Source organism: Salvelinus fontinalis, chromosome 10 (assembly GCF_029448725.1).
Source record: "Salvelinus fontinalis isolate EN_2023a chromosome 10, ASM2944872v1, whole genome shotgun sequence".
Classification (NCBI taxonomy): domain Eukaryota; kingdom Metazoa; phylum Chordata; class Actinopteri; order Salmoniformes; family Salmonidae; genus Salvelinus; species Salvelinus fontinalis.
The window spans coordinates 8691314-8763402 of NC_074674.1; the positions used below are offsets into that span (position 1 = coordinate 8691314).

The 72089-nt window shown below is 41.5% G+C and overlaps 1 protein-coding gene across 2 annotated transcripts; it reads left to right on the forward strand.

Annotated features, from left to right (window-relative positions):
* The first annotated feature begins 7178 nt into the window (after nt 1-7178).
* LOC129863577 (globoside alpha-1,3-N-acetylgalactosaminyltransferase 1-like) lies at nt 7179-54186 on the forward strand. Of its 2 annotated transcripts, none has more exons than XM_055935647.1 (11): nt 7179-7234; nt 21628-21682; nt 21779-21814; nt 36816-36887; nt 37220-37255; nt 42176-42310; nt 45238-45289; nt 48421-48576; nt 49193-49317; nt 52910-53072; nt 53332-54186. In XM_055935647.1, exons 2-11 carry the CDS (start codon nt 21657-21659, stop codon nt 53530-53532), a joined length of 1002 nt encoding a protein of 333 aa, XP_055791622.1. In that variant the 5' UTR covers nt 7179-7234; nt 21628-21656; the 3' UTR covers nt 53533-54186. The 2 variants fall into 2 exon arrangements, with proteins under 2 accessions (XP_055791622.1, XP_055791620.1); XM_055935645.1 differs by lacking the exon at nt 7179-7234 and adding an exon at nt 9982-10081.
* The last annotated feature ends 17903 nt before the right edge of the window (nt 54187-72089 follow it).

Genomic DNA, 72089 nt, shown 5'->3' on the forward strand with positions numbered 1-72089 from the left:
TACTAGCCTAGTTAGTCATCATAACAAAGCTGCCTGAAGATGTGTGACCCGTCTTTCTATCAGCCTAACCAACGTTTCTGACCAAGTTAACATGTCGCTAATGACTACTTGGGCTTTGTTGTAATCATCCTTTATATATGAGACGAGGCTGGTTGTGTTAAAATCATACCTGGATTCAAATACTATTTGGAATAATTTCAAGTACTTTTATCTGGGCTCTAAATTTGACTGAGAATATCACAGCGAGATGAAACGATGATGGCTGAACTCGCTAGACTGTCCTCTTTTACACATGCTTTATCCCAGGTTGGGTTCAGTCACTCAGAGGGACAGAAAATTGATTATTTGTTGGGATGGACCTGAAAATGTGATGTGTCACTCCTAAAGTGCCTTGTACACCAAAATATCAGTAGGGACCATTCCAGAACCACTCAAAGACCCTAAATAGAGGATTTAACATCTAAGAGGTTTTAAAAATATATTTCAAAGTCAATCACTCGTCATTGTTCTTTACTTAGAGGTCTGCCATGCAATGCAGCTGAAGTAATTTAGTTCAGGGATTCTTGAAAGTAAATACTGTACAATCCTTCTTTTTTTTTTTTTTTTTTTTTAACTAGGCAAGTCAGTTAAGAACAAATTCTTATTTACATTGACTGCCTACCAGAAGGCAAATGCCGCCTGCGGGGACGGGGGCTGGGAATTAAAATAAAAATATCGGACAAAACACGTGATACGACAAGAGACACCATAACACTACATAAAAAAGAGACCTAAGACAACAACAGCATGGTAGCAACACAACATGGTACAAACATTATTGGGCAAGAAGGTCGAGACAACACTTATTTTTTTTATAGTTGGAAAAAAAATATTGTTGTATTTGAGCTTAAACATTATATTTAGGGGAATTTTATAATGATAAATATTTGTTTTGGGAATTTTCCAAATGTTAAATATTAATGCCCGTAAATGCCCTTGTCTGGAACAAAATATACACATTTCAAACTCAAGTGTTTAAAAACTGCCAATAGTGAATATTAACTGAATTTAATACTTTATCAACATCACACCCAAGCCAACTGGCTTAAATTGTCTAGCTTGCAAGCGAACACTACTTCCAGACACAAACAAGTAACACCTCTTTTCTTCACTCTCCATTCTACTCACGTAGCAGAGGTGGTTAGGCTTTTTACATGTTTATTCAAAACAATGGTGACTAACTGTGTTGCTGGTAATAATTCAAATTACGTTATTTCCCTAACGTTTACCAACACCGGCCATATTCAACCAGCAAAAGCCAGAGCGAATTTACCAAGTACCCCATTTAACAACGTCCATACTCAAATGACTTCACAAACGGTTCGGTCAAGTGGGATTACTCTGATAGAACTCTAACATCAATACGCTGGTGTATTGAGCTAATGATTCTTATTTTATATCATTGTGCCAAGTCAAAACTGCTTCCCTGAATTCTCTAAGATTGGCATTTTTCTTTCAGCAGAACCGAATTTTATCCATGATTAGATTTTATTCCCATATTTGAGCCGAATCGGTAGATTGTACGTGCGCTTCTCTTAGTGTCTTTATGGGTTTGCTATTAGTACCTCTTCTATTAATTTATTTCCGCTCCTCTCTCCTCGCGGCTTTAATATATGCCAATCTTTTTCTGAGGCTATCTCCCAGATCCTGTAGACAGTCATAATTCTTTAACCTTATCCCTAACAAATGATCCATAAAGACACCACTTAACCTATGTACGTCTATGTATGGGTTGTTTAAATCGCATCTCAATTCTATTCCCAGTATTACTATCAAATCTCTAGTAATCGATTATATGGTTATTTCTCATTCATGTTTTTTCATATCTTCACATAATTAATATATAACATAGAAATGATTAGGTACTCGCATGAATTAACCACTCCATCTGCGTTTCCAACAACTCTTCACCAGAACCCAAAAACGTTACTTTCCCGGACGCTGCCCTATAGGAATAATACTCCACACGCATCCTCAACAATTCCTTAGACTTACAGAAATGAAAGACTTGCTGCCATTTTCTAAAATAACATCTAGCACTTAATAATACCACCCAGTGATATTATATCATGGATATTCTATCCAAACTTCAAATTAACCTGTATTTCCACACTCAAACAACTCTCATTCGCACAGTACTGTTCCCAAAACATACTTAATCAATTAGTTGTTTTCTACAATATTTTCAAAACCTGCAGGAATATTTTCTCATTTCAATCTCAGGATTAGGTCCTGAGATGTCAATGTATGAGTAGTGCTATCTTACAATACGAACCCCTCGGGGCAGGATCTCATAACCTTAAAATGTCAGTAACAACTTATTTCCAAAATAGGGTTTGGTTTAACTATTACAGATGCACCTTACTATCTTATGCTATTCATTGTAATGCATTCTCTAATATTTCTATAGCGCTTTTGAGTCCACACAGGTCTCTAAGCCACACCAGGTTTTTGATTTTAAAGTCTTAAACTAGTTCAGATTCTGGATGTTAACGTCAGATGGCAGTTCCCTCAGAAACCCATTTTAAAAATAAATATTTTTTCCCAAGAAATGTCAGTCTCACCCCATTTCTCTGTCTCTGTTCGGAACACCATAACCACCCGCCTGACACCCTCCTTCAGATCTTAGGTAGGTCCCTCCTTCAGTGGAGAGCGGGTTTCCCTCAAACCACTTGGTGGCCCCGTGCACAGTTAAACCCAAGTCCTCAGGAGCAGTCAGCAGATGGAGACTGGTGTTCCATCTGGGTCGACAAATATTGTGGTGGAATATTCTAATCAAGTGAGAGACTTTGTCATTTTTTTCAAATAATCATCTTTATTTCATATTGATTAATTATTGCAATAATGAAACCATCAGCCCAACAGTCTTGACTGTTAGGCTGAGAGCTTAAATCATACAAAGAATACTGGGTCTTTATATACCAAACCTAAAAATGCTTCAACCATGGCTGGCGATGCACTCCAGGGCTCAGTCCTCTACTACTGATGTTGTTCTACCATTCTATAGGGCTGGTTTCCCAGACACAGATTAAACCTAGTCCAGGTCTAAAAGTAATTCTCCATGGAGATTCTTCACTGAAAGAGCTTTTTAGTCCAGGACTAGGCTTAATCTGTGTCTGGGACACTGAACCATTCAAATCAAATTAAATCAAATTTGAATTGAATCAAATGCATTGAGAACAACAGCCCGGTAGATTTTAATATGGGGTCCCATGTGACTGAGTTGGTAGAGCATGGCACTTGCAACGCTAAAGTTGTGGGTTCGATTCCCACGGGGAACAAATACAAAAAAATATGAACATGTACAGTATTTACTCGCTACTGTAAGTCGCTCTGGATAAGAGCGTCTACTAAAATGTAAGTGTAATGTCAGACACGAGCACAGATGTCAGAGATAAATGTAATTTAATGTATAAAATGAGAACTGACTTAATTAATGCCTTAGCCCTCCCCGTCCCCAAAAATATATTGAATGCCTCTGCAACAGTGATGTGCCAGGGATATGTGTATACTGTAGCTAAGAAACTAACACTAAGTGTATGTTGTGTAAGTAAGCTGTTAGTAGCCTGTGTGTCTCCCCCTCAGAACTTAGCCTACTGTTTTGACTTGGTGGTGCACATGTAGACTATAGACTGTTTTAGAGAACTGTCATCGAATATTGTTCATTGAGAGCGTTCATTTTCTGCTTATGAGCCGCTGTTATTTATCCTACTGTTCTGACTTGGTGTACAGGGATAATACTGTAAGAACGGCCCATGTTCTGAATTCTGTCGCTGTCCATTTCAAAAGTGCTGAACGTGATGCCTGGATGAAGATGAACCCCGGAAAGACCATGACCATACATGCCATTCCAGGCCTTGCCAAAATAGCACTACCAGGTGCCACAACACCCACCAATGTACAGGCTGGGTTCAGGTGCACCAGCATTTGGCTTCACAATCCTGATGTATTTCAGGAACGTGACTGCACCCTCACTTGTCACTGATCGCCCTGCTCCAGCTGACAGACTGGCCTTGCCAGCTGCCTCCCAGGTCCCCTCTTCAGCCACCACGCCCACTGCTATCCAGCCCCGCCTCTCCGGCAGCCTTTCAGGCCCGCCTCTCCACTGCTATCCAGCCCCGCCTCTCCGGCTGCCTTTCAGGGCCCGCCTCTCCACTGCTATCCAGCCCCGCCTCTCCACTGCTATCCAGCCCCGCTTCTCCACTGCTATCCAGCCCCGCCTCTCCACTGCTATCCAGCCCCGCCTCTCCGGCTGCCTTTCAGGGCCCGCCTCTCCGGCTGCCTTTCAGGGCCCGCCTCTCCGGCTGCCTTTCAGGGCCCGCCTCTCCGGCTGCCTTTCAGGGCCCGCCTCTCCGGCTGCCTTTCAGGGCCCGCCTCTCCGGCTGCCTTTCAGGGCCCGCCTCTCCGGCTGCCTTTCAGGGCCCGCCTCTCCGGCTGCCTTTCAGGGCCCGCCTCGCCAGCCGCTTCACAGGGCACCTCCCACACATGTATCAGGCTATAGCTGGGAAACACCTGATTACTCTTCTGACTTCAATCTAGTTGATGTAAGCCCCGTAACAAAACCAGGGTCCAGGAAAATACAACAAGTGGTAGGAAGAGGAGAAAGACTGCAATTTTTACCAAAACAAGCAGCACTGGAAAAAGAGCATAAAAATTCAAGAGCTCAGAAGGCAAAGATATAAATAATATTATTTTTATTTTACCCTTTTTCTCAACCAAACAAAAACTAGGCGTGTGTGTGTGCTCTGTTTTTTCCAGCTGTTTTAGGCAGGGCAGTTTTTTTCTGCCAGGAAAAATGTTAAAATGTAATGCTGCCCTTATGGTCTCCAAGGCTTTCAATAATTAGTGTTCATGTCATGGGGTTTATTGCTCTTTTTCATTCTGTTACAATTCACCCCATGGTCTGGCTTAGTTGTAACATTTCACTCCTTGTATTTAATACAACAACATTAATCTGTAGTTTGATTTACATATATAACCACACCAATTTGTAAAGGGAAGATGTAGGTTGTATCATTTTGAATACACAAATGGTAAACAATCTCTGAGAAACTGACAAAGGTGAAAAGTATTACAACCATCTCCCCTATACAATTACAAAGATACATACACATTACAGAGATGGACAAGAAAACATCCTCAACCTCCAGATGAGTATAAAGGCAGTTTTAAATACAATGCTTACAGGCTTGTTTGGCTGGTTATCAGGAGAAGACCCAGATGCAGACAGTGTTGAAATAAAAGTATTACTAGAACGTGGCAGGCAAAACGACAGGGCAGGCAGAGGTCAGTAATCCAGATCGGAGTCTATAAGGTACGGAACGGCATGCAGTCTTGGGGTCAGGGCAGGCAGGGGTTAATAATCCAGGGGGGTGTGACAAGGCACAGAACGGCAGGCAGGCTCACGGTCAAGGCAGGCAGAATGGTCAAAATTGGGAAACTAGAAAAAGACAGGAGCAAGGGGAAAACAGATGGTGGGCTGACAGAGAACACAGGTATAAATACACTGGGGATAATGGGCGACACCTGGAAGGGGGTGGAGACAAAGACAGGTGAAACAGATCAGGGTGTGACACTGGTAGCTTATTCTTCAGAGCCAGGCCAACCCACTGGGGAGCCTGGCCCAGCCAATAAGAATGAGTTTATCCCCACAAAAGAGATTTTATTACAGAGAGAACAACTCCTCAGCACCCCCTCTGACGATCCCGCAAGTGAAGAAGCATGTGGAGGTCCTGGGCTGGTGTGGTTACACGTGGTCTGGGATTTGTGACATACTGGACATACTGCCAAATTCTCTAAAATGACATTGTAAAAATAAAAATGTACATACAATTATCTGGCAACAGCTCTGGTGGACATTCCTGCAGTCAGCATGCCAATTGCACCTCGCTCAGCTTGAGACATCTGTGGCATTGTGTGACAAAACTGCACATTTTAGAGTGGCCTTTTATTGTCCCCCAGCACAAGGTTCACCTGTGTAATGATCATGCTGTTTAATGAGCTTTTTGATATGCCAAAACCTGTCAGGTGGATGGATTATCTTGACAAAGGATAAAATGCTCAATAACAGGGATGTAAACAAATTTGTGCACAGAATTTGAGCGAAATAAGCTTTTTTTGTAAGGAACATTTCTGTGATCTTTTATTTCAGCTCGTGAAACATGGGACCAGCACTTCATATGTTGCGTTTATATTTTTGTTCAGTGTACATATCTACCTCAATTGCCTCGTACACTGTTATCGTTACTCATTGTGTATTTATTCTTGGTGTCATCTTTCTATTATTTATATTTTCTCTCTGCATTGTTGGGAAGGGCAGTAAGTAAGCATTTTACTGTCAGTCTACACCTGTTTACGTTTCACCATTTAAAATTTGATTCATACCGTTAATCTCTTTCCATAATGTGTTGTTTAAAGATTAAAGATGTTGCTTAACTGCTGTATTTGAAGCACCACTCCCTTCTTCCCAGTTTCCCTGATGTTGCCACGGCAATCAAGTTGTTTTTGACCATCCCTGTGGCTTCTGAGGAGAGATTGGGGCTCTATTCCAACCGCTTTGCGGAAGGTCGGTTTTACAGCGTGATTGAAATTTAAAGGCGATGTTCCTGCTTTAGCGGAGACTGCCTTCACGGTAAACTGCATATGTTGGCTCAAATGGAAATTACCTTTACATTTCTATTTCGGAATCTGTAACGCATCAGCGTTCCATATTGAATAGAGCCCTACAACTCAAAGAACTACCTAAGAAGCATTAGGCTCTCGGTCTGATATGCGGTTTTGAACACCCGAATAAGCTCCACGTAACCTCGACCACAGTGTGTGTTTACCGATATCCCCTTACTTTCAATCAGTTCGATGATTTGCTTTTCACGGCCTGAGGCACTTTGATCAGTCACATTCTTGAAGCCCAAGAAACAAATGCTTAGCTTCCTATTACATATGGAAATTAAAACGTTTTATGAATGACTTTTTGGAGGGTTACTGTCAAAGTGATAAAAAGACATTGATGAAAGGCGCATGTGTAACAGGGTTGGTTACGTTTCCACTTGCCTCTAAAGAAATCTATTTAATGTTCAAGCATTCTTATTGGTTGGTTTAATTCCCATGACAATAAGGCGTGTTGTTATTGGCCCCGCTTGCAGAAAGGGGGAGATCGAAAGTCAGGTCTCCCCAGTATGAAAATGTGATGCAAGAGGTAAGTCACCTTCTGAATACTGTTTTCTATTTTACAATGTGTACAAGTTTGCTGTACATTCCTGTTTATACATGTGTGGGTATATGGTACATGTTAGGGATTGAGGGTATATGATTGCTGTTTATAAGTGTGTTAGCTAGCCTGCACCGACGTAGTGGTCACATAAGCTCACTGCTAACACAGTTGTTTTCATGCTATTGATTTGACCATCGACAGCCATCAACATCATTAATCCCTGCACAACTAACGTACTGTTTCCTATTTAACTACAGATAATAAATAATGCTCAACTGGGATCACTGGCTGGGGTGATTTCTTTGAACAAAACACAGGAGAGTACGATTAACATCTGTTACACACGGTTACCCAGAGCTCTGTTTCCGGTACACCAGTTCCCTGCTGTGTTCTTTACTGTGAAGGGGTACCACTACCATATACAATTCAGTCTTAATATAAGACATAGGTTGCGGTATAAACACTTAAAAGACACACCCTATCCCCTCAGCCCTCAAATTAAGTGGACACTTCTGATGACGAGTATACACTTCCAGGGCGAGGGGAGAGGGAGTCCTAATATCAAAGGCTGAAGGTCTCTCTAGACTAACATATGGCGCTCTATCTTTATATCTTGACGGTAAAATAAGCAAGGAGATAGACCAGATGCTTTTCAACTTTCCGTGGAGAAACCGTACCCATTACATTAGGGAAACTGTTGTAATGAACACTTATGAGAATGGTGGACTGAGTTTTCTGGACTTTACTACCTCATAATACTATACTTCTAAGATCAATTGGATAAAACAATGCCTTCTCTACTTTTGGTGGCCTTAACTTCATGTTGGTTTGCAAATATAATATTGAAAAAGTTCCAGTGAAACTTCTCTGCTTTTCATCGGCAGGTTTTCTTGTCATGGTCCTTCATTTTATAAGCAGAATTTTTCTCCACACATTATATATGGAATAATCGGGATATTGTATAAAAATACTTCTTTGTTAGTAGAATATTGGTTCTGAAATAATATCCTATTGGTGAGCCAACTTGTAAATGCAGAGTTTTTTAAAAACCTAGTTATAAGGAATTCTTATCCCTTTACAAGGTCCCTGTAACACCTAAAGATTTTGCAATTGTTTTAGATGCCATTTCCTCAAGTGTTGCTTTATTATTCAGGTACATGTCAAGACCCTCAGAGCCGACCTTCCATTAACCCTGTTGACTCATCAGTAGGAAAGATTTGTGTCTCTTTTGGTTCATTCAACAACAGAGCGATACGAACCTTGTTTCAGCAGGATGTTGTATCTATACCTTATGTCATGCCTTATTGGAATGGATTTATTGATAATATCTGTTGGAAAAAAGTTTGGATGTTGCCACACACATACCTACTTGTTAACAAAATTAAAGAAGTGTCCTTTAAAATTGTTCATAAATATTATCCTGCCAACCACTATATGAAGAAGTTTAAGGAAAACATCAACTCAAATTGTACCTTTTGTAATGACCACCCAGAAACGGTGTCGCATCTTTTTTGGCATTGTATTCACGTAAGAAAACTGTGTCAAAACTCCGTAGATTTATAATTGAACACATTTATGAAGATTTTACACTATTGTGGAAAGATGTACTGCTTGGATTCTTTACCTATGATAGAAATCAGCTGAAACAATTTTATGTAATTCATTTCATTATTCTTTTGGCAAAATTTCATATTAACAAAATGTAAATTTACAAACAAAACACCACATTTTCTTACCTTACAAAAATAAATTGAACTATATTTTAAGACAAATAGTCTACTAACAAAAAAGCTGTTAGAATTCTAAGTGTATGCATGTCCCTTAAAATCCTTGTGTAATGTGATATTGTACCCCCTAGCCTAATTGTCCTTTCTATATTATTTATATATACACACTTGTGTTCCCACATCTACTTCCTGTATTGATTTGTTTTTAATATTATTTTTTTAAGTAAAAAAAAAAAGGACGAGGAATGAATGATTTTTAAATGGTCGGAAATTCGTCACTCATTCATCCCACGATGATTGTTTTCAGCCATCGGTAGCTTGTAGGTGCTTTATATGTGCTACAGTCAATTGTGAGTGCATGTCTACTTATATTAAATATATAATTATTAATATACACCTACTGTATGATAGCTAGCAAATTAATTAGCTAACTAAAGTTAGCCTGCCTAGCTGGAACTTCTGAAGGAAAAAGTTTTATTTCTACAATTTCCAAAGGATAACCAAACAAAAACAATAACTTTTTACGTAGTAGCAACATTTAACTTATTTGCATTCGTTTTTACTTACACTTGTATGTTGACTTCTCCATTGATGTCGTTAAGTTTTCGCGGACTTTCCTTTTGGGGAGTTTCTGGACCCGGAGTGAACATAATTGTACACTCGCAAAGCCGACTAAAAACTAGGGCTGAGGGGCTTATGTTGCAAACTTCCCTTGCTTGGCTAATCATTTGGACCGCCCTCCAAGATGGCGACGGGGATTCCCCAAGGGCATAAGGCGAGGGTAAGTGGACGAGGGTGTGTCTTTTAAGTGTTTGGACGGTGCCCACAGAACCGCTCCATAACGATATTCTACCCTTTTGCACACTCCCCCCATGAATTTTAAATTAACTGAATGGTGGAACCTTCCTCCAGCCATGCTTTCACTAATCCAATGCTTCTAAATGCATAACGGGGCGTGAACAAGTGCACACTTCTGGAGACGGTGCGAGCTCAATGGAAATATAGATTTTGTATAAAGTGAGGTATAGATAGCTATATGCACCTTATACTATACAGACAACTGGGATCAGGTGATTCTCAGGAGCATCAGTAAAAATGATACAAAGTGAGTACAAATCAATTGAAAAATGTAGATATTACATGTAGATATGATACGTTTGAGTAGATAAGTTAGTGAAGAAAAGTTTAATGAGTGAGTGTTTATCTATTTAATTGAATGTATTTTATTAAATCTATATTATATTCATGTATTGAGGTCAGTGAACAGGCTATTTCAGAAATCCATGTCTGTTAACCCTATTGTCTGCTAATTGGGTATCAATAACACGTATAATATTATTAAATGTATATAATATTATATGTACATAATACAACTTAGATATTATACAAGAAAATACATTTCAGGTTTGGTGCAAATAGGAACCATCTGGGTGTAAACCCTTCAATGAGCTACACCTGGGCGTATAGCCTATTCTACGCTTAGTAGGGATCAGGCGTAGGGTAATACGCACAGAAAACAATAGCAATCTATATTTTCAAAAGTATATAAGTCTTGTGTTAATATTTCACAACCTCCGGGGCTTTTCGAGTTGCCTATACGCAAATCAATAGTCAAATAATACACTTGATTTATGCTACATATAGCATGCTAAATGTGTCTGATCAGTGATGCATTAGCAAACGAATAGATTAGCTACCTCGCACCTCCACTTATTTGCCCAGCCAGAGATCAAATAACGAAATATACAGACGGAGACTGATTCAGTGAAACAAAATCACATTGATTGATGATCAGACAGGTGAAGGGCTTTTGGTCGGGATAGGGCAAAATAATCCCCACTTGTAACAGCCTAGTAAAGGTCGCTGGTAAGCAACCATGATTACGAAGCATCAAATCTCATGAACGTGCATTGTTTACACCAGATTTAGCCGCGACCAAAGTCATACAGTGAGTGCCAAAAGTATTGGGACTGGAGGTAGGTTTCCATCCAATTGGCAACATATTTTCATACGAATATTCTAAAATTCCGCATACGTTTGTTGTTCTTGCCACCAAATGGATTTGTTGCGGATATAAATCAGTGCTTGATGACGTGGCACACACATGTAGCCTACCGAATAAAAATCCTAAATTCAATGTGTTTCCGTCGCATTTTAATTTCTACTGCATTATGTAGCAAATGTGCCCACACTGGTCTTGGCTAGAGTGCAACAGTTGGCAGATACAGTGTGGGTAGGCTAGTCTACATGATGAGATCATTATGGATAAGTGTCAAAAGGTAGTCAAGCACCGACCATCATGTCACAAGAATAAGACCTTCGATTTTAATTGGAAAGGAACATCAAGGTCACCGTGTACTTTCACCACCTTGTAAAGTTCGTCATAAATATTTAATATTTAATCTGTAGCCTAATAAACTGCATGGTTTCCCGAGTCATAGTGGGAGGAGCAAACATCGTATCATTGCGTGACTCCAAGTTTACTTCGATATTTAATTTTTTATTTTATTTAACTAGGCAAGAACAAATTCTTAATTACAATGATGGTCTAGGAACAGGGGGTTAACTGCCTTGTTCAGGGGCAGAACGACAGATTTTTACCTTGTCAGTTCTTACCTTTCGGTTACTGGTCTAACACCCTAACCACTAGGCTACCTGCCGCCCCTATGATGATATGATGGTTATTATATCAATATTCGATGCGTGAATAAACAATGTGCCTATTCGAAAATAATGTGTAATCACCAGCGGTTGGATTGATCCGTCCATATATCATAAAGAACAGTTTTGGATCTATCTAAAAATGCATCAGGGACCTGATTATAATACCCAAAAGGATCAAAGGAAAATAACCAAAATTCAATATTTTGTTAAATTGAAGGAAAAAGACTGGGTCCTCTTCATTCGGAGCATAAATATTTTCAAATATTATATTTTGTCCCGAAACCTTTACAAGTAAAGTCAAGATGTGTCCCTATTTGTCCTAACTCTTTTCCCACTTGAACATGTATACTTTTGGAAAATAGAATACACACCTCTTTTTTGTTGTTATGTTTTATAGTAAGCACTGCACACCCATCTGTCTCCCACCCAAGAAGCATCTTTTTCCAGCAGGTGGATATCTTGGAGTATAATTACGTTTGAGTGTTTTTAAGATAATTCAATACCTTCCATCTTTTAGAACATAAACCTAATCCGTTCACATTCTACTCCGTCATTTTAATTACATTGGTCATTATGTCTGAAAGGTTGTAACTATACTATGACCAAAACGTGACGACTGTTAGAATATTTTTAAATCAATGCGTTTCGTACAGTCTTTGCTTATCGAATCAAAGAACGTGAACGGCTGGTAGAGCACCACAAATAGAACACTAAACTTCCCATAGAACAAATATGTCATAAACATATCCCAACCCCACGTGATACAAAAACAAATGACAATAAAAAAAATCTCCCTCCTCCCTAAACCAGGCCTTCCTCCGTGTGAAGTGTCCCGAGGTCCTTCCCGAGCACTGACGCTCCAACCAGAATGAGAACGTTTTACCAACGCCAAGTATAGGCATGACCATATACATTTTGATACGACAGCGATGACATGTCATAAATTACATAGATCAACCCAAAACATCAAACATAAAGACAGGCTGATCATTATACTCGTAAAGAGAAGATATTACCTTTCTCACGAACTGTCTAATTCCATAAAGCAGGAATATAAGCAGAGAACAAACACCCAAATGGAGACTGGTATAAATCATAATGATGACAAACTAAGTAACACTTTGGGTTGTGCCCATCACGCATGGCACCAACACACCTGTTGAGGCCTATATTGACCAACTATTGCGGTTATAAAAGTGAAAACAGAATACGCTTGGACTATAATCCTGCTCAATCTAGGACGATAATGACATTAACTGTAAACCAGAAAGATACATTGTAGGCGGCATTTGTAGCATAAACACTCAGTGAGACTGTTACTCACAACATAGGAGTTCTATCAGCGTAGAGAAATGGTAGTATATCCGTGATGAACCACTGCCATCATGTGGATCCTCCATAGCCTACCACACTACTCAGATTGTTTGTCCTCATTGATGTCCGCGACAGACTTCTTTGGGTCTCTGAATCGATGTAGTGATCCTCTCACAGTAATCCAGAACGCGGCAGGGTATTGCAAGGAGTATTTCAGTCCCCGTTTTGATGCACATATGTCTCACCTCCGTGAATGCATTTCTCTTGTCCTGAACCTCATTGGAAAAGTCAGGGAAAAACTCCACCTTTGTCCCTTACCAGTAAAAAGTCCTAAATTATTTTGCTCTGAGTCGGACCTTCTCCCTGTCAGTGTATGTATGGTAAGAATTTCACCAGGATAGGCCGGGGGTTGCGTGGGGCTGGTACTGGGCGCAGTGTCTTCGGTGTCCGATGTGTTCTCTCAATGGTCATGTTGTTAACATCCTCTAGTGTGTCCTGAAATAAATTGCGTAAAATGTCTTTCACACAATCCACTGTATTTATGTGGATTTCGATTTTTTTCAAGTGTTGTTTAGGCGGGTGTTCTTGTCCTCCAATGTTGATATCCTTTCTTCGGCGTTTGTAACTTGGTGGTCGAGTGTCCACTTTTGTTTTCAGTGTGCCCACTGTGTTTTATTTCATCCACATCTTCGCCCACTTTCGCAATTTTCTCTTCTAGATTTTTGTTCATTTTGAGAATCTCTTTTAGAACTGGGTCATCATCAGGCTGTTATTCTCCGCCATTTTCCTTGCTAGCAGAAGCTGCAGGTAGAAACAATGTTTTCGTCAAAAGTGTCTGCTTTTGTGCGTTTCTATGTCATATTCCCATGTAACCGATATCTTGGACAATTAGTTAATTAACAAAATGTGTAACTAGGCGTTGAATAATTTGTTAAAATCTTTTTGGAGCTACACAGCCTCGTTAGTTAGCTGCTGCGCCTCTCCACATCGTCACCGGAACTCCTGTATGACTTTACTTTTATAAAGACAGTTACAGACGCACAAATATCATACCCCCAGACATGCTAACCTCTCAGCATTATAACAGTGGAGGGTAGCATTTTAAGGGGGGAGGGGGTATGATATTTGTGTATCTATAACTTTCTCACTCATTAGTATTAACGATTCATTCAGGACTATCCATAATCATGGTAGCATCGACATTAATACAGAAGTGTTTAGAAACATATTATATTCTTATTTACAGTAAAAGTGACTCCAAAATGACACTACACTATTGACGAAAATAATCCGAAACACAAGCAAAGCAGACAGCAAATGGATCTAACAAGTTTGTAGTCACAACCTTGATGTAGTCATTGCATGCTAGGAATATGGGACCAAATACTAAACTTTTGACTACTTTAATACACAGAGTACCCGTCACAAGTTTGGATACACCTACAGTACTCATTCCAGGATTTTTTATTTTTTTAACTATTTTATACATTGTAGAATAATAGTGAAGACATCAAAGCTATGAAAAACATATATGGAATCATCTAGTTACCAAAAAAGTGTTAAACAAATCTAAATGTATTTGAGATTATTCAAAGTAGAAATCCTTTGTCCTGATGAAAGCTTTATCTCCTGGCATTCTCTCAACCAGCTTGATGAGGTAGTCACTTGGAATGCATTTCAATTAACATGTGTGCCTTGTTAAAAGTTAATTTGTGGAATTTCTTTCCTTAATGCATTTGAGCCAATCAGTTGTGTTGTGACAAGGAAGCGTTGGTATACAGAAGATAGCCCTATTTGGTAAAAGACCAAGTCCATATTATGACAAGAACAGCTCAAATAAGCAAAGAGAAATGACAGTCCATCATTACTTTAGACATGAAGGTCAGTCAATGTGGAAAATGTCAAGAACTTGGAAAGTTTCTTCAAGTACTTCAAGTACAGAAAACTATCAAGCGCTATGATGAAACTGGTTCTCATGAGGACCGCCACAGGAAATTAAGACCCAGAGTTACCTCTGCTGCAGAGGATAAGTTCATTAGAGTTACCAGCCTCAGAAATTGCAGCCCAAATAAATGCATCACAGAGTTCAAGTAACAGACACGTCTCAACATCAACTGTTCAGATAAGACTGGTTTTTGCTTAATAATGGTGCAGAAGGATATGGCCGCCGTTTTACGATCCCGTAACTAATTGTGCTAATGTGTACGTTTTTTCGCATTATTTGTAACTCATTTTGTACATAATGTTTCTGCCACCGTGTCTTATGACCGAAAAGTTCTTCTTGATATCAGGGCAGCGATTACTCACCCCGTACTGGAGGAATTCTTGCTCAACGAATCGGACGGGAAGGATTTACTCGAGACACCTGACAAGGCCCTCATCCCTGACATTCGCAGGCGGAAAAGACGGCGGCATGGTGGACGACGGTCCGGGTGCCTTGTTAGGATCCGTCGCCGAGAGGGTAATCTACCTTTACCATCGGTCCTATTAGCCAACTTACAATTAATCGATAATTAAATAGGCGAACTACAAGCACATATATCCTACCAACGGGACATTAATAACTGTAATATCTTATGTTTCACCGAGTTGTGGCTGAACGACGACATGATTAACATACAGCTGGCGGGTTTAAGCTTTTTCGGCAGGATAGAACAGCAGCATCTGGTAAGACAAGGGGCGGTGGCCTATGCATGTTTGTAAACAACAGCTTGTGCATGAAATCAAAGGAAGTCTCGAGGTTTTGCTCACCTGAGGTAGAGTATCTCATGATAACCTGTAAACCACACTATTTACCAAGAGAGTTTACATCTATATTTTTCGTAGCTGTCTATATACCACAGCAGACCGATGCTGGCACTAAGACCGCACTCAATGAGCTGTATACGGCCATAAGAAAACAGGAAACGTTAATCCAGAGGCGGCGCTCCTACTGGCCGGGGACTTTAATGCAGGAAAACTCAAATCAGTTTTACCTAATTTCTATCAGCATGTTAAATGTGCAACCAGAGGGGAAAAAAACTCTAGACCACCTTTACTCCACACATAGAGACGTGTTCAAAGCTCTCCCTCGCCCTCCATTTGGCAAATCTGACCATAATTATATTCTCCTGATTCCTGCTTAAAAGCAAAAACAAAAGCAGGAAGCACCAGTGACTCGGTCAATAAGAAAGTTGTCAGATGAAGCAGATGCTAAGCTACAGGACTGTTTTGCTAGCACAGACTGGAAAATGTTCCGAGCTCAACACTGCCCTTTCCCACCTGGACAAAAGGAACACCTATGTGAGAATGCTATTCATTGAGTACAGCTCAGCGTTCAACACCACCTCTGCAACTGGATCCAGGACTTCGTGATGGGCCGTTCCCAGGTGGTACAGGTAGGTAACAACACATCCGCCCCGCTGATCCTCAACACGGGGGCCCCTCAGGGGTGCGTGCTCAGTCCCCTCCTCTACTCCTGTTCACTCATGACTGCATGGCCAGGCACGACTCCAACACCATCATCAAGTTTGCCGATGACACAACAGTGGTAGGCCTAATCACCGACAACAATGACACAGCCTACAGGGAGGAGGTCAGAGACCTGGTCGTGTGGTGCCAGGACAACAACCTCTCCCCCAACGTGATCAAGACAAAGGAGATGATTGTTGACTACAGGACGAGGACCGAGCACGCCCTCATTCTCATCAGGTTGTAGTGGAAAAGTTTGAGAGCTTCAAGTTCCTTGGTGTCTACATCACCAACAAACTATCATGGTCCAAACACACCAAGACAACACCAAGACAGTCGTGAAGAGGGCACAATAAAGGCTATTATCCCTCAGGAGACTGAAAAGATTTGGCATGGGTCCTCAGATCCTCAAAAGGTTCTACAGCTGCACCATCGAGAGCATCCTGGCTGGTTGCATCACTGCCTGGTATGGTAACTGCTCAGCCTCCGACCGCAAGGCATTACAGAGGGTAGTGCGTATGGCCCAGTACATCACTGGGGCCAAGCTTCCTGCCATGCAGGACCTCTATCAGGCTGTATCAGAGGAAGGCCCTAAAAATTGTCAACGACTCCAGCCACCCTAGTCATAGACTGTTCTCTCTGCTACCGCACGGCAAGCGGTACCGGAGCACCAAGTCGAGGGCCAAAAGGCTTTTTAACAGCTTCTACCCCCAAGCCATCAGACTCCTGAACAGCTAATCAAAGGGCTACCCAGACCCCTCTATTACGCTGTTGCTACTCTGTTTATTATCTATGCATAGTCACTTTAACTCTACCTACATGTACATATTAACTCAACTAACCGATGCCCCCGCACATGGACTCTGTACCGGTATCCCGTGTATATATGTATATGTATATGTGTATATGGCCTCGCTTTTATTTTACTGCTGCTGTTTAATTATTTGTCTTTAATTATTATTCTTATCTATTTTTTACTTAATAAAAAATCTTAACTTCCAAAAGCATTTTTGGTTAAGGGCTTGTAAGCATTTCACTGTAAGGTCTACACTTGTGACCAATACAATTTGATTTGACTGTGTGAATCAGACCTTCATTTAAAAAATATGCATATATTATTTCATTTTATTTCACCTTTATTTAAGGTAGGTAGGCCAGTTGAGAACAAGTTCTCATTTACAACTGCGACCTGGCCAAGATAAAGCAAAGCAGTGCAACCAAAAACAAGAACACAGAGTTACACATAAAGGATCGGTAGGATGGTCAGATTTATGAGGGTATGTTTGGCAGCATGAGTGAAGGAGGCTTTGTTGCGAAATAGGAAGCCGATTCTAGATTTAATTTTGTATTGGAGATGCTTAACGTGAGTCTGGAAGGAGAGTTTACAGTCTAACCAGACACCTAGGTATTTTTAGTTGTCCACATATTCTAAGTCAGAACCGTCCAGAGTAGTGATGCTAGTCCGGCGGGAGGGTGTGGGCCTTCCTAAGCCAGGACTCAGACACGGCTAGGACATCCGGGTTGGCGTAGTGTGCTAAAGCAGTGAATAAAGCAAACTTAGGGAGGAGGCTTCTAATGTTAACATGCATGAAACCAAGGCTTTTACTATTACAGAAGTCAACAAATGAGAGCGTCTGGGGAATGGGAGTAATACTGGGGGCTTCAGGGCCTGGGTTAACCTCTACATCACCAGAGGAACAGAGGTGGAGTAGGATAAGGGTACGGCTAAAGCCTATAAGAACTGGTCGTCTAGTGCGTTCGGAACAGAGAGTCAAAGGAGCAGATTTCTGGGGCGGAAGAATAGATGGTTGAATTGCTGCAAAGAAACCACTACACTAAAGGACACCAATAATAAGAAGAGACTTGCTTGGGCCAAAAAACACAAGCAATGGACATTCTGTCCTTTGGTCTGATGAGTCCAAATGTGATATTTTGGGTTCCAACCACCGTGTCTTTGTGAGACGTAAAGTAGGTGAACGGATTAACTCCGTATATGTGGTTCCCACTGTAAAGCTTGGAGGTGATGGTGCTTTGCTGGTGACACTGTCAGTGATTTATATAGAATAAGGCACACTTAACTAGCATGGCTACCACAGCATTCTGCAGCGATACACCATCCCATCTGGTTTGTGCTTAGTGGGATGCTCATTTGTTTTTCAACAGGACAATGACCCAACACACCTCAAGGCTTTGTAAGGGCTATTTGACCAAGAAGGAGGGTGATGGAGTGCTGCATCAGATGACCTGGCCTCTCCAATCCCCCGACCTCAACCCAATTGAGATGGTTTGGGATGAGTTGGACTGCAGAGTGAAAGAAAAGCAGACAACAAGTGCTTAGCATATGTGGGAACTCCTTCAAGACTGTTGGAAAAGCATTCCAGGTGAAGCTGGTTGAGAGAATGCCAAGAGTGTGCAAAGCTGTCATCATGGCAACGGGTGGCTACTTTGAAGAATCTCAAATCTAAAATATATTGTGATTTCTTTAACCCTTTTTTGTGTTACTACATGATTCAATATGTGTTATTTCATAGTTTTGATGTCTTCACTATTATTGCACAATGTATAAAATAGAAAAAAATTAAGAAAAACTATTGAATGAGTAGATGTGTCCACACTCTTGACTGGTACTCTAACTATTCAGACCCTTTGCTATAAGACACAAAATTGAGTTCAGTTGCATCCTGTTTACATTGATCATCTTTGATGTTTCTGCAACTTGATTGGTTACCACCTGTGGTAAATTCAATTGATTGGACATGATACACACCTGTCTATAAAAGGTTCCACTGTTGACAGTGCATGTCAGAGAAAAAAAAACAAGTCATGTTGCGAAGGAATTGTCCGTAGAGCTCCGTGACAGGATCTGGGGAAGGGTACCAAAATATGTCTGCTGCATTGAAGGTCCCCAAGAACACAGTGGCCTTCATAATTCTTAAATGGAAGAAGTTTGGAACCACCAAGACTCCTCCTAGAGCTGGCTGCCCGGCCAAACCGATAAATTAGGGGAGAAAGTCCTTGGTCAGGGAGGTGACCAAGAACCCGATGGTCACTCTGACAGAGCTCCAGAGTGCCTCTGTGGAGATGGGAGAAACTTCCATCAGGACAACCATATCTGCAGCGCGCCAACAATCAGGCCTTTATGGTAGAGTGGCAAGACTGAAGCCACTTCTCAGTAAAAGGCACATGACAGCCCACAAAGAGTTTGCCAAAAGGCACCTAAAACATTCTCTGGTCGGTTGAAACCAAGATTGAACTCTTTGGCCTAAATGCCAAGTGTCACGTCTGGAGGAAACCAGGCACCGCTCATTACCTGGCCAATACCATCCCTACTGTGAAGTATGTTTGTGGCAGTATCATGCTGTGGGGGTGTTTTTCAGCGGCAGGGACTGGGAGACTATTCAGGATCGAGGGAAAGATGAACGGAGAAAAATACAGAGAGATCTGTGATAACCTGCTCCAGAGCGCTCATGACCTCAGTCTGGGGCAAAGGTTCACCTTCCAACAGGACTTTCTAAGCACACAGCCAGGACAACGCAGGTGTGGCTTCGGGACAAGTTTCCTAATGTCCTTGAGTGGCCCAGCGGGGCCCGAACTTGAACCTGATCAAACATCTCTGGAGAGATCTGAATATAGCTGTGCAGCGATGCTCCCCATCTAACCTGGCAGAGCTTGAGAGGATCTACAGAGAAGAATGGGAGAAACTCCCCAAATACAGGTGTGCCAAGCTTGTAGTGTCATGCTCCCTAGTGGCGCAGCGGTCTAAGGCACTGCATCTCATTGTTAGAGGCGTCACTACAGACACCCTGGTTCGAATCCAGGCCGCATCACATCCGGTCGTTAGTGTGAGTCACATAGGGCAGCGCACAATTGGCTCAGCGTCGTCCGGGATTGGCCGGTGTAGGCTGTCTATGTAATTAAGAATTTGTACTTAACTGACTTGCCTAATTAATTAAAGGATAAATAAATAAAAAATGAAATAACCAAGAAGAATTGAGGCTGTAATCGCTGCCAAAGGTGCTTCAACAAAGTACTGAGTAAAGGGTCTGAATTCGTATGTAAACGTGATATTTACATTTACATTTAAGTCATTTAGCAGACGCTCTTATCCAGAGCGACTTACAAGTACATACATTCATACTTTTTTTTTGTACTGGCCCCCCGTGGGAATCGAACCCACAACCCTGGCGTTGCAAGCACCGTGCTCTACCAACTGAGCCACACGGGGCCCCATATTTCAGTTTTATAAAAAAAAAAATTTGCAAACATTTAGAAAAACCTGCTTTTGCTTTGTCATTATGGGGTATTGTGTGTAGATGGATGAAGGGAAAAAACAAATAAGGCTGTAACTAAATTTGAGAAATGTCAATGGGTCTGAATACTTTCCGAATGCACTGTATTTGTTGCGTTCTATCACCGAGTTGTAAAAGCAAGCAGAGCAGAAACTGGCTACTATTTAGATGACAGGTGTAACTGGCAAGATAAATGCTGTTTAACTTAACAGAAAACAACTAAACTAGGGTTTATTCAAACATTAATGTTTCATCCACTCTCAACTGTGGTGAATGATGTGGAGATCATCCGTTCACCTACTCTGCGTCTCAGAAAGACAGGGTGGTTGCAAGCAAAAATCTCAAATTTGGACTCATCAGACCAAAGGACAGAGTTTCACTGGTCTTAAAGTAATGATGGACTGGCGTTTCTCTTTGCTTATTTGAGCTGTTCTTGCCATAATATGGACTTGGTCTTTTACCAAATAGAGCTATCTTCTGTATACCACCCCTACCTTGTCACAATCCAACTGATTGGCTCAAACGCATTAAGAAGGAAAGAAATTCTACAAATGAACATTTAACAAGGCACACCTGTTAATTGAAATGGATTCCAGGTGACTACCTCATGAAGCTGGTTGAGAGAATGCCAAGAGTGTGCAAAGCTGTCATCAAGGCAAAGGGTGGCTACTTTGAAAAATTTCAAATTTATTTAGATTTTTTTTACACTTTTTTTGGTCACTACATGATTCCATATGTGTTATTTTATAGTTTATGTCTTCACTATTATTCTACAATGTAGGAACTATTAAAAATAAGAAAAACTCTGTAATGAGTAGGTGTGTCCAAACTTTGACTGGTACTGTAGTTACAGTACTTCTTATTTAGCAGAAATTAATTTTCCTTTATCTCATATTGTTGGTTGTTAATGACAGTTTTTTTCCTTCTTCTCCAGAGCGTGAACACTGGCTACTTACTTTAGTAATGGCTGGGGGAATGGTTCTCTGCTGGTAATGACATTTGAGAAGCTGTAGCCTACATTTGAACTTTTTTTTAGTTTTTATTGTCATCACTATTGTTTGATTTTTTTATTCTCCTCATCAAAGGCTTGTCTTCTCACGCTGCGCATCTGTCTCTCTCAAGTAAGAAAACATGTATTACAATGCTGGGTGAATGCTGTGCTGTAAGGTGTGGTTAAAGCTGTGCTGTAAGGTGTTGCTTAAGCTGGGTGAATGCTGTGCTGTAAGGTGTGGCTAAAGCTGGGTGAAAGCTGTGCTGTAAGGTGTGGTTAAAGCTGGGTGAAAGCTGTATTGTAAGGTGTGGTTAAAGCTGGGTGAAAGCTGTGCTGTAAGGTGTGGTTAAAGCTGGGTGAAAGCTGTGCTGTAAGGTGTGGCTAAATTTCTACCCATTTGTTGGATGCATTAGCTGTTTTGTTTTAATTGTCTTTCAGATTATTTTGTGCCCAATAGAAATGAATGGTAAATAATGTGCTGTGTCATTTTGGAGTCACTTTTATGATAAATATGAGTATAATTACTCATCACATTAATGTGGATGCTACCAGCAAATGTATCCATAAAATTTGTAGTCACAAGCTTGATGTAATCATTGCATGCTATGAATATGGGACCAAATACATAACGTTATACTGCTTAAATACACATAAGTGAATTTGTCCCGATATTTTTTTCTCCCCTAAAATGCGGGGGGGGGGACTATGTACAAAAAGTCTTTAAAGGGGAATGGAAACACTATGATATAGAACGCCAGCTAACTGTAAATGTACATCGCCATATTGGCATTGTTGCGTCACTGGCAGGAGAGAGCATTTTGGAACACCACAAAATGGCTGAGTTTACAGAGTAGCTCCAAGTCTGAGAATGAGTTTATTACAGAGAATGAAATAATTGTTAGTTAGGGAGCCAATAAACCTACTGAAGCCGTTCATGTTTGAGCCGATCGTTGCCCCAGATCAAAGAGTTCGTTCTCGTAGCAGTCACAACACTGATATGCCGCCTGAAACACCTCAGCTAGAGGGTTGGCGTAGGCAAACACAAACTGGTGTGAGTGGGGATACTGCCAAGTAATGGCTAGAGTATGAGTGTGTGTTGTAGAGAGATGGTGGCGATACAGTACAAAATCCCAGTGGATGATGGCTGTATTACATCTAGTCAGAGGCTCCTGTCAATCTGTGGCGATTTATTTATTGTGTTACTAATCCTTATGAAGGACTTCCTGGCAGAAGAGGTTACACGACCAGTCAGCAGACGATATGCCAGTTAAATAATTGGTGAAAATGTTCTTGTTAAGGTAGGCAGGTAGCCTAGTGGTTAGAGCGTTGGGCCAGTAACCGAAAGGTTGCTAGATCAAATCCTCAAGCTGACAAGGTAGAAATCTGTCGTTCTGCCCCTGAACAAGGCAGTTCCAAGGCCGTCATTGTAAATAAGAATTTGTTCTTAACTGACTTGCCTAGTTAAAGAAAGGTTAAATAATACATTTTTAAAATGTAATAATATCAGTAGTGGGTAGGTGTTCAATATATATATATATATATCCTATAAAGATGTTTATCGTCAGCGCTGTTTGGCACTTTGGTAACAAATTTACCTTTAGATGACCAGAGTTCGATTCGCAGACAGCATCATGATTAATGAAATCTCATTCTAACCAATAATAGGGGGTGCTCGTTATAAATACATTGTGATTTAGTTTCGGTATCAGACACATTTTTCTTATGATTTTGTTTGCAAAGCATACAGGCTGGCAGCTTATCGCTAGTTCACCCTATTGGCACAAGGGAGAATTGGACGAGGTGTACGGCGTCTCATCCCTGCGTGTGCCGTTTCTTCCACAAAGCGCGCATAGCCAGAAGCAAAGGCACTGAATAAAAGTAATTTAGTAAATCTAGCCTAAGACATAGACCTAATGCCTGGGTTGTATGTAAAAATAGTGTTAGTTAGCTTGTCCACTATTACAACAGGTTCAAGTGTAACCAGATAAACTTGCTTTGAAGTTAACAGCTTTCAGTGAACACTAATCCCTTGTCCCTGTCGCTAGAGTAGTGACTTCACCTAGCTTTGGCTGCCATCTATTGGAAAGGAATGGTACACACACGGGCAACTAGTTGGCAGAGTCAAAGTAGACTTTAATAATGTGCCCTTTAGCAGACAACTTTATCCAAGGCGAACTGGGTACATGGTAGTGGAAACAGATCACAATTTTGCAAACAGGATTACAATTTTGATATCATGGATGGTCAGTCCTTGCATCTATATCCCTGTCTATGAATTTGAGAGTAGTTACATTTCTCCAGTCCCACCCCTCAGCTATTTACCGAGAGGAGCAGGGAGACACTTTATTGTTTCTACTGTTGATTGCCACATTAAGAAGTTAAGATGCAGATAAATACACACCAAAATATGTTACAGATACGATAAACATTTCCATCATTCAGAATGTTAGTGAATACACAGCATCCAGCACAGCAAACAATCAAAAGCCCTTTTTACATCAAAATAATAACCACAGTGGCTATAGAGGGTGCAACAGTTCAACACCTCAGAAGCAAATGTCAGTTGGCTTTTCATAGCTGAGCATTAATAGGTTGAAAGAGAGTCGGAAAAGCAGAACCGGGACAAAGTAGCACATCCATTGAAACATTATTATTATTATTTTAAATCAATGGAAAAACAACTTCACTCCGATTCCCTTTATGGGTGGGTGTATCTTTGAATTGGTTGTTGAATGACCTGCTCCTTCTCCATTTTCGGGACACCATCCCGCTCCCCCAAAGTGATCAATAGTATATCTCGTACTGTGATGATTGTGATTCTGAGCTCTCAGGTTCATACAGTGAGTTCTGGTCTTCACTGATCTCACTCTCCGTCTGCTCCATCTGTGTCTCCATTTTAGTTGCATTTAGCAACGTTAATTGCTGGGGGTGTTACACAAAACACTTCAGATGCAATTAGCTAGTTACCTTCAGCTAGAGTAGCAACAAAGTTGTCCAGTGTCTAACGCTAGCCTAGTCAACAACAGTCATGACTGGTTAGCGTTACCTCAGGCTCCATTGCATTGACTCGCATCGCCTCCTCCATTCAGTCACTTTTGCTTGACTCCAAAGTCAGCGATGTTGATGATGGTCGGTCAGTAACCCCTACACCATAACCCTCAATGTCAAATGTAGGCGCAAGCAGAGGGTTTCAATGTAGGCTAATGACTCGTTTCCAATCGGAAACTACCGGTTGCCCGATCGAAAGTGTCCTTCATCCGAAGTCTCCCTCAGCCAGGTGCTGTCTGCAGATCCTGCTAGCTCGAGCTGGCACCTTTTTCCTCTTCAGGACATGGAGCCACTTCTTCAAAAGTTGTGGGTCCTTGGGCAGCCGATGGTAGTTTACAGAAGGATTTTTGGGGAGATAATTCATAAAGCCTGGCTCTATACAATTCATGTTTAAATTACTACTTGTTGTCCACACCTAACCTAACCTCTTCGATTCACCCTCCGTGCGAAAACTCAATACCACAGACAATTTGCTGATTCCTACCAGTTTTTTTTTTTTTTTTTTTTCACCTTTATTTAACCAGGTAGGCAAATTGAGAACACGTTCTCATTTACAATTGCGACCTGGCCAAGATAAAGCAAAGCAGTTCGACACATACAACAACACATAGTTACACATGGAGTAAAACAAACATACAGTCAATAATACAGTGAAAAATAAGTCTATATACAATGTGAGCAAGTGAGGTGAGATAAGGGAGGTGAAGGCAAACAAAATATATAAAATATATATATAAATAAATAAAAATATAAAAAAGGCCATGGTGGCGAAGTAAATACAATATAGCAAGTGAAAAAACACTGGAATGGTTGGTTTGCAGTGGAAGAAAGTGTAAAGTAGAGATAGAAATAATGGGGTGCAAAGGAGCAAAATAAATAAATATACAGTAGGTAAAGAGGTAGTTGTTTGGGCTAAATTATAGATGGGCTATGTACAGGTGCAGTAATCTATGAGCTGCTCTGACAGCTGGTGCTTAAAGCTAGTGAGGGAGATAAGTGTTTCCAGTTTCAGAGATGTTTGTAGTTCGTTCCAGTCATTGGCAGCAGAGAACTGGAAGGAGAGGCGGCCAAAGGAAGAATTGGTTTTGGGGGTGACCAGAGAGATATACCTGCTGGAGCGCGTGCTACAGGTAGGTGCTGCTATGGTGACCAGCGAGCTGAGATAAGGGGGGACTTTACCTAGCAGGGTCTTGTAGATGACCTTGAGCCAGTGGGTTAGGCGATGAGTATGAAGCGAGGGCCAGCCAACGAGAGTGTACAGGTCGCAGTGGTGGGTAGTATATGGGGCTTTGGTGACAAAACGGATGGCACTGTGATAGACTGCATCCAATTTATTGAGTAGGGTTTTGGAGGCTATTTTGTAAATGACAGCACCGAAGTCGAGGATTGGTAGGATGGTCAGTTTTACAAGGGTATGTTTGGCAGCATGAGTGAAGGATGCTTTGTTGCGGAATAGGAAGCCAATTCTAGATTTAACTTTGGATTGGAGATGTTTGATGTGAGTCTGGAAGGAGAGTTTACAGTCTAACCAGACACCTAGGTATTTGTAGTTGTCCACATATTCTAAGTCAGAGCCGTCCAGAGTAGTGATGTTGGACAGGCGGGCAGGTGCAGGCAGCGATCGGTTGAAGAGCATGCATTTAGTTTTACTTGTATTTAAGAGCAATTGGAGGCCACGGAAGGAGAGCTGTACGGCATTGAAGCTCGCCTGGAGGGTTGTTAACACAGTGTCAAAAGAAGGGCCAGAAGTATACAGAATAGTGTCGTCTGCGTAGAGGTGGATCAGAGAATCACCAGCAGCAAGAGCGACATCATTGATGTATTCAGAGAAGAGAGTCGGTCCAAGAATTGAACCCTGTGGCACCCCCATAGAGACTGCCAGGGGCCCGGACAACAGACCCTCCGATTTGACACACTGAACTCGATCAGAGAAGTAGTTGGTGAACCAGGCGAGGCAATCATTAGAGAAACCAAGGCTGTCGAGTCTGCCGATGAGGATGTGGTGATTGACAGAGTCAAAAGCCTTGGCCAGGTCAATGAATACGGCTGCACAGTACTGTTTCCTATCGATGGCGGTTAAGATATCGTTTATGACCTTGAGCGTGGCTGAGGTGCACCCATGACCAGCTCTGAAACCAGATTGCATAGCGGAGAAGGTATGGTGGGATTCGAAATGGTCGGTAATCTGTTTGTTGACTTGGCTTTCGAAGACCTTAGAATGGCAAGGTAGGATAGATATAGGTCTGTAGCTGTTAGGGTCAAGAGTGTCCCCCCCTTTGAAGAGGGGGATAACCACAGCTGCTTTCCAATCTTTGGGAATCTCAGACGATACGAAGAGAGGTTGAAAAGGCTAGTAATAGGGGTGGCAACAATTTCAGCAGATAGTTTTAGAAAGAAAGGGTCCAGATTATCTAGCCCGGCTGATTTGTAAGGGTCCAGATTTTGCAGCTCTTTCAGAACATCAGCTGACTGTATTTGGGATAAAGAGAAATGGGGAAGGCGTGGGCGAGTAGCAGAGGGGAGGGCAGTGCTGTTGACCGGGGTAGGGGTAGCCAGGTGGAAAGCATGGCCAGCCGTAGAAAAATGCTTATTGAAATTCTCAATGATTGTGGATTTATTGGTGGTGACAGTGTTTCCTATCTTCAATGCAGTGGGCAGCTGGGAGGAGGTGTTCTTATTCTCCATGGACTTTACAGTGTCCCAGAACTTTTTTGAATTTGTGTTGCAGGAAGCAAATTTCTGCTTGAAAAAGCTAGCCTTGGCTTTTCTAACTGCCTGTGTATATTGGTTTCTAGCTTCCCTGAAAAGTTGCATATCACGGGGGCAGTTCGATGCTAATGCAGAACGCCATAGGATGTTTTTCTGTTGGTTAAGGGCAGTCAGGTCAGGAGAGAACCAAGGGCTATATCTGTTCCTGGTTCTAAATTTCTTGAATGGGGCATGCTTATTCAAGATGGTGAGGAAGGCATTTAAAAAAAATATCCAGGCATCCTCTACTGACGGGATGAGATCAATATCCTTCCAAGATACCTTGGCCAGGTCGATTAGAAAGGCCTGCTCGCTGAAGTGTTTCAGGGAGCGTTTGACAGTGATGAGTGGAGGTCGTTTGACCGCTGACCCATTACGGATGCAGGCAATGAGGCAGTGATCGCTGAGATCTTGGTTGAAAACAGCAGAGGTGTATTTGGAGGGCAAGTTGGTTAGGATGATATCTATGAGGGTACCAGTGTTTACGGAATTGGGGTGGTACCTGGTAGGTTCATTGATAATTTGTGTGAGATTGAGGGCATCAAGCTTAGATTGTAGGATGGCTGGGGTGTTAAGCATGTTCCAATTTAGGTCGCCTAGCAGCACGAGCTCTGAAGATAGATGGGGGGCAATCAGTTCACATATGGTGTCCAGAGCACAGCTGGGGGCAGAGGGTGGTCTATAGCAGGCGGCAACGGTGAGAGACTTGTTTTTAGAGAGGTGGATTTTTAAAAGTAGAAGTTCAAATTGTTTGGGAACAGACCTGGATAGACCAGTGACGTCATTACTATGGCAATTTAAAATGGCGCTGACCATAGCTCAAATAAACGTTGTTGACGATCAAAATACTAAATATAAAGACGTTTTTATGTTAAATGCACATATTTAGTATTAGTGGATTGAATATATCTCTTTGTTTTAGATTTACTTCCTAAAGTGTTTCCATTCCCCTTTAACCTCATAGTCATTGTTTGATTTCAAATCCAGAGTCTTGAAGTATAGAGCCAGATGAAGAAAACATGCTGCACTGTCCCAATAATTACAGAGGGCACTGTAAACACAGTAGATAATACCAGGATTACTGACCTTCAGTCACTGTAAACACAGTAGATAATACCAGGATTACTGACCTTCAGTCACTGTAAACACAGTAGATAATACCAGGATTACTGACCTTCAGTCACTGTAAACACAGTAGATAATACCAGGATTACTGACCTTCAGTCACTGTAAACACAGTAGATAATACCAGGATTACTGACCTTCAGTCACTGTAAACACAGTAGATAATACCAGGATTACTGACCTTCAGTCACTGTAAACCCAGTAGATAATACCAGGATTACTGACCTTCAGTCACTGTAAACCCAGTAGATAATACCAGGATTACTGACCTTCAGTCACTGTAAACCCAGTAGATAATACCAGGATTACTGACCTTCAGTCACTGTAAACCCAGTAGATAATACCAGGATTACTGACCTTCAGTCACTGTAAACCCAGTAGATAACACCAGGATTACTGACCTTCAGTCACTGTAAACCCAGTAGATAATACCAGGATTACTGATCTTCAGTCCCAATAATTACAGAGGTCACTGTAAACACAGTAGATAATACCAGGATTACTGACCTTCAGTCACTGTAAACCCAGTAGATAATACCAGGATTACTGACCTTCAGTCACTGTAAACCCAGTAGATAATACCAGGATTACTGACCTTCAGTCACTGTAAACCCAGTAGATAATACCAGGATTACTGACCTTCAGTCACTGTAAACCCAGTAGATAATACCAGGATTACTGACCTTCAGTCACTGTAAATACAGTAGATAATACCAGGATTACTGACCTTCAGTCACTGTAAATACAGTAGATAATACCAGGATTACTGACCTTCAGTCACTGTAAACCCAGTAGATAATACCAGGATTACTGACCTTCAGTCACTGTAAACCCAGTAGATAATACCAGGATTACTGACCTTCAGTCACTGTAACCCCAGTAGATAATACCAGGATTACTGACCTTCAGTCACTGTAAATACAGTAGATAATACCAGGATTACTGACCTTCAGTCACTGTAACCCCAGTAGATAATACCAGGATTACTGACCTTCAGTCACTGTAAATACAGTAGATAATACCAGGATTACTGACCTTCAGTCACTGTAACCCCAGTAGATAATACCAGGATTACTGACCTTCAGTCACTGTAACCCCAGTAGATAATACCAGGATTACTGACCTTCAGTCACTGTAAACACAGTAGATAATACCAGGATTACTGACCTTCAGTCACTGTAAACACAGTAGATAATACCAGGATTACTGACCTTCAGTCACTGTAACCCCAGTAGATAATACCAGGATTACTGACCTTCAGTCACTTTAAACCCAGTAGATAATACCAGGATTACTGACCTTCAGTCACTGTAAACCCAGTAGATAATACCAGGATTACTGACCTTCAGTCACTGTAAACACAGTAGATAATACCAGGATTACTGACCTTCAGTCACTGTAACCCCAGTAGATAATACCAGGATTACTGACCTTCAGTCACTTTAAACCCAGTAGATAATACCAGGATTACTGACCTTCAGTCACTGTAAACCCAGTAGATAACACCAGGATTACTGACCTTCAGTCACTGTAAACCCAGTAGATAATACCAGGATTACTGACCTTCAGTCACTGTAAACCCAGTAGATAATACCAGGATTACTGACCTTCAGTCACTGTAAACCCAGTAGATAATACCAGGATTACTGACCTTCAGTCACTGTAAACCCAGTAGATAATACCAGGATTACTGACCTTCAGTCACTGTAAACCCAGTAGATAATACCAGGATTACTGACCTTCAGTCACTGTAAATACAGTAGATAATACCAGGATTACTGACCTTCAGTCACTGTAAATACAGTAGATAATACCAGGATTACTGACCTTCAGTCACTGTAAACCCAGTAGATAATACCAGGATTACTGACCTTCAGTCACTGTAAACCCAGTAGATAATACCAGGATTACTGACCTTCAGTCACTGTAACCCCAGTAGATAATACCAGGATTACTGACCTTCAGTCACTGTAAATACAGTAGATAATACCAGGATTACTGACCTTCAGTCACTGTAACCCCAGTAGATAATACCAGGATTACTGACCTTCAGTCACTGTAAATACAGTAGATAATACCAGGATTACTGACCTTCAGTCACTGTAACCCCAGTAGATAATACCAGGATTACTGACCTTCAGTCACTGTAACCCCAGTAGATAATACCAGGATTACTGACCTTCAGTCACTGTAAACACAGTAGATAATACCAGGATTACTGACCTTCAGTCACTGTAACCCCAGTAGATAATACCAGGATTACTGACCTTCAGTCACTTTAAACCCAGTAGATAATACCAGGATTACTGACCTTCAGTCACTGTAAACCCAGTAGATAACACCAGGATTACTGACCTTCAGTCACTGTAAACCCAGTAGATAATACCAGGATTACTGACCTTCAGTCACTGTAAACCCAGTAGATAATACCAGGATTACTGACCTTCAGTCACTGTAAACCCAGTAGATAACACCAGGATTACTGACCTTCAGTCACTGTAAACCCAGTAGATAACACCAGGATTACTGACCTTCAGTCACTGTAAACCCAGTAGATAATACCAGGATTACTGACCTTCAGTCACTGTAAACCCAGTAGATAATACCAGGATTACTGACCTTCAGTCACTGTAAACCCAGTAGATAATACCAGGATTACTGACCTTCAGTCACTGTAAACCCAGTAGATAATACCAGGATTACTGACCTTCAGTCACTGTAACCCCAGTAGATAATACCAGGATTACTGACCTTCAGTCACTGTAAACCCAGTAGATAATACCAGGATTACTGACCTTCAGTCACTGTAAACCCAGTAGATAATACCAGGATTACTGACCTTCAGTCACTGTAAACCCAGTAGATAATACCAGGATTACTGACCTTCAGTCACTGTAAACCCAGTAGATAATACCAGGATTACTGACCTTCAGTCACTGTAAACCCAGTAGATAATACCAGGATTACTGACCTTCAGTCACTGTAAACCCAGTAGATAATACCAGGATTACTGACCTTCAGTCCCAATAATTACAGACGGCACTGTAAACCCAGTAGATAATACCAGGATTACTGACCTTCAGTCACTGTAAACCCAGTAGATAATACCAGGATTACTGACCTTCAGTCCCAATAATTACAGACGGCACTGTAAACCCAGTAGATAATACCAGGATTACTGACCTTCAGTCCCAATAATTACAGAGGGCACTGTAACCCCAGTAGATAATACCAGGATTACTGACCTTCAGTCCCAATAATTACAGAGGGCACTGTAACCCCAGTAGATAATACCAGGATTACTGACCTTCAGTCACTGTAAACACAGTAGATAATACCAGGATTACTGACCTTCAGTCACTGTAAACCCAGTAGATAATACCAGGATTACTGACCTTCAGTCACTGTAAACCCAGTAGATAATACCAGGATTACTGACCTTCAGTCACTGTAAACCCAGTAGATAATACCAGGATTACTGACCTTCAGTCACTGTAAACCCAGTAGATAATACCAGGATTACTGACCTTCAGTCACTGTAAACCCAGTAGATAATACCAGGATTACTGACCTTCAGTCACTGTAAACACAGTAGATAATACCAGGATTACTGACCTTCAGTCACTGTAAACCCAGTAGATAATACCAGGATTACTGACCTTCAGTCCCAATAATTACAGAGGGCACTGTAAACCCAGTAGATAATACCAGGATTACTGACCTTCAGTCCCAATAATTACAGAGGGCACTGTAACCCCAGTAGATAATACCAGGATTACTGACGTTCAGTCACTGTAAACCCAGTAGATAATACCAGGATTACTGACCTTCAGTCACTTTAAACCCAGTAGATAATACCAGGATTACTGACCTTCAGTCCCAATAATTACAGAGGGCACTGTAAACCCAGTAGATAACACCAGGATTAGTGACCTTCAGTCCCAATAATTACAGAGGGCACTGTAAACCCAGTAGATAATACCAGGATTACTGACCTTCAGTCCCAATAATTACAGAGGGCACTGTAAACCCAGTAGATAATACAGGGATTACTGACCTTCAGTCACTGTAAACACAGTAGATAATACCAGGATTACTGACCTTCAGTCCCAATAATTACAGAAGGCACTGTAAACCCAGTAGATAATACCAGGATGACTGACCTTCAGTCACTGTAAACCCAGTAGATAATACCAGGATTACTGACCTTCAGTCCCAATAATTACAGAGGGCACAGTAAACCCAGTAGATAATACCAGGATTACTGACCTTCAGTCACTGTAAACCCAGTAGATAATACCAGGATTACTGACCTTCAGTCCCAATAATTACAGAGGGCACTGTAAACCCAGTAGATAATACCAGGATTACTGACCTTCAGTCACTGTAAACCCAGTAGATAATACCAGGATTACTGACCTTCAGTCACTGTAAACCCAGTAGATAATACCAGGATTACTGACCTTCAGTCACTGTAAACCCAGTAGATAATACCAGGATTACTGACCTTCAGTCCCAATAATTACAGAGGGCACTGTAAACCCAGTAGATAACACCAGGATTACTGACCTTCAGTCACTGTAAACCCAGTAGATAATACCAGGATTACTGACCTTCAGTCCCAATAATTACAGAGGGCACTGTAAACCCAGTAGATAATACCAGGATTACTGACCTTCAGTCACTGTAAACCCAGTAGATAATACCAGGATTACTGACCTTCAGTCACTGTAAACCCAGTAGATAATACCAGGATTACTGACCTTCAGTCCCAATAATTACAGAGGGCACTGTAAACCCAGTAGATAACACCAGGATTACTGACCTTCAGTCACTGTAAACCCAGTAGATAACACCAGGATTACTGACCTTCAGTCACTGTAAACCCAGTAGATAATACCAGAATTACTGACCTTCAGTCACAGTAAACCCAGTAGATAATACCAGGATTACTGACCTTCAGTCACTGTAAACCCAGTAGATAATACCAGGATTACTGACCTTCAGTCACTGTAAACCCAGTAGATAATACCAGGATTACTGACCTTCAGTCCCAATAATTACAGACGGCACTGTAAACCCAGTAGATAATACCAAGATTACAGACGTTCAGTCACTGTAAACCCAGTAGATAATACCAGGATTACTGACCTTCAGTCCCAATAATTACAGACGGCACTGTAAACCCAGTAGATAATACCAAGATTACTGACGTTCAGTCACTGTAAACCCAGTAGATAATACCAAGATTACTGACGTTCAGTCACTGTAACCCCAGTAGATAATACCAGGATTACTGACCTTCAGTCCCAATAATTACAGAGGGCACTGTAACCCCAGTAGATAATACCAAGATTACTGACGTTCAGTCACTGTAACCCCAGTAGATAATACCAAGATTACTGACGTTCAGTCACTGTAACCCCAGTAGATAATACCAAGATTACTGACGTTCAGTCACTGTAACCCCAGTAGATAATACCAAGATTACTGACGTTCAGTCACTGTAACCCCAGACGATAATACCAGGATTACTGACCTTCAGTCACTGTAACCCAGTAGATAATACCAGGATTACTGACCTTCAGTCACTGTATACCCAGTAGATAATACCAGGATTACTGACCTTCAGTCACTGTAAACCCAGTAGATAATACCAGGATTACTGACCTTCAGTCACTGTAACCCCAGTAGATAATACCAGGATTACTGACCTTCAGTCACTGTAAACCCAGTAGATAATACCAGGATTACTGACCTTCAGTCACTTTAAACCCAGTAGATAATACCAGGATTACTGACCTTCAGTCACTGTAAACCCAGTAGATAATACCAGGATTACTGACCTTCAGTCACTTTAAACCCAGTAGATAATACCAGGATTACTGACCTTCAGTCACTGTAAACCCAGTAGATAATACCAGGATTACTGACCTTCAGTCACTTTAAACCCGGTAGATAATACCAGGATTACTGACCTTCAGTCACTGTAAACCCAGTAGATAATACCAGGATTACTGAACTTCAGTCACTGTAACCCCAGTAGATAATACCAGGATTACTGACCTTCAGTCACTGTAAACCCAGTAGATAATACCAGGATTACTGACCTTCAGTCACTGTAAACCCAGTAGATAATACCAGGATTACTGACCTTCAGTCACTGTAAACCCAGTAGATAATACCAGGATTACTGACCTTCAGTCACTGTAAACCCAGTAGATAATACCAGGATTACTGACCTTCAGTCACTGTAAACCCAGTAGATAATACCAGGATTACTGACCTTCTGTCACTGTAAACCCAGTAGATAATACCAGGATTACTGACCTTCAGTCACTGTAAACCCAGTAGATAATACCAGGATTACTGACCTTCAGTCACTGTAAACCCAGTAGATAATACCAGGATTACTGACCTTCAGTCACTGTAAACCCAGTAGATAATACCAGGATTACTGACCTTCAGTCACTGTAAACCCAGTAGATAATACCAGGATTACTGACCTTCAGTCACAGTAAACCCAGTAGATAATACCAGGATTACTGACCTTCAGTCACAGTAAACCCAGTAGATAATACCAGGATTACTGACCTTCAGTCACTGTAAACCCAGTAGATAATACCAGGATTACTGACCTTCAGTCACTGTCAACCCAGTAGATAATACCAGGATTACTGACCTTCAGTCACTGTAAACCCAGTAGATAATACCAGGATTACTGACCTTCAGTCACTGTAAACCCAGTAGATAATACCAAGATTACTGACCTTCAGTCACTGTAACCCCAGTAGATAATACCAGGATTACTGACCTTCAGTCACTGTAACCCCAGTAGATAATACCAGGATTACTGACCTTCAGTCACTGTAAACCCAGTAGATAATACCAGGATTACTGACCTTCAGTGCCTTCGGAAAGTAGTCAGACCCCATGACTTTGTTTACATTTCGTTACGTTACAGCCTTATTCTAAAATTATTCTATTATTCTAAATTATTCTTATTCTAAAAATCCTCAGCTAGCTACACACAATACCCAATGAAGACAAAGTGAAAACAGGTTTTTTAGAATTTTTTGCAAATGTATTAACTAATAAAAACATAAATACCTTATTTACATAAGTATTCAGACCCTTTGCTGTGAGACACGAAATTGAGCTCAGATGCATCTAGTTTTCATTGATCATCCTTGATGTTTATACAACTTGATTGGTGTCCACCTGTTCCAAAATTTGTCCGTAGAGCTCCAAGACCAGATTGTGTCGAGGCACAGATCTGGGAAGGGTACCAAAAAAAATCTGCAGCGTTGAAGGTCCCGAAGAACACAGTGGCCTCCATCATTTTTATATGGAAGAAGTTTGGAACCACCAAGACTCTTCCTAGAGCTGGCCACCTGGCCAAACTGAGCAATCGGGAAGAAAGGTCTTGGTCAGGGAGATGACCAAGAACCTGATGGAAACTCTGACAGAGCTCTAGAGTTCCTCTGTGGAGATGGGAGAACCTTCCAGATGGACAACCATCTCTACAGCACTCCACCAATCAGGCCTTTATGGAAGAGTGGCCAGGCAGAAGCCACTCCTCAGTAAAAGGCACATGACAGCCCGCTTGGAGTTTGCCCAAATGCACCCAAAGACTCTCAGACCATGAGAAATGAGAAACATGATACTCTGGTCTGATGAAACCAAGATTGAACTCTTTGGCCTGAATGCCAACCATCACGTCTGGAGGAAACCTGGCACCATCCCTACGGTGAAGCATGGTGGTGGCAGCATCATGCTGTGGGAGATGTTTTTCAGCACGATGGACAGGGAGACTAGTCAGAATTGAGGCAAAGATGAACAGAGCAAAGTACAGAGAGATCCTTAATGGAAACCTGATCCAGAGTGCTCAGGACCTCAGACTGGGTTGAAGGTTCACCTTCCAACAGGGCAACGACCCTAAGCACACAGCCAAGACAAAGCAGGAGTGGCTTTGGGACAAGTTTCAATGTGCTTGAATGGCCCAGCCAGAGCCCGGACTTGAACCCAATTGGACATCTCTTGAGAGATCTGAAAATAGCTGTGCAGCAATGCTCTCCATCCAACCTGACAGAGCTTGAGAGGATTTGCAGAGACGAATGTGAGAAATCCACAACCCTGGTGTTGCAAACGCCATGCTCTACTAACTGAACCACTCTCTCTCTCTTCTTTCTCTGCTGTCTATCTGTCAGTGAGGGTCCCAGTAAGAATTATGAAGTGTTAACATGGCGCCAGGTGCATCACCAGGCTGTGCTGAATCACAGGTGAGTGAGTACGTGTGGATCCTGACTGTACACACCTGTTGAACCTGCACCGTACTATACTCTTTATACTATTAATAACTTTTCATTACTTCATCAACCAACCATAGTCTGGTCCCAGATCTGTTTGTGCCATCATGCCACTCCTTTTCATCCCAAACATGACAAGGAGTGGCATCATGTCAAATTCCTTTCCATCATTGGTATAACAAGAATTTACATGATGGCACAAACAGACTGGTACCCCAAGCAAGTCTTAGCCTTCAACATTTTTATTATTATCTCAGTGCCAGTCTGTTTCTGCAAAAAGTAAACGTGCTCCCCGTGTTTTTCAGATTACAGAGCAAGCAAGCCAAGCTTATGGAACCAGTGTAAGTGGCAGCACATGCAGACGACAGCTTTATAATAGAGCTGTATTCTATTGTTTGAATTCTATATTATATTATAAACTGGGTGCTTTGAGCCCTGAATGTGCAAACGGACTATAACCAGAATAGAAAGAGGAGTGGGAGGCCCCGGTGCACAACTGAGCAAGAGAACAAGTACATTAGTGTCTAGTTTGAGAAACAGATGCCTCACAAGTCCTCAACTGGCAGCTTCATTAAATAGTACCCGCAAACACCAGTCTCAATGTCAACAGTGAAGAGGCGACTCCGGGATGCTGGCCTTCTAGGCAGAGTTGCAAAGAAAAAGCCATATCTCAGACTGGCCAATAAAAATAATAGATTGAGATGGGAAAAAGAACACAGACACTGGATAGAGGAACTTTGTTTCTCAAACTAGACACTCTAATGTACATGTCTTCTTGCTCAGATGTGCACCGGGGCCTCCCACTCCTCTCTCTATTCTGGTTAGAGCCAGTTTGCGCTGTTCTGTGAAGGGAGTAGTACACAGTGTTGTAAGAGATCTTCAGATTCTTGGCAATTTCTCGCATGGAATAGCCTTCATTTCTCAGAGCAAGAATAGACTGACGAGTTTTAGAATAAAGGCCGTTGTTTCTGGCCATTTTAAGCCTGTAATCGAACCCACAAATGCTGATGCTCCAGATACTCAACTAGTCTGAAGAAGGCCAGTTTTATTGCTTCTTTAATCAGAACAACAGTTTTCAGCTGTGCTAATGTAATTGCAAAAGGGTTTTCTAATGAACAATTAGCTTTTTAAAATGATAAACTTGGATTAGCTAAGACAACATGCCATTGGAACACAGGAGTGATGGTTTCTAATAATGGGCCTCTGTACGCCTATGTAGATATTCCATTAAAAATCAGCCGTTTCCAGCTACAATAGTCATTTACAACATTAACAATGTCTACACTGTATTTCTGATCATTTTGATGTTATTTTAATGGACCAAAAAATTGCTTTTCTTTCAAAAACAATGACATTTCTAAGTGACCCCAAACTTTTGAACGGTTGTGTACATATTCTCATTCACCCAACTAGATTTGTGTGTATTAGGTAGTTGTTGGGAATTGTTAAGTTACTTGTTAGATATTACTGCACTGTCAGAACTATAAGCACAAGCATTTTGCCACACTCGCATTAACATCTGCTAACCATGTGTATGTGACCAATAAAATTTCATTTCATTTCATTGGAGAAAAAAAGTTGCTCATATCAATCAATATGGAATTTATGGCTGACTCAATGATGGGAAGTTGGCCAGGCCCTGAGGTAGCAAAGCAGTCCCAAACTATAATGCCACCACCTCCATGCTTTACGATTGGTATGAGTTTCTTCTGTTCAAAGGCAGTGTTTCATTTTCGTCAAACATGGCGTCTGGAATTGCGACCAAACAACTCCACCTTTGTCTCATCTGTCCAGAGCACATTGTTCCAGTAGTCTTGGTCTTTACCCAGGTGTTGTCTGGCAAACGTCAGTTGTGTCCTGATATTCTTTTTTGAAGAGCAGAGGCTTCTTCCTTCCTGACCTCCCATGTAGGCCAGGTTTGTGCAGTCTCTTTCTGACTGTTGACTCATGCACTTCGACATTGATTGTGGCAAGAGATGTCTATAGATCCCTTGATGTTACCCTGGGGTTCTTAGAGACTTCTATGAGCATCTTTCGGCCAGCTCTAGGGCTGAATTTAGTAGGATGACCTGTCCTAGGTAGATTGTGTGTGGTCTGGAATTTTCTCAATTTATAGATGATCCGACGGACAGTGGAATGATGTACTTCGAATTGCTTGGAATATATAAAAAATAAAAACTTTCCAGGGGTGTAGTTACTTTATCATATGACTATATACAGTGCATTCAGAAAGTATTCAGACACCTTCACTTTTAAAAAAACATTTTGTTATGTTACAACCTTATTTAAAAATTAATTAAATTGTTTTTATTCCTCATCAATCTACACAAATACCCCATAATGACAAAGCAAGACGAGGTTTTTAGAAATGTTTGCAAACTATTAAAAAAACCCTGAAATATAAGATTTACGTATGTATTCAGACCCTTTACTCAGTACTTTATTGAAGCAACTTTGGCAATGATTACAGCCTCGAGTCTTCTTGGATATGATGCTACCAGCTTGGCACACTTGTTTTTGGGGAGTTTCTCACATACTTCTCTGCATATCCTCTCAAGATCTGTCAGGTTGGATGTGGAGCGTCGCTGCACAGCTATTTTCAGGTCTCTCCAGAGATGTTTGATCGGGTTCAAGTCCGGGCTCTGGCTGGGTCACTCAAGAACATTCAGAGACTCATCCCGAAGCCACTCCTGCGTTGTCTTATCTATGGGGGCCGCAGGTAGCCTAGTGGTTAGAGTGTTGGGCCAGGAACCGAAAGGTTGCTAGATCGAATCCCAGAGCAGACAAGGTAAAAATCTGTCATTCTGCCCCTGAACAAGGCACTAGGCTGTCATTGTAAATGAGAATTTGTTCTTAACTGACTTGCCTAGTAAAATAAAAATGTGCTTAGGGTTGTTGTCCTGTTGGATGGTGAGCCCCAGTCTGAGGTCCTGAGTGCTCTGGAGCAGGTTTTCATTAAGGATCTCTGTACTTTTAGCGTTCATCTTTCCCTCGATCCTGACTAGTCTCCCAGTCCCTGCTGCTGAAAACATCTCCCACAGCATGATGCTGCCACCACCGTGCTTCACTGTAGGGACACTTGGCATTCAGGCCAAAGAGTTCCATCTTGGCTTCATCAGACCAGATAATCTGTTTCCTTTTGTCAAACTCCAAGCGGAGTTGTCATGTGCCTTTTACTGAGGAGTGGCTTCCGTCTGGCCACTCTACCACAAAGACCTGATTGGTGGAATTCTGCAGAGATAGTTGTCCTTCTGGAAGGTTCTCTCATCTCCACAGAGGAACTCTGGAGCTCTGTCAGAGTGACCATCGGGTTCTTGGTCACCTCCCTAACCAAGGCCCTTCTCACCCGATTGCTCAGTTTGGCTGGGCGGCCAGCTCTAGGTGGTTCCAAACTTCTTCCATTTAAGAATGATGGAGGCCATTGTGTTCTTCGGAACCTTCAATGCTGCAGACATTTTTTGGTACCCTTCCCCAGATCTGTGCCTTTTACACAATCCTTTCTTGGAGCTCTACGGACAATTACTTCAATCTCATGGCTTGGTTTCATGCACTGTCAACTGTGGGACCTTATATAGACAGGTGTGTGCCTTTCCAAATCATGTCCAATCAATTGAATTTACAACAGGTGGACTCCAATCAAGTCGTAGAAACATCTCAAGGATGATCAATGGAAACAGGATGCACCTGAGCTCAATTTCGAGTCTCATAGCCAAGGGTCTGAATAATTATGTAAATGACATATTTCTTTATTTTTTTATTTTTTATACATTTGCAAAAAAAATAAAATGTATTTGCTTTGTCATTTTGTAGTATTGTGTGTAGATATTTCAGGAATAAATCATTTGTAGACTGCAAATTGACCGCAAGAAGCCCAAGCAGATATCATGTTTGACTAAAACACAATAATTTCAAACGTTGCTTACATTTGTATACAATCACGTGTCGCTCTATTATGCATGGGAATACCTGGAATCAGATTTCTTAAATTAAAATCACTTCGGGCTGATTTCCAGTTTTTTTTTTTTACTGTATTTTATGTGCAACAATGAAAGTAAAAAATAATATATTTATTTATTTATTTTTGTCAGAAAACCTGCTGGCCAAATTTGTCCCGTGGGCCACGAGTTGGGGAACCCTGTTCTAAGGTGCAGGGTTTAGTAACTGGGTGGTAGCCGGCTAGTGACAGTGACTTTGTTCAGGGCAGGGTACTGGATGGATGCCGACTAGTGATGGCTATTTAACAGTCTGATGGCCTTGCCATAGAAGCTGTTTTCCAGTCTCTTGGTCCCAGCTTTGATGCATCTGTACTGACCTCGCCTTTTGGATGATAGCGGGGTGAACAGGCCGTGGCTCGGGTGGCTGATAATGATAATGCGACATCCGTACCTGGTCAAGAATGTGTTATTGTCTGAAGCTGGGAAACTGGTTATTTGTTCTTGTCCAGACAATCTGAGCTGCTCAACCAGTCTCCACCTAAGCATCAAGCATGAGCTTTTTCTACCTCCGAAAGCTCCAAACAAACTTTAAATTTGCATTCAATAACCCACTAACAGTAATTGTAACTCTTGAATTGTTCAAGCTTTCCATCTATCTATAGCTTTTCAACTATAACCATTTAAAATGTACATAAATTAACATAGGTTTGAATAGCAACCATGTGAATACAGTGGTAGCTATTCAAAATGCTCCTGCTCCTTGGTCATTTAAGCTACAAGACCAACTTTAAAACGTTCAGGCTATCGTAACCTTAAATATTATAAACAATAAAAAAATTTAAATTATCATGTCATTGTCAAATTGTCAAATTTTTAAATTATCATGTCATTTCATGGATTCAATGCTAAACATAAGAACACAGTGGTAGACATTTTGAATGCTACTGCTGCCATTTCAGCTACAAACATTTTCAAAACTATATAATTATAACTATTTAAATGTGCATAAATTAGCATATAAACCCAACATCAATAATTGTCACTCTTAAACTGGGAAGCTAGACACCAAACCAACTTTCACATGTTCAGGCTATAATTTCTTATCAACCAACCAACCAATCAATCAATCAATTAATGTTTTCATTTACCTACTTTTTCAACTATCATTTCTACTGCAGTCACTACCACTACTATGACTTATTGAAAAAACATAAATACTTTAAAACAAGGTAGTAAGCACACACAGTTCCTTCAGGAAATTTCATTTTCTAGTTATTATTACTGTTATTACTACTATTATTATTTATTATTATTATTACTATTCAGGAGGACTGACGTGCTGACTGTAACCCCATGGCTGGCTCCTATAGTCTGGGAGGGGACCTTCGACCCCTTGGTCATAGACGAGGCCTTCAGGTCCCACAACCTCACCATCGCTACCACTGTGTTTGCTGTAGGGAAGTAAGTCACAGATGCCATGCGTAGAAACCTGTTGTCAAGGCAATGTTTACATCACTTCCTATGTGTCTATGTATCACCTACAAGAAATGTCAAGACTGCTGCCACTAACACAAGCATGCACCTATCCACATACATTCGCCTCACACCTCTCCACATGCATTCACCATGCACCTATCCACATGCATTCACCATGCACCTCTCCACATGCATTCACCATGCACCTCTCCACATGCATTCACCTCACACCTCTCCACATGCATTCACCTCACACCTATCCACATGCATTCACCATGCACCTCTCCACATGCATTCACCATGCACCTCTCCACATGCATTCACCTCACACCTCTCCACATGCATTCACCTCACACCTCTCCACATGCATTCACCTCACACCTATCCACATGCATTCACCTCACACCTCTCCACATGCATTCACCATGCACCTCTCCACATGCATTCACCATGCACCTCTCCACATGCATTCACCTCACACCTCTCCACATGCATTCACCTCACACCTATCCACATGCATTCACCTCACACCTCTCCACATGCATTCACCTCGCACCTCTACACATGCATTCACCTCACACCTCTCCACATGCATTCACCTCACACCTCTCCACATGCATTCACCATGCACCTCTCCACATGCATTCACCTCACACCTCTCCACATGCATTCACCTCACACCTATCCACATGCATTCACCATGCACCTCTCCACATGCATTCACCTCATGTGTTGATATCTTTGGTTGATGTTATCTACATCATAACCTCATTTATGGTGCTTGTCTACATTATTCAAACCGTTCGCAAGTGGGGATTATGGTTGTGTGTCAACTGGCATCTTATTCCCTATGCAGTGCACTACTTTTGACCCGAGTCCCATATAGAGAATAGGTTAATGTTTGGGACACGCACTATAACTCTACACGGACTTCATATTTTCCGAATAAGGCCATCTCATGTCACAAGCATGCAGTCTGTCTCTATCTGTGTCTTTTACATACACATTTCCCCCTGCAGGCACGCTTGCTTGTCCTACCTGAACATTTCACATGATTCATTATTTACAACCTGAATGTTTCACCTTCTTGTTTTCTCCATGTACATTTTTTTTTCTCCATCATTGAAGATGAAGTAACTTTAGTTCTGTCATTTCACATGTTGATGTACAGTACCAGTCAAAAGTATTAACGCACTTACTCATTCAGGAGTTTTTCTTTATTTGTACTATTTTCTACATTGTAGAATAATAGTGACGACATCAAAACTATGAAATAACACACGTGGAATCATGTAGTAACAAAAATAGTGTTAAACAAATCAAAATATATTTAATATTTTAGATTCTTCAAAGTAGCCACCCTTTGCCTTGATGACCGCTTCATGAGGAATGCTTTTCCAACAGTCTTGAAGGAGTTCCCACATATGCTGAGCACTTGTTGGGTGTTTTTACTTCACTCTGCGGTCCAACTCATCCCAAACCATCTCAATTGGGTTGAGGTCGGGTGATTGTGGAGGCCAGGTCATCTGATGCAGCACTCCATCAGTCTCCTTCTCAGTCAAATAGCCCTTACACAGCCTGGAAGTGTGTTGGGTCATTGTCCTGTTGAAAAACAAATGACAGTCCCAGTAAGTGCAAACCAGATGGGATGGCGTATCTTTGCGGAATGCTGTGGTAGCCATGCTGGTTAAGTGTACCTTAAATTCTAAATAAATCACTGACACTGTCACCGGCAAGCACCCCCACACCCTCACCCCTCCTCCTCCATGCTTCACGTTGGGAACCACACATGCGGAGATCATTCGTTCACCTACTCTGCGTGTCATGAAGACACGGCGGTTGGAACAAAAAAAAACTAAAATGTGGACTCATCAGACCAAAGGGCAGATTTCCACTGGTCTAACGTCCATTGCTCGTGTTTCTTGGCCCAAGCAAGTCTCTTCTTATTATTGGTGTCCTTTAGTAGTGGTTTCCTTGCAGCAATTTGACCATGAAGGCCTGATTAACACAGTCTCCTCTGAACAGTTGATGTTGAGATGTGTCTGTTTCTTGAACTCTGTGAAGCATTTATTTTGGCTGCAATTTCTGAGGTTGGTAACTCTAATGAACTTATCCTCTGCAGCAGAGATAACTCTGGGTCTTCCTTTCCTGTGGCGGTCCTCAAGAGAGCCAGTTTCATCATAGCGTTTGATGGTTTTAGTGACTGCACTTAAAGAAACTTTCAAAGTTCTTGAAATTTTCCAGTGACTGACCTTCATGTCTAAGGATCCGTCCCTTTTTCAATTTTCACCTAAATTGACATATCCGAATCTAACTGCCTGTAGCTCAGGACCTGATGCAATGATATGCATATTCTTGATACCATTTGACAGGAAACACTTTGAAGTTTGTGGAAATGTGAAATGAATGTAGGAGAATATAACACAATAGATCTGGTAAAAGATAATACAAAGATTTTTTTTATTTTACCATCATCTTTGAAATGCAAGAGAAAGGCCATACTGTATTATTCCAGCCCAGGCGCAATTTAGATTTGGGCCATTAAAGGGCAGCAGTGTATGTGCAAAGTTTTAAACTGATCCAATGAACCATTGCATTTCTGTTCACATTGTTGCATCAAGACTGCCCGAATGTGCATAATTGGTTTATTAATAACTTTTCAAGTTCATTACTGTACACTTTCCTCAAACAATAGCATGGTATTCTTTCACTGTAATAGCTACTGTAAATTGGACAGTGCAGTTAGATGAACAATAATTTTTATTTACTACATGATTCCATATGTGTTATTTTATAGTTTTGATGTCTTCACTGTTATTCTACAATGTAGAAAATCGTAAAGATAAAGAGTAGGTGTGTCCAAACCGTTGACTGGTTCTGTACATGTTTTTCATCTCTATTCATCCTTACAGATACATTCGTTTTCTCCGTGACTTCTTAGAGTCAGCTGAGAAGCACTTCATGGTGAGAATCCAGAACTATCTATCAAATGGATTGACTGGTATTGTCTAAAGAAGGTCCAGGGATAACAATAATATGTATATACGTGTGTGTATATATATATGTATGTATGTATGTATGTATGTATGTATGTATGTATGTATGTATGTATGTATGTATGTATGTATGTATGTATGTATGTATGTATGTGTGTGTGTGTGTGTGTGTGTGTGTGTGTGTGTTATATATATACACATACGTATATATATATATATATATATATATATATGTATATATATATATATATACGTATATATATATATATATATACGTATATATACGTATATATACACATACGTATATATATATATTTATTACACACACACAGTGCTACTTGAAAGTATGTGAACCCTACAGGGCTGGTCATTATTTAGTCATTATTTAGCTATAAAATATTAAAATATTAAAATAAATGTAAAATCCTTATCTAATCCCCAATTTGTAATAAAGACATTCCATGTAAAATACATATCTTTTAATTTTTTTTTTTAACAAAAGTGGTTTATTTAACAGAAACTCAGATTTGATGCGTGAAAAAAAAAGTGAACCCCTTCAGTCAATAGCTTGTGGCACCTCCATTAGCAGCGATAACTTCGAGTAAACATCTCCTATTGCTAGTAATCAGTCTCTGACATCTGTTTTCAGAGATTTCTGCTATCTCCTTCTTATAGAACTCAGCCAATTGAGCAAGGTTTAAGGTGTGTCTGGCATGAACTGCCCGCTTCAGGTCCTGCCACAGCATCTCGATTGGATTTAGGTCAATCCAAAACACATTCTTTGGTAGATTTGCTTGAATGCTTTGGGTCGTTGTTTTGTTGGAAGACCCATTTTCGGGCCAAGCTTTAGCTCCTTGACTGATGGCCTGACGTTCTGTTCAAGAATCTCCTGGTACACCTCAGAATCCATGGTTCCCTTGACGATGTGGAGTCATCCAGATCCAGAGGAAAAGCAGGCCCAGATCTTGACATTCCCACCACCATGCTTGACTGTTGGGATAAGGTTCTTTTGGTGTTGGGTTGTCGCCAAACATAGTGGTGTTGATTGTGAACAAAAAGGTCCATTTTGGAATCATCAGTCCAGAGAATGGACTTTCAGAAACCTTCAGGTTTGTCCAGGTAGTCTCTGGCAAAGTTAAGACGGGCGGTTTGGTTATTTTTTTGACAGAAGAGGGTTCTTCCTAACAACACTCCCATGATGGGCATTTTGATTCAGTGTTCTTCTTATTGTTGAACCATGCACAGTTATCTGAGATGCAGCAAGGGAGATGTTATGTTTGTGTTGGCTTTTACCTGATTTCTCATTGTTTTTGTGGCACTTGGGGATATTTTGGAAGGGCGTCCACTTCTAGGCCGAGTTACTTTAATGTTAAATGCTTTCCATTTGTAAATGATTTGCCTCACATTGGACTGATGGAGCTCAAATCTTTTTTAAATGATTTTCTAGCTTTCTCCAGACTGATGTCCTCTCACTATCCTCGTACTAGTTGAGTATCTGGAGCATCAGCATTTGTGGGTTCGATTACAGGCTTAAAATGGCCAGAAACAAAGGCCTTTATTCTGAAACTCGTCAGTCTATTCTTGTTCTGAGAAATGAAGGCTATTCCATGCGGGAAATTGCCAAGAAACTGAAGATCTCTGTAACGGTTCTCCTCTTCCTCTTCATCCGAAGAGGAGGAGCATGAATTGAACCAAGACGCAGCGTGATACTTAGACATGATGTTTAATAAACAAAACAGAAAACACGAACGTACACTTGAAGTTACAAAACAAATAAACGATGTAGACAGACCTGAACGACGAACTCACATGAAACACGAAGAACGCATGAACACGAAAACTGCCTACATAAAACGAACGAACAAACAAAACCGAAACAGTCCCATGTGGCGCAATGACATACACAGACACAGGAGACACACTGGAAGCCTGGTGCGTGGTGTAGGCACTGGGGGAACTGGACTGGGGCGGGAAGGTGGCGCCGGAAATACCGGACTTCTCCGGCTTCCAGCCACATCTCCTGTGTCTGTGTATGTCTTTGCGCCACATGGGACTGTTTCGGTGAGAGCCATACCAGGCAACCCTTAAACAAACATAGAAACAGAAAACATAGACTGCCCACCCAAACTCACGTCCTGACCAACTAACACATACAAAAACTAACAGAAATAGGTCAGGAACGTGACAATCTCGTACAACGCTGTGTACTACTCCCTTCACAGAACATCAGAGTTGCAAAGAAAAAGCCATATCTCAGACTGGCCAATAAAAAGAAAGACGGGCAAAATAACACAGTCACTGGACAGAGGAACTCTGCCTATAAGGCCAGGATCCCGGAGTCGCCTTTTCACTGTTGACGTTGAGACTGTTGTTTGCGTGAACTATTTAATGAAGCTGCAAGTTGAGGACTTGTGAGGTGTCTTTTTCTCAAACTAGACACTAATGTACTTGTCCTCTTGTCCAGTTGTACACTGGGGCCTCACACTTTCTATTCTGGTTAGGGCCAGTTTGCGCTGTTACTCAACTAGTCTAAAGAAGGACAGATTTATTGCTTCTTTAATCACAACAACAGTTTTCAGCTGTGCTAACATAATTGCAAAAGGGTTTTCTAAAGACCAATTAGCCTTTTAAAATGATAAACTTGGATTAGCTAACACAACGTGCCATTGGAACACAGGAGTGATGGTTGCTGATAATGGGCCTCTGTACGCCTATGTAGATATTCCATTAAAAAAATCTGCTGTTTCCAGCTACAATAGTCATTTACAACATTAACAATGTCTACACTGTATTTCTGATCAATTTCATGTTATTTTAATGGACAAAAACATGCTTTTCTTTCAAAAACAAGGACATTTCTATGTGACCCCAAACTTTTAAACAGTAGTGTGTATGTATGTATGTGTATATATATATATATAATTTAGCAGACTCTTCTAAAAGGAATAAATCTGGACCCGTATTTATAAAGACTGCTGTTGGAGTGATGATGTAGGATTAGATCCTCCTGCCCGTGTGATGTTATTCATTGATCCAGATTAAATTACTCAATTCATTACAAATTCCATCCCATTCAATTTAATTTAAATGTGATTCCAGGTGGGACTGGATGTGCACTACTACGTGTTCACCGACATGCCCGGCGATGTGCCTAGCAACCTGACTCTTGGTGTCGGCAGGATGCTCAGCATCGTGAGGGTGCCGAAGTTTGACCGCTGGCAGGAGATATCCCTCCGCCGCATGGAGCTCATCCAGGTCACACTTTATTCATATTATTACTACATTATGAGTTATTTACTTTATTATTAATAATAACTATTAATATTATTATTATTAGATTATCATTATTATTATTAGTAGTAGTAGGGCGGTAGGTAGCCTAGCGTTTAAGAGCGTTTGGCCAGTAACTGAAAGGTCACTGGTTTGAATACCCAAGCCGACTACATGAAAAATCTGTCTGTGCTTTTGAGCAAGGCACATAACCCTAATTGCTCCTGTAAGTCGGTCTGGATCAGAGCGTCTGCTAAATGTTATTTGAATAAAAATTGGAACCTTTATTTAACTAGGCATTTAAATGACTAAATGTGAAAATGTAGTAGTAGTAGTAGCTCCCTACAGATGTCCCAGCTATCAACAAAATATCAACTGTTGATAATAGGCAACATATTTCTAGGGTTACAGTTAAGAGGTTATGCCTATAGGGTTAGTGCATACCAGTTAGTTTAAATGTTGTTGACAGTAGATTGTATGGACTGTGTATTTTTATCATTTTAACCCTGCCTGCAAACCAAATTTACATCTGAGGACAATCAACTTTGATTGATTGATTGAAGTTCTACTGAACATCCACCAACCATCTATTTGTGAGCAGACTGCCATTGAGGATCGCATCCACCGGGAGGCGCACTACATCTTCTGCCTGGATGTAGACATGAGGTTTCATGGCCGTGTGGGGTCCGAGGCGCTGGGGAGACTGGTGGCCGCCATCCACCCCTGGTAATGCTTACTTACCTACTTACTTAAAGGGCCAGCGTCTACACCGGTTAATACTTAAACATTTAATAGTTACTTAAATGGGAAACAAATATTTAATCCATTTTAGAATGAGGCTGTAATGTAACAAAATGTGTAAAAAGGGAAGGGGTCTGAATAATTTCCAAATGCACTGTATATACAAAAATATGTGGACAACCCTTCAAATCAGTGGATTCGGCTATTTCAGCCACACCTGTTGCTGACAGGTGTATAAAATAGAGCACACCATGCAATCTCCATAGACAAACATTGTCAGTAGAAGGCCTTACTGAAGAGCTCAGTGACTTTCAACGTGGCACCGTCAAAGGATGCCACCTTTCCAACAAGTCAGTTTGTCAAATTTCTGCGCTACTAGAACTGCCCCAGTCAACTGTAAATGCTGTTATTGTGAAGTGGAAATGTCTTGGAGCAACAACGGCTCAGCCGCAAAGTGGTAGGTCACACAAGCTCACAGAATGGGACAGCCGAGTGCTGAAGCGCGTAAAAATCGTCTGTCCTCTGTTGCAACACTCACTACCGAGTTCCAAACTGCCTCTGGAAGCAACATCGGCACAAGAACTGTTCTTCGGGAGCTACATGAAATGGACGTGCAGCCACACACAAGCCTAAGATCACCTTGCACAATGCCAAGTGTCAGTTCGAGAGGTGTAAAGCTCACCGCCATTGGACTCTGGATCAGTGGAAACGCGTTCTCTGGAGTGATGAATCACACGTCACCATCTGGCAGTCCGACACAAAGCGAGGTCCATAAAGAAATGGTTTGTCGAGATCGGGGTGGAAGAACTTGACTGGCCTGCACAAAGCCCTGACCTCGACCCCATGGAACACCTTTGGGATGAATTGGAACGCCAACTGTGAGCCAGGACTAATCACCCAACATCAGTGCCCGACCTCACTAATGCTCTTGTGGCTGAATGGAAGCAAGTCCCCGTAGCAATGTTCCAACATCTAGTGGTAAGCCTTCTCAGAAGAGTAGAGGCTGTTATAGCAGCAAAGGGGGGACCAACTGCATAATAATGTTTGTGATTTTGGAATGAGATGTTCGATAAAGCAGGTGTCCACGTACGTTTGGTCATGTAGTGTATTTTTTAAATTGGTTGTAAAGAATAAAACTTGTCCTGTAGAATAGACATCCCCAAAAGTAACTGTTTTTCATAAGATGGCCATAAACAATAACTAGTAATGCTACATAGTTCTAGAAAGGTCTGGAACTCACCTTTCTGGTAAACATAATTATACATTGCGTAGTAGAAATATTATGAAAAATATTAAAATAAAATATATAAACTCAGCAAAAAACGAAATGTCCCTTTTTCAGGACCCTGTCTTTCAAAGATAATTCGTAAAAATCCAAATAACTTCACAGATCTTTTTTGTAAAGGGTTTATTAAACACGGTTTCCCATGCTTGTTCAATGAACCATAAACAATTAATGAACATGTAGCTGTGGAACCGTCGTTAAGACACTAACAGCTTACAGACGGTAGGTAATTAAGGTCACAGTTATGAAAACTTAGGACACTAAAGAGGCCTTTCTACTGACTCTGAAAAACACACAAAAAAAGATGCCCAGGGTCCTTGCTCATCTGCGTGAATGTGCCTTAGGCATGCTGCAAGGAGGCATGAGGACTGCAGATGTGGCCAGGGCAATAAATTGCAATGTCCATACTGTGAGACACCTAAGACAGCGCTACAGGGAGAAAGGACGGACAGCTGATCGTCCTCGCAGTGGCAAACCACGTGTAACAACACCTGCACAGGATTGGTACATCCGAACATCACATCTGCGGGACAGGTACAGGATGGCAACAACAACTGCCCGAGTTACACCAGGAACGCACAATCCATCCATCAGTGCTCAGACTGTCCACAATAGGCTGAGAGATGCTGGACTGAGGGCTTATATGCCTGTTGTAAGGCAGATCCTCACCAGACATCACCGGCAACAACGTCACCTATGGGCACAAACCCACCGTCGCTGGACCAGACAGGACTGGCAAAAAGTGCTCTTCACTGACGAGTCGCGGTTTTGTCTCACCAGGAGTGATGGTTGGATTCGCGTTTATCGTCGAAGGAATGAGCGTTACACCGAGGCCTGTACTCTGGAGCGGGATCGATTTGGAGGTGGAGGGTCCATCATGGTCTGAGGCGGTGTGTCACACCATCATCGAACTGAGCTTGTTGTCATTGCAGGCAAGCTCAACGCTGTCCGTTACAGGGAAGACATCCTCCTCCCTCATGTGGTACCCTTCCTGCAGGCTCATTCTGACATGACCCTCCAGCATGACAATGCCACCAGCCATACAGCTCGTTCTGTGCGTGATTTCCTGCAAGACAGGAATGTCAGTGTTCTGCCATGGCCAGCGAAGAGCCCGAATCTCAATCCCATTGAGCACGTCTGGGACCTGTTGGATCGGAGGGTGAGGGCTAGGGCCATTCCCCCCAGAAATGTCCGGGAACTTGCAGGTGCCTTGGTGGAAGAGTGGGGTAACATCTCACAGCAAGAACTGGCAAATCTGGTGCAGTCCATGAGGAGGAGATGCACTGCAGTACTTAATGCAGCTGGTGGCCACACCAGATACTGACTGTTACTTTTGATTTTGACCCCCCCCTTTGTTCAGTGACACATTATTCCAATTCTGTTAGTTGCATGTCTGTGGAACTTGTTCAGTTTATGTTTCAGTTGTTGAATCTTATGTTCATACAAATATTTACACATGTTAAGTTTGCTGAAAATAAACACAGTTGACAGTGTTTCTTTTTTTGCTGAATTTATGATTTTCTCTCTATCGAACAAAAGTGGGGAAATGGGGCTTGAAATTACTGAAATGCTTTCTAATTATAGTAACAATCAAATAATACATGACTTACTAAGGTTTCACTTTTCTTATAACTGTAAAACAAATATGATCATATTTAGTGACAGTACAAATTAGTCCCCATTTCATATAACTGACGACAGAGCATTTCCTACCCAGAGTCCTCTGAGCGACGCAGAAACATCATTTGAATGTCTGCAGACTCCTGACCACTTCAGCTTTCGTCCCTCTGTGACCACGAGAATTGTGGTTGTGTTTCAAATCTACTAAATTATTTCTGATTTTTTCATGTTGAGAGCTCTAAATCCGGCTGAGAATTTATTTCACAGCTAGATAGAACCACAATTGCTGAATTCGCTAGACTGTCCCCTGTAATATACAGTCTCCTAGGCTGGGCTCATCGCTCAGAGGCAGTTTAAATCGATTCTTTGTCTAGAAAAGGCCAGAAAATGTGACACGGAGTGGCAACAAGATTTTCCATCTGTTGATATTCTACAGATGGTCATACTATCAAAAAATCTGTTGCTAAGCAAGGGTTGAGGCTAGGGTTAGGGTAAGGGTTATGTTTAGGGTGAGGGTAAGGGCTAAGTTCAGAGTTAGGGCTAGTATATAATTAGTTGAAATAGTACATTTGTAGGTGCTCTACAAACTATCAGTAACATCTAAATAAAGTGTTACCCTGACCTTAATATGGGTATGTTCCGGGTTAAATAAAATTGTCTTGTATCTTGCAGGTTCTACATGTACCCCCGGAGCCAGTACCCCTACGAGCGGCGGACCGTCTCCACAGCCTCTGTACCCCAGGACCAGGGTGACTTCTACTACCAGGCCAACATATTCGGAGGAGCGCTGGAGGATGTTCATAGGCTGACCAAGACGTGCAGGGAGCACCTGGAGGTAGGCACTCACGCACGCAGGCAGGCAAACGCACACTCACACATTCATACCTGACAGACAGTCATGCAGACAGAAAGGCATGCATTCCGACACGTACGCACAGACAGATGCACGCATGCAGGCAGGCATGCAGTCACTCACTCTCTCACCCTATATCCACCCCTCTGTCCCCACCCCCTCCCTCCCTCTTCCTCCTCCTCTCCATTCCCCCTTCTCCCCCCCAACCCCCACCCCCTCTCTTCCCCACCCCCCCCTCTAGGTGGATAAGTCTGTGGGTGTGGAGGCTGTGTGGCAGGAGGAGAGTCACCTGAATTGGTACCTGGTAAAGAATAAGCCCACCAAGCTGCTGTCACCTGAATATGTGTGGGACGACGCTAGAGGAGGGAACGCCAAGGAGATTAAACTGGTCCGCTTCTCCTCTGTCATCAAGAACAAGGCAGAGGTCAGGGAGAACCCATGAGATGCAGCCCATGCAAAACCCAGATAGATATCTATACCTTAAACAGACAGATATCTATACCTTAAACAGACAGATATCTATACCTTAAACAGACAGATATCTATACCTTAAACAGACAGATATCTATACCTTAAACAGACAGATTTCTATACCTTAAACAGACAGATATCTATACCTTAAACAGACAGATTTCTATACCTTAAACAGACAGATATCTATACCTTAAACAGACAGATTTCTATAGCTTAAACAGACAGATTTCTATACCTTAAACAGACAGATTTCTATACCTTAAACAGACAGATTTCTATACCTTAAACAGACAGATTTCTATACCTTAAACAGACAGATTTTGATCAGGAATGATTTATTATGCTAATTAGACTTCCGCTCTGAGGTGATGACATCGACGCTAGAGTTTCAAAGACTCGAGCTAACTACATGTAAGCTCTTGAGTCTTCCTCATCTCTGACAACTGCCACAAGAAAATAATGATGCTCAAGACAACTGAGCGTGTTGTTGGTGCCCACCCTAACAGCGACATGTTAGCATCCCCCCTGATCTGTGAACAGTTTTTACAATTATTATGATGTGAAGCCCTTTAATACTTGTATTGAAAAGCGCTATACAAATAAAGTTTATTATTATTATGAAGTTAGTTGCCAGAGAGATAAATGTAATTTCATGTATAAAATGTCATCTGTGGTCGTTGTGTCTGACATTGTCCAACCAGTAGCAGGAGCAAGACTGCGTGAAAATGATGTATGGCCAACGGAATTCCGTCCTGATGTTAATGAGGTGAGTATACGTATCAATAGCTTTGTCTCGGGCTGCTCAATGACGAGACTTAGGAGAGCAGTTAACTGTTAACTAGCTACTTTTCGTCACTGTAAACGCCGACAACTCAAGGAGAGTTATTATTCTCTGTGAAATAATCTCTCCTGTTGACTCTGACAATGTTGAAGCACTTCTGACAACATGTTATGATCTTAGTCAGACATGACCGTACTGCGCAGCAGAGCATGAGCAAATGGCTCGGCTTCAAAATTTGAGTGATACCCGAGCCCTGCCCAGTTATTGATGAAAGAACAGGCACTAACCTGATGTATAGTGTCGGGGTCTGTCAGGGTCGGGTAGCAGAGCTCTAATAGGGAGGGACCATCTGTTTAAAGGTCTACCTGTTTCACCTGTGTGCTAAAGTTATGTTCTAGCCATAGAGAATGATAGATAGCTCTAGTGGCCGAAAAGCCAACGGCAGCACCATTGAGGGCTCCCACCATGCTTCCGCCATTTTAAAGTAGTCAAATGGAAGGAGATATTCAACGAGCAGGTGTCCACATACTTTTGTGGCGTAAATGGCTTCATTGCCAACAACTCAAACTATCTCTTTAATACGGAGGAAATTACAGTCATTGGAGCCCATTACAGGGTTTTCTCTGTATATTAAAATTCTTAGGCGTGGTCGTCTAAGTGGTCATTTTCGGGATGGAAAAACAGTTTGTGTTAACTTGAACAACTAAAACCAGATAGAAAACATGCTGAAAATATATTTAACTATTATATTTTGTAATAATACCATCTTTGAGAACTAACAATCAAATAAAAGCTAGACAGTCAGGGAGAATAGAACATTCCAAAAACTGTCTATTCAGGAAACATGCCCATTGATTTTGTTCTGTTTGAGCAGAGGAACACAGCATTAGCCATGGCAAAATGCATAGAATTACTGGAAATTAGCTGTAAAACTGCAAAATTGTCTCTTAGCTCCATGCCAAACTGTGTAGAATTTATTGAAATTTGCTTCAAAACTGCAAAATGTTCTCTCAGTTCAATGAAAAAATGTGAAGAATTTTCTGGAAATTTGCTTTACAAAATCTAAATGTTATCTACGCAGCCAAGATACCTTCCTAGTTAATAAATCATGTATCTGTCACATTATGGCGTTTGTGAGCACACGGGAAGCCAAACTGAGGACATGTCCATTTTGAAGTAGTCCATTTTCTTCTTCTACTACTTCTATGAGTTGGTAAACAAACTGAAAGCATCCTTACTGCCACCTGGCATGTGTTGTTTGAACAGGTATAAAGCCAAGGTTGGAGATTTACTGGCACCTGGCGTGTGATGTTTGAACAGGTATAAAGCCAAGGTTGGAGATTTACTGCCACCTGGCGTGTGATGTTTGAACAGGTATAAAGCCAAGGTTGGAGATTTACTGCCACCTGGCGTGTGATGTTTGAACAGGTATAAAGCCAAGGTTGGAGATTTACTGCCACCTGGCATGTGTTGTTTGAACAGGTATAAAGCCAAGGTTGGAGATTTACTGCCGCCTGCAGTTATAGGCTGCAGTCCAAACACTTAAAAGACACATCCTATCCCCTCAGCCCTCAAATTAAGTGGACACTTCTGATGACGTATCATGACGTCTGACGAGTATACACGTGTAAATCGTTACTCGTTCATCCCGCAATGATTGTTTTCAGCCATCGGTAGCTTGTGGGTGCTTTATATGTGCTACAGTTAATTATGAGGGCATGTCTACTTATATATATAATTATTAATATACACCTACTGTATGATAGTTAGCAAATTAATTATCTAACTAACGTTAGCCTGCCTAGCTAGAACTTCTGAAGAAGGATTGTTTCTTCTTCTACAATTTCCAAAAGCTAACCAAACAAAAACATCATGACTTTTACGAGACGTGTTTGTGCCATCATGTGCATTAGTAGCACAATTTTTACTTTTTACTTCCACTTGTATGTTGACTCCATATTGACGTTGAGGTTTACATTTTTGTCTGACTTTTCTTAGCGATGTACAATCGTCGCAAATTGAATCATGGGGAGTTTCAGGCCACGAAGTGAACATAATTGTACACTCGCAAAGCCGACTAAAAACGAGGGCTGAGGGGCTTACGTTGCAAACTTCCCTTGCTTGGCTAATCATTTGGACCACCCTCCAAGATGGCGACGGGGATTCCCCAAGGGCATAAGGCGAGGGTAAGTGGACGAGGGTGTGTCTTTTAATGAGTTTGAACCTGCAGACATAGAACGTTTGAGCATCAACACCGTGATGTATCATGGGTAAATTGTGACTGACTGATCTACAAATAATAATAACGAGTCGTTATTTATGACGTAAGGTGATTTGTAGATCAGTCAGTTGGCAGTCGCATTCTCTGCCGGCTGCACTGTCGGCTGAAACGTCCAACAAGCCCATTAGCTTAGCCCTCCTGATGACCTGGGTGGAATTATGCGATCCTTCCTTAACCAGAGATATTATATTGAATGACAAGATGGTCTTGTCTCCACCCTAACAATGGGAGTCGTGCCAAAGTATGGGGATTTTTATTTTTATTCAAACTAGTATTTTGAGGATTTATTTTGTAAATGCCTTTATAGATATATATATATATATAAAAGTAAAATGAGCTGATCTGCTTTTACACTAGGATTTGGACTATTAGATGTTTGTTTCCTTTGAAAAAATGATTTAAAAAAGCAATAGTTTCACTATTAAAAAGAGAGTTCAGTTCATGTGACAGCGTTGACCTTAAAATGAGGGACAGATGTAAAATGAATCACTAGTCAGATGAAATAAATCAATCTTCATAAATAATAACTAGGGCTTTACAATGATGGTGAAATCCCAGACCTAGGCTGGGAATCATGTCGGATTTTCGTGGCCAAATTGGAGAGGGTCCTTTTCAGACAGACAACTCTCCCAACAAATCACGAGTTTTGGGTAGGCGGGTAAGGTGACCAGACATCCCTGATTGCTGGTGACCTTTCACCGGCTAGAGCTGTACCCCGGAAATGTGCCTGATTAGCACTAAGAAAGAACAAAGCAACTCTGAAGTTAAATTGAGGCTGATTTCAATAATCAAACTCTCTATGCAATCAGAATACCATGTACAAAATGATGTATATTCCTGGACCCAGCTGGTTTGCTTCTGCAGTTTCACAGCTTGAAAACCATGCACACAACCAGAAAGTGTATCCATCTGGAACACATGTGGAGCTCGAGAGGGGGAGGGGGTTTATCCAGGGTCTGAGCTCTGAGATACCGGAACACATATGGAGCGCGAGAGGGGGAGGGGGGTTTATCCAGGGTCTGAGCTCTGAGATACCGGAACACATATGGAGCACAGAGGAGGAGGGGGGTTTATCCAGGGTCTGAGCTCTGAGATACCGGAACACATATGGAGCGCGAGAGGGGGAGGCGGGTTTATCCAGGGTCTGAGCTCTGAGATACCGGAACACATATGGAGCACAGAGGAGGAGGGGGGTTTATCCAGGGTCTGAGCTCTGAGATACCGGAACACATATGGAGCACGAGAGGGGGAGGGGGGTTTATCCAGGTTCTGAGCTCTGAGATACCGGAACACATATGGAGCGCGAGAGGGGGAGGGGGGTTTATCCAGGGTCTGAGTTCTGAGATACCGGAACACATATGGAGCGCGAGAGGGGGAGGGGGTTTATCCAGGGTCTGAGCTCTGAGATACCGGAACACATATGGAGCGCGAGAGGGGGGTTTATCCAGGGTCTGAGCTCTGAGATACCGGAACACATATGGAGCGCGAGAGGGGGGGGGGGGGGGGTTATCCAGGGTCTGAGCTCTGAGATACCGGAACACATATGGAGCACGAGAGGGGGAGGGGGGTTTATCCAGGGTCTGAGCTCTGAGATACCGCAACACATATGGAGCGCGAGAGGGGGAGGGGGGTTTTTCCAGGGTCTGAGCTCTGAGATACCGGAACACATAAGGAGCGCGAGAGGGGGAGGGGGTTTATCCAGGGTCTGAGCTCTGAGATACCGGAACACATATGGAGCGCGAGAGGGGGAGGGGGGTTTATCCAGGGTCTGAGCTCTGAGATACCGGAACACATATGGAGCGCGAGGGGGGAGGGGGGTTTATCCAGGGTCTGAGCTCTGAGATACCGGAACACATATGGAGCGCGAGAGGGGGAGGGGGGTTTATCCAGGGTCTGAGCTCTAAGATACCGGAACACATATGGAGCGCGAGAGGGGGAGGGGGTTTATCCAGGGTCTGAGCTCTGAGATACCGGAACACATATGGAGCGCGAGAGGGGGAGGGGGGTTTATCCAGGGTCAGAGCTCTGAGATACCGCAACACATATGGAGCGCGAGAGGGGGAGGGGGGTTTATCCAGGGTCTGAGCTCTGAGATACCGGAACACATATGGAGCGCGAGAGGGGGAGGGGGGTTTATCCAGGGTCTGAGCTCTGAGATACCGGAACACATATGGAGCGCGAGAGGGGGAGGGAGGTTTATCCAGGGTCTGAGCTCTGAGATACCGGAACACATATGGAGCGCGAGAGGGGGAGGGGGGTTTATCCAGGGTCTGAGCTCTGAGATACCGGAACACATTGAGGAAAATAAGTGTCCAATGTAACAGCCAAGTAGCCTACTATCTATGGTGGTGAAACGGTCAGTACTCTCCAAGGTGCTAATTCATTCAAAGCATTTTTGACGTCACTGCAGTATGCCCACATGCTTGAGTATAGCTGCGGGGCTTACACAAGTCCGAATTTCTTATAGCTTAATTTTCTAGACATCAATGCACAGCAACATTTTTAGACGACACTGCAGAACACCTGCCATATGCACACATTCTCAGCCGTGGGCTTACAAGACCCACATTCTCAGCCGTGGGCTTACAAGACCCACATTCTCAGCCGTGGGCTTACAAGACCCACATTCTCAGCCGTGGGTTTACAAGACCCATATTTTATGTAATTTTCAAGACATCAATGTAACAGTAGAGCAAATATCACAATATCGGAATATAACTTGAAATAAAATAAATGAATGTAGGCTACAGCAGAACACACATATGGGAATATATAGGCCTCCTGCCGATGTGATAATATGAACCACATATTCAGATTACAAACTTGTTCTGTGAAGGTAAAGAAAAAAAAAAATCCAAAAATAAACCTCCCCCAATGACTCTCCCCATGTAAAGTAAATTTAACTCCTGAGAGTCAACTTCTTGCTCAAAGCCATGAGCGGGCATGTGGCTGTGATGTTTAGCCTCATTCTAAGGGTGTTCTGAAGACTGTCTGTAGTGTAAAAAATGTAAAAGTATATATTTGTTCTTCATTTTGAGTCTTAACCTGGTTGTCGTCTTTAGCCTTGTGTACAAGGCTTGCACCACCAAATGTGCCTTGGTTCACGCATGTTGAAAAACATTTTTTACGGAGGGCTCTTTGTTTTTTTGTTTTTTTTACATCTGATGCATAGGATGTTAATTTACTGTATATTCCACCCACTCTTTTGCGATTTTAATCCCTCCAGTCATTTCTAGACCCAAACTCCCTACCTTTTTTCATGTTGTACAGCCCAACTTTAAATTCTGCATGACAAGCCAGAGGTTATACGTTTGCTTGTTCTTGAACTGCAAATTGCACCTGCTCCGAGCACTTTGGTGGATGGACTGCCCCCCTCCAGCCCAGCTCCCCGTCAGCTCCCCGTCTCCCTCTCTCGCTGAGTCTGACTCACTAGTAGGCCTACTAGCTAATGGAGGTGGTGTTGTTGAACTGGTGGGATTAGCAGCGCTGCTAGCTAAGGCATCGCCATCAGGAACAGTTTGCTCCTCACTCCTCTCCTCTGGCACTGACAGTTCTCTGGCTCGTTCTGTGTTCAATTCAACATCTTTCTCTGGATTTTTGGACTTGAAAAATGTCAAACTCGATTGCCTTTTCTTATCCATTTTTTATTTGGCGTTCCCACGATTCAAATTCAGTAGGGTGACGACTAGACTAGACTAGGCTACGTGACGTGGTGACGTAGGGACCTCTTCACTAGCTGACCACCACAACCAAGACCTGTGTCAAGATCAGTTTCTTACCTTACTGGCCCTCCCCATAACCTCTATGTACAACTAAGAGATCAGGTCTGGAGTCAGTGTGGCAGACTGTAGTTCCATGATTTTTTGGGGATAGCTATGCTAATATTAGCCACAGCCAGTCAGTTGTAAGCTTGTAACGTTAACGTCTCGGTGCATGCAAACGACTCACTTTCGAAATACACTAATTGAAAATGTCCTTTGTGAGCTCCATCTAGCTAGCTACTGGAAATGTTAACCCGTTTGTAGACTATATATAGGTTGAATAGGGCAGTGTGCAGTGAGATGGCGATTGCATCGTCTGTGGACCTATTGGGGCGGCAGGTAGCCTAGTGGTTAGAGCATTGGACTAGTAACCGAAAGGTTGCAAGATCAAATCCCTGAGCTGATAAGGTAAAAATCTGTCGTTCTGAACAAGGCACTTAACCCACTGTTCCTAGGCCGTCAATGAAAATAAGAATTTGTTTTTAACTGACTTGCCTAGTTAAATAAAGGTTAAATAAAAAATATCAGTGTTAGAAGACAGAGTTCAGGAGTGCAGTTCAAGCAGACAGACAGCAGGGGGAGACATTGTCCTGCTCTACTGTGGCAAGACTGAACACTACAGGCTTTCAATATAATTTGGTGGCGATGTTATATTTGTAAAAGTGTATATTGGAAATGTGTTTCTTCCAGTATTAGCTAATGTATAGAATTCCTTATACAAGAGACTAAATTCACAAATTATATTTGGCAACGGCAGAGTCATGTCTTAAGCATAAAACTAATAATGACTCCATAATCCATGCTTTCTAGGAACACTATAAAATCCTGAAGTTGTGGGCGGAGCTAGAATGTTGTCTGTCAGAAGTATTACATTGTAAATATCATTTTAATCCGTCTGTCTGCATATTTCAAGACATGGAATGTGAGGGAGTAATGAGATACCCAATGGGCTGGACGATTCTCTTCTCATCTTGAAAAAATGTATACTAAATAATGGAAATCAATCGATCCGCCATCATTAACACAATGGAAAAATCGAATGATTTACTATTTTAATATTGAAAGTGTGTGGGCTACGGAGAGAAACAAAATGGTGCAGATTCAGGCCATGTGGCGGAAAGTGATGCAGGAGCTGGAGATGGGTGTGTGTGTGCGCTTGTGGTTCTGGGCAAGTGTGATGTAGTTGATGTTTGTATAATGCTGTCGTTTCTATGTGTATGTTTTGTATTGTTTAGACAATATTTAAAAAAAAAGAAAAAAAAAGTGTTTCTTGAATATCCCAACTCCCTCTGAGTCACCCGCGGAGAGTTGAGGTCCACTATTACCAGTGTCCCTGGAGCAATTGTGGTTTATTAAGTTCCTTGTAGATTATTGATGGTCTTTGCGTTGTCATCAACTCAAGTTCTGCTGGCAACATGGAATGTTGTCATCTTAGTCTGTTGTGGTTTGATACTTCAGTTTATGAAATAGCATAGGCAACAGTAAAAGTAATAGCAGTAAAAAAAAAAAGAAAAGTGTTTGCTCATACACTACTTGTCAAAAGTTTTAGAACACCTACTCATTCAAGAGTTTTTCTTTATTTTTACTATTTTCTGCATTGTAGAATAATAGTGAAGGCATCAAAACTATGAAATATGGAATCATGTAGTAACCAAAGAAGTGTTATACAAATCAAAATATATTTTAGATTCTTCAAAGTAGCCACCCTTTGCCTTGATGACAGCTTTGCACACTCTTGGCATTCTTTCAACCAGATTCTTGAGGAATGCTTTTCCAACATTCTTGAAGGAGTTCCCACATATGCTGAGCACTTGTTGACTGTATTTCCTTCACTCTGTGGTCCAACTCATCCCAAACCATCTCAATTGGGTTGAGGTTGGGTGATTGTGGAGGCCAGGTCATCTGAAGCAGCACTCCATCACTCTCCTTCTCGGTCAAATAGCCCTTATACAGCCTGGAAGTGTTTTTCTGGTCATTGTCCTGTTGAAAAACAAATGAAAGTCACACTAAGCCCAAACCAGATGGGATGGCGTATCCCTGCCGAATGCTGTGGTAGCCATGCTGGTTAAGTGTGCCTTGAATTCTAAATAAATCCCTGACAGTGTCACCAGCAAAGCACCCACACACCATCAAACCTCCTCCTCCATGCTTCACGGTGTGAACCACAGATGCGGAGATCATCCGTTCACCTACTCTGCGTCTCACGAAGACTCGGCGGTTGGAACCAAAAATCTCCAATTTGGACTCATCAGACCAAAGGACAGTATTCTTCAAGACTGCACTTGAAGAAACTTTCAAAGTTCTTGACATTTTCCGGATTGACTGATCTTCATGTCTTAAACTAATGAAGGACTGTTGTTTCTCTTTGCTTATTTGAGCTGTTCTTGCCATAATATGGACTTGGTCTTTTACCAAATAGGGCTATCTTCTGTATATCACCCCTACCATGTCACAACACAATTGATTGTCTCAACGCATTAAGAAGGAAAGAAATTCCACAAATTAACTTTTAACAAGGCACACCTGTTCATTGAAATGCATTCCAACACCTCATGAAGCTGGTTGAGAGAATGCCAAGAGTGTGCAAAGCTGTCAAGGCAAAGGGTGGCTATTTTGAAGAATCTCAAATATAAAATATTTTGTTTAACAATTTGTTTGCTTAGTACATAATTCCATATGTGTAATTTCATAGTTTTGATGTTTTCACAATTATTCTACAATGTAGAAAATAGTAAAAATTAAGAAGAACCCTTGAATTAGTAGGTGTGTCCAAACTTTTGACTCGTACTGTATGTTTGGAGTATGGGTAGTCAACAATGTTGTAATTGGCTTTAACGAATATATATATATATATATATAATACTAGGCTCCCGTAAATTATATTGTATGTGTGAGGCACGTTGTCATTGAGCAAGATATAGCCTAGGACTATCGTTGATGCTGCATTATAGGACTGAATATTTTAAATGTGTTTGGAACATTGCATATTTGATAACCAGATGAGAGCCGTTCTTTGGAAAAAGGGATGGGCACTTGGAACTGGAACAAGCACAATTAATTATGCAGGTAGGCATATATGTGTATGTTTTAGGATGTACAGTATATTTTCAATTCAAGGCCTTATCACAAATGGAACATTTGAACCATTTTTAAGAATAGGCTACTTGACTGCAAGGCCAGGATTTAAAAAAAGACACCGGATGACGCATTGCTGTTGACATGGAAAGCAAGAAACTGTTATAGTAAAATAACTTTAATGTTTCTAAGTACGAGGGTGACCGGCATCATCTCATCTCTTGTTTCACGATGGGCATATGCCCAGCTAGCACATTTGGTTCCCTGGAAGTTGTGGGAATGTACGTTTTTGGTTCTGGGAACAAAACTTTTTTTATGTGAAAATATTTGCACCTGTTCTGGAAACGTAAAATGAGAATGTTTTACTATGGTTCCTTGAACATTTTCCTGGGAGATTTTATTAACGTTCTGAGAACATGTTTCAATGAGACTTTTAGTAAAACTGCTAGCGTAGGTTGGGTTAACTATTTTTGAACTCAAAGCACAGATAGGACACATGGAAATGAATTTGCTTAAGCATTAATCATTTAAACACATTACTTTTTATTGTGGCATGGCATCGGTGAGAGTCAAACCTATGATCTTCTGTCCTCTAGCCATGGAATTAGTCCACTGCACCACCAAGATGGCACTAGCATACTGTGTTTTATGAACTCATACAAAGCTGTTCATTATAGGATATTTAAACAGATCCTGTTTCAAAGGGAACAAGCACTCATATAGATCAGGTGTGGCCAATTAGTGGGTGCAGCCAACACAACTGAACACACTTAACAAGATAGCTGGTAGAGATTGTTTAGTTGATCCCGAGAAGAACATATGTATATGTTTTTAAATAACGTTCTTAGAACGTTCTTTGAACGTTACTAAAGTTTCTTGTGGTTATGCTGATGTACTGTAATTCCCACAGAAGTAGGTTGTTTTTTAAAGAGGGCAGCATTTTCACGTTTGTAATGAAAAGCATACCCAAATTCAACTGCCAGCTACTCATCTCCAGAAGATAAGATATGCATATATTAGTAGATTTGGATAGGAAACACTCTGAAGTTTCTAAAACTGTTTAAATCATGTCTGTGAGTATAACAGAACTTATTTAGCAGGCGAAACCCCGAGGACAAACCATTCAGATTTTTTTTTTGAGGTCACTCTCTTTTCAATGAGTTTTCATTGGGAAACCAGATTTCTAAGCGAATTGCTTGCAGTTCCTACCGCTTCCACTGGATGTCAACAGTCCTGAGAAATTGGTTGAGGTTATTCCTTTGTGTAATGAAGAAATACGGCCATCTTGAAGTCAAGTCACTCTAGGTGTCCTGTTTGATTGAAGCGGATGACCAGAAGGCATGCTACATTTGGTTTTAATCCTGTATTGAACACAGATCATCCCATCTTCAATTTTATCGATTATTAACGTTAAAAAATGCCTAAAGTTGTATTACAAAAGTAGTTTGGCAAAGTTTACAGGTAACCTTTGAGATATTTTGTTGTCACGTTTGAGCAAGTTGGAACCTGTGTTTTTCTGGATCAAACGCGCCAAATAAATGGACATTTTGGATATATATTGACGGAATTAACCACTTGTGATGTTTATGGGACATATTGGAGTGCCAACAACAGAAGCTCGTCAGAGGTAAGGCCTGAATTATATTTTTATTTCTGCGTTTTGTGTTGCGCCTGCAGGGTTGAAATATGCGTCTCTCTCTTGGTTTACAATGTTGCTATACTCAGATAATAGCATCGTATCCTTTCGCCGAAAACCTATTTGAATTCTGACATGTTAGCGGGATTCACAACCAGTGTAGCTTTAATTTGGTATCTTTCATGTGTGATTTAATGAAAGTTTGATTTTATAGTAATTTTCATAGTAATTCATTTGAATATGGCGCTCTGCATTTTCTCAGGCTTTTTGCCAAGTGAGACAGTAGCGTCTTGCCTAAACTCAGATTTTTGGATATAAATATGAACTTTACCGAACAAAAATTACATGTATTGTGTAACATGAAGTCCTATGAGTGTCATCTGATGAAGATCATCAAAGGTTAGTGATTAATTTGATCTCTATTTCTGCTTTTTGTTACTGCTCTCTTTGGCTGGAAAAATGTCTGTCTTTTTCTGTGACTCGACTCATACCTAACATAATCGTTTGGTGTGCTTTCGTCGTAAAACCTTTTGAGGAATTTAAATTATGGGATATCTGTTGTTTTGAATTTGGCGCCCGGCAGTTTCACTGGCTGTTGATGAGTTGGGACGCTACCATCCCACATACCCTAAGAAGTTAACGTTCTTGGAACTACTTGAAAGCATTCCCAAAGTCAAACCAGTTAGATTACGTTCCTAGAACATTACCAAAATGGAAATTGAATTTAACCATCTTTGAACTTTTCTGAAATGTTCAGTTAAAGTAATGAAATACAAAAACAAAAACATTCTCATGCTGAGAATGTTCCAAAGCCAAGCAACTATCCTGCACCATGCCTCGAAAGTTGTGAGAAGATTGTATGAAAAATAACCAAGGGACAACCATGCTCTCACCAAGCTCTAACAAACAAACGGTTCTCAGAACGTTATGTGCTAGCTGGGTGGACGCATGTGAAGGGGGTAATAACAGGAGCTGGCTAAAATAATGTACAATAGCCTACATAGATAAAAAGAGATGTCCGTTCACTCTTTTGCTGCTCACAAACTTTATCTTTTTAATAGCGCTTTGGAGCTTTGGTGATTTTAAGATTAATTTCAGAGTAGTCTCATGAGCCAAAGCCTTTATTGATAGGCTTGGCTACTATTACTTCAGAAATTACTAACACTTCAGAAATGCAAAACATAAACAACCTACATTGAGGGGAGGGGAGGCTATGCTTGATTTGTTTTTTACGTTTCAAAATACAAGGGTTACTTGCACATAAAGCATATTTCCTCTCTTGTTCCATGAGCATGTGGGCACTGTGCATTACGGCTGGATGGTTAGCGTTTCCACTCTCAAATTCCATGCCATTACCAACCACGTTACCGCTAAGACCTGCTTCGTTGGTCTTAACTCTTAAAACTGACCCCGCTAACATGGCCATGGATTAGATAAATATTCAACCTCCTGATTTAATACATGTTAGAATTACCTTTGGCAGCGATTAAAGCTGTGAGTCTTTCTGGGTGAGTCTCTAAGAGCTTTCCACACTTGGATTGTGCAACATTTGCCCATTTATTATTTTAAAAATTCTTCAACCTTTGTCAAATTGGTTGTTGATTATTGCTAGACAGCCATTTTCAGGTCTTGCCATAGATTTTCATGCATATTTAAGTCAACTGTAACTCAGGAACATTCACTGTCTTCTTGGTAAGCAACTCCAGTGTAGATTTGGGTTTTATGTTATTGTCCTGCTGAAAGGTGAATTCTTCTCCCAGTGTCTGGTGGAAAGCAGACTGTACCAGGATTTGCTCTACGATTTTGCCTGTGCTTAGCTCCATTCCGTTTCTTTTTTTGTCCTGAAAAACTCCCCAGTCCTTAATGTATACAAGCATACTCATAACATGATGCAGCTCTTTCTATGCTTGAAAATATGGAGAGTGGTACTCAGTAATGTGTTGTATTGGATTTGCCCCAAACATAACACTTTGTATTCAAGAAAAAAAGTTATGCAGTATTACTTTAGTGTCTTATTGCAAACAGTATTTTGAATAATTGTGTTCTTTACAGGCTTCCTTCTTTTCATTCTGTCAATTAGGTTAGTATTGTAGAGTAACTACAATGTTGTTGATCCATCCTCAGTTTTGTCCTATCACAGCCATGAAACTCTAACTGTTTTAAAGTCCACATTGGCCTCATGAGTAAATCCTTGAGTGGTTTACTTCCTCTCTGACAACTGAGTTAGGAAGGACGCCTGTATCTTTGTAGTGACTGGGTGCATCCAAAGTGTCATTTATAACTTCACCAAGCTCAAAGGGATATTCAATGTCTGCTTTTTTTTTTACCCATCAACCAATAGGTGCCCTTCTTTGTGAGACATTGGAAACCCTCCCTGGTCCTTGTGGTTAAATCTGTGTTTGAAATTCGTTGCTCGGCTGAGGGACCTGTCACTGGTGTAGAGAGGAGTAGGCAGGAGGCAGTCGCAGGTTTACAACTACTGAATTTATTTAAGCACCATAGAATAAAGCGGGATGAAACCCAGACGCTGTTGTGATCAAAATATATCTTCATAAACAAAAAAGCACAGGGCGAACCTAAAGTACAAAATATAAAGCACTATGGAAATAGGAGGAGAGATTCCTCTCAGGAAAACAAGCAACATTTATAATGACTGACTGACGAAGACAAATGACAGAGGGAATATATATATACAGTGATAGAGTGGGGATTGGAACCAGGTGTGTGTAATGATGACGAGACAAGTCCTGGGGTTGATGAGTGAAGGGCGTTTGCCAGCAGTAGGTTCGGCAGCAGCTAGAAGGCCGGCTACGCGGAATGCCTGAGCTGGACAGGAGGGGGAGCCAAAGCGAAGGCTGGTGTCACTGCTCCACTGAGGGACCTTACAGATAATTGTATGTGTGCAGAGATGAGGTAGTCGTTCAAAAATCCATGCAACTTATTATGTGACTTTTCCCTAACAAAAGGGTTATTGACTCAAGACATTTCAAATGTAAATGTTTTATTAATTTGTAAAAATGTTTTAAAACATAATTCCGCTTTGATATTATGGGGTGTTATGTGTAGTTCAGTGACACAACATCTCAATTTAATCCATTTTAAGTTCAGGCTTCTAACACAACAAAATGTGGGAAAAGCCAAGGGGTGTGAATACATTCTGAAGGAAATGTGCATACAACACAGTCCACACACATATACCTTCACGTTAAAACACACAAGAGGTTTCGCAACAATTAGGCAAGCATATTACCCCTAAACCCAGCGAGTACAGTGTAACAGGTCTGTCTAATTGTGTCCGTAACAATAGCCATTCAAGCTGTATATTGACAATTTAAAAAAACTGTTGTACTTTTTATTTTATTTTTTACTTGCAATGATCATAATTTGTGGTTGTTATATTTAAGTTGAATGCACCACCTGATAGTCACTTAGTCTAAACATGTATATGTTGGGCATAACTCACGCATTGTTTGATATAACCATATACAATCTGTATATGGCCTTAAGGCCCAAATTCAATCAATTGCAGATGCATCTAAAAACGCACTGTGGGTTCACTGAGAGCGTGTATGTATTGGAAGGGTTAACAGCATTCAGCCTAGACTCTATATCTATACACAATCTAAAACAGGGAAATAAACATGGTGGATTTACAGTTTTTCCCCACATTTGTTTACACACTACAATTGGAGGTTGAAACGCAATCACCGAAACCTGAAACCAAATCCCTAATCCAAAGTCTGCAAAAATGCAAACACAATTCCTGCTTTACACTCAGTTTTCAATTCTATTTCACACTTTTTCCAAAACACTACACACCGTTCTCTACATTAGGCACAAAATTCAAATTTAAAATCTCTTTCGTCCCTTTGGAAAGCAACGCCAATCACAATGCCAAGCTCTATACACCAATTGGCAACACCCACTCCTCACAGGTGTAAACACTAGTTGCTGAATTGTTCACTTAGAAATCAGAGCTTTAGCACTATAAAAGGCCACAGATGAGCTCTCCTGTTCTGGAGGAAAATGGAAGTTAATGGTGAAGCAAGAGCCAGAGGTGAAGGAGTGAGAGTAAGAGGAGGAAGAGGATGAGGAAGGACAGTTGTCTCAGATGAGATCAGGGCCACATTGGTTGACCATGTGGTTGAGTATGAGGGAGGCTGGGCAGAGAGTTCAGCCCAACCTGAGCCGCTACACGGTTACATCTATCATCCGTACATTCAGACATGAGAACCGGTAAGTTACCTACCATCTACACTACTGCATCTATCATCCGTACATTCAGACATGAGAACCGGTAAGTTACCTACCATCTACACTACTGCATCTATCATCCGTACATTCAGACATGAGAACCGGTAAGTTACCTACCATCTACACTACTGTATCTATTAACCGTACATTCAGACATGAGAACCGGTAAGTTACCTACCATCTACACTACTGCATCTATCATCCGTACATTCAGACATGAGAACCGGTAAGTTACCTACCATCTACATTACTGCATCTATCATCCGTACATTCAGACATGAGAACCGGTAAGTTACCTACCATCTACACTACTGCATCTATCATACATACATTCAGAAGTGAGAACCGGTAAGTTACCTACCATCTACACTACTGCATCTATCATACATACATTCAGAAGTGAGAACCGGTAAGTTACCTACCATCTACACTACTGCATCTATCATCCGTACATTCAGAAGTGAGAACCGGTAAGTTACCTACCATCTACACTACTGCATCTATCATCCGTACATTCAGACATGAGAACCGGTAAGTTACCTACCATCTACACTACTGCATCTATCATCCGTACATTCAGACATGAGAACCGGTAAGTTACCTACCATCTACATTACTGCATCTATCATCCGTACATTCAGACATGAGAACCGGTAAGTTACCTACCATCTACACTACTGTATCTATTAACCGTACATTCAGACATGAGAACCGGTAAGTTACCTACCATCTACACTACTGCATCTATCATCCGTACATTCAGACATGAGAACCGGTAAGTTACCTACCATCTACATTACTGCATCTATCATCCGTACATTCAGACATGAGAACCGGTAAGTTACCTACCATCTACACTACTGCATCTATCATACATACATTCAGAAGTGAGAACCGGTAAGTTACCTACCATCTACATTACTGCATCTATCATCCGTACATTCAGACATGGGAACCGGTAAGTTACCTACCATCTACACTATGCTCTTCATGTATGTATACTGCAGTCTGACATATCAGTAGGCCTATGTTACTCAGTGATTGTTGGCCAATGTTACAGTAATGTCATTTCATATTGAAAGAAAATAGGTTATTTTAGCTTACTGTAACCATCATATCATATTTGTGGATCTTGTTCAGAACTGAGAGACGGCCAGGTCATGGTGGAAGACACCGGCTGTTCACACCAGCACAGGAGACCCCTATTGTGAACATGGTGATGGCAAACAATACCATTAGACTACGAGAAATCCAGAACCACATAATTGCAGACAACATAATATTCAATAACATTCACCAGGTGGGCTTGTCTACATTGGACCGTGATTTACAGCACAACCAAATCCAGATGAAACAGGTCTACAGGGCGCCATTTGAGGTCAGGTAGGGTTAAAGAACATCGCTATGAAGATGTGCAAGTAAATACTATACTGTGAATTTACTATCATATCAGCACTGTATAGACACATTACAGTACTGTAATCCAGTGTTTTGTGCCTCACCATATGGCTCTCGGTCTATCTCACATATTATCTTGTTGTCTGTTTCAGAGAGTCTTGGAGCTGGATGCTGCTGCAATTCAGCACATTTATATTTACATTGATGAGGCTGGCTTTAACCTAGCCAAAAGAAGAGGACGGGGACTGAACATTATTGGCCACCGTGCCATTGTGAATGTCCCTGGACAGCGTGGAGGGAATATCACCATGTGTGCAGCCGTTAGCCAGCGAGGCGTCCTCCATCACCATGCCAACCTTGGTCCCTACAACACCACCCTTCTCATCACATTCCTGGACACACTACATGGCATCCTCATTCCAGCCGAGCAGAGGGTTGGACCAGAGCAGCTCAGGTATGTTGTCATCTGGGACAACGTGAGTTTCCACCGGGCTAATCTGGTCCACAACTGGTTCATCGACCACCCACAATGTATTTTTCTATACCTCCCACCATATTCCCCATTCCTAAACCCTATTGAATGTTTTTTTCGGAATGGGGATGGAAGGTGTATGATCGCCATCCCCTCCATGCCTCTTCTCCAGTCAATGGAGGATGCATGTGGTGAAGTTGATGTGGGGGCTGGATCCGTCACTCCAGAATATTCTTTCCCCGCTGTTTAGCCAGGGAGAACATTGCTTGTGATGTAGATGAGGTGTTGTGGCCAGACCAAAATAGGAGGCAGGATGCAGCCTAATTGTAAAGCCCGTCGTTAGGTGGAAGAGAGGAGGACCAAATCGCAGCGTGGTACGTTTCCATATTTATTGGAACACTTCATAAACACAAACAAAACAATAAACAGAATGAAACCAACGACACTACAGACCTGAACATGTGAACCTAGTGAAAACAAAGAACGCAATGAACAGGAACAATCACCCACAAACAAACAGTGAACACAGCCTATCTAAATATGGTTCCCAATCAGAGACAACGTAAAACACCTGCCTCTGATTGAGAACCATATCAGGCCAATCAGACACACCTAAACCAATGAGACACAAAACATAGAATATACCCACCCAGCTCACATCCTGACCAACTAAACAAAGACTAAACAAAGGAAATGAGGTCAGGAACGTGACACTAATGTCTTGTGTCTTACATTTTGCATGTGTTTTTGTCTTTTTGTGTTTAGAGTTTTGAAAGAATGAGCCACTTTCATGTTTTATTTTTGTACAGAAAACTCTTTATTACTGAATGTTTTTCCTGGTTTTCTCCTGTTGGGTTTGGAAAGTGT

What these genes read in the sequence shown, in the direction of transcription:
- LOC129863577 (XM_055935645.1), top strand. An exon ending in TGCGCATCTGTCTCTCTCAA is followed by an intron (nt 21,815 to 36,815) that starts GTAAGAAAACAT and finishes TCTATCTGTCAG; the next exon opens with TGAGGGTCCCAGTAAGAATT. An exon ending in CAGGCTGTGCTGAATCACAG is followed by an intron (nt 36,888 to 37,219) that starts GTGAGTGAGTAC and finishes CGTGTTTTTCAG; the next exon opens with ATTACAGAGCAAGCAAGCCA.